Source organism: Silurus meridionalis, chromosome 24 (genome assembly GCF_014805685.1).
Source record: "Silurus meridionalis isolate SWU-2019-XX chromosome 24, ASM1480568v1, whole genome shotgun sequence".
Taxonomy (NCBI): Eukaryota; Metazoa; Chordata; class Actinopteri; order Siluriformes; family Siluridae; genus Silurus; species Silurus meridionalis.
Window position 1 is genome coordinate 7,827,815 of NC_060907.1, and position 60,948 is coordinate 7,888,762.

At 37.9% G+C, this 60,948-nt stretch overlaps 2 protein-coding genes across 3 annotated transcripts; one reads left to right on the plus strand and one right to left on the minus strand.

The window, feature by feature from the left end:
• Positions 1 to 28,267: 28,267 nt before the first annotated feature.
• pnpla4 (patatin-like phospholipase domain containing 4) lies at positions 28,268 to 38,725 on the plus strand. Of its 2 annotated transcripts, none has more exons than XM_046837068.1 (8): positions 28,268 to 28,332; positions 28,753 to 28,859; positions 30,381 to 30,570; positions 30,962 to 31,056; positions 35,555 to 35,690; positions 36,892 to 36,957; positions 37,227 to 37,379; positions 38,364 to 38,725. In XM_046837068.1, the coding sequence occupies exons 3-8, from the start codon at positions 30,391 to 30,393 to the stop codon at positions 38,496 to 38,498; spliced, it is 765 nt and encodes a 254-aa protein (XP_046693024.1). In that variant the 5' UTR covers positions 28,268 to 28,332; positions 28,753 to 28,859; positions 30,381 to 30,390; the 3' UTR covers positions 38,499 to 38,725. The 2 variants fall into 2 exon arrangements, with proteins under 2 accessions (XP_046693024.1, XP_046693025.1); XM_046837069.1 differs by lacking the exon at positions 28,268 to 28,332 and adding an exon at positions 28,378 to 28,396.
• A 7,775-nt stretch (positions 38,726 to 46,500) lies between these two features.
• sts (steroid sulfatase (microsomal), isozyme S) lies at positions 46,501 to 60,454 on the minus strand. Its single transcript, XM_046837859.1, is given in 11 exon segments — positions 46,501 to 49,306; positions 49,383 to 49,504; positions 49,697 to 49,817; positions 49,820 to 49,855; positions 50,393 to 50,530; positions 52,174 to 52,310; positions 53,289 to 53,703; positions 54,936 to 55,058; positions 57,153 to 57,274; positions 59,905 to 60,051; positions 60,329 to 60,454. Coding segments are annotated over 10 exon segments (1,755 nt in total). The 5' UTR covers position 60,051; positions 60,329 to 60,454; the 3' UTR covers positions 46,501 to 48,911.
• Between the last annotated feature and the right edge of the window lie 494 nt (positions 60,455 to 60,948).

Consider the following 60,948-nt stretch of genomic DNA (forward strand, 5'->3'; position numbering starts at 1 on the left):
CTAGATTAGTGTCCTAACTTCTGAACTATGGAGCTGATTAAATTTTATTCTATATCGTGCTTTAACTCTTTAATGAATCTGACGGTGGCAACAGTGGCAAACAAAAACTCCCTGAGATGAAATATTGAGCCTTAAGGAAGACCCCAGATTCAAAAGACAACCCATCACCACGGTGATGTCCAATTTTAATTAAATTCAATTCAGTTTTATTTGTAGAGCACTTCAACAACAGACATTGTTAAAAAACAATACCGGTATGAGGAGGAAACCTTGAAAGTAACCACACTCGAAAAGAAACCCATCCTCATCTGGAATTAAACCACACATGAAAACATTAGATTAAATTAGATTAGATTAGATTAGATTAGATTAGATTAGATTAGATTAGATTAGATCATTGTGCAAGGTACATGTACAAAGCCAATGAAATGCAGTGAAATGCAGCCTAAAACATGTGAGGGTCATGTGCAGGGTCATGTGCAGCATGTTGCATCCAAGAATTCATAAATATTAAACAAATGCTATTTGTGATTCTATAGTGATATGTTTGTTCATGAAACATGAAGTATCTTAATATACTTGTTTTAAGATTGATTTTGAGATCCACCCATATGAACTGTATTTGTCACTGTCAGGATTATACCAAAAGACACCTGGGACTACACTTCCCATCAGCCACTGCAGTATGTCACTTGATTTTGGACCTGGTTCAAATTCAAAGATAGTGAGCAACAGTATGTCTTACCTTGTATTATACCAATTGGCTAGGATTTTATTGTATTTGTGGTGGTTGTTACACAAAACAAGTAATACTTCCTTTGTTCGCAGAATTTTAAGCTCCTGCATAATTTGCTTCTTTGTCTTTTGTATAAACGCACTATAAATAATCTATCTGCACTTGCATCCTCTTTATCCATATACTACATGACCATGTCAGCTTGTGACAAAGCACTAGCATTGATACAACAGTAAATAAAATATGCTAGCAATAATAGAGTGGGAAATACATTTACTGTAGAACTAGTAGACCGAGTTTTCCAGTATGCAGACAGAACTGTTTGGTTAAGACGGTATTAAGAATTATGGATGATTCCTATAAAATGTGGTTTGGCAGTTTAAAAATTAGGCACTCAAACAACACACATGACAGTAACAAAGTGGTTGTCAGTCAGGGCCAGCAAAGTCTTCTCTGCTGGCCTAAACACTATCAGAAGCACTGACCTACATTTAGCACTTAATTCTAATATTTGTTCCATTAAATTGTGTTCATTTATTCTCTTAATTTCGTAGTGTTTCTCTTGGCTGCACTGCTTCCAGTAGGTGTATGTGGATGTTAGATTTTTTGTCCAATCAGATTTCAGCCTCTATGTGCTGCCATGTCAATCTTAACTGCCCAGGGCCTTCAAAGTCAGTACTGCTGGCCTTTTTACCTTAGTCTCAATAAGAAATAGGTCTGTTTTTCAAACCAATCAGATTTCAAATTCGCCTCACAGGGCAGCTTGCTGGCCAAGAATAGCATCAGCATTTTACCGTCCTCTGATTGGTTGGTCAGAGGGAAACTGTTACAGCCAAGTTCGACTAACAAAACACATCTGTGGCGATCTAAACACATTAATACATCTGAGTTAGACTTTTTTATGCCTATGGAGGAAAAAAATTTATTTGGTCTCGGACATACTTAAAATTTTTTTTCAAGAAAAGCTGGACATCGTGAGGAGGTCAGCCAACCCCAAAGCTAGCTAGCTTGTCTCAGCCCAGGAAAGGGTTTGTTCACCATTTTCAGACCTGTGAATACGAGCCGTACCACTGGATTATAGCCTCTGAGGAGCGGCGCAAATTATGAGTCTGCATCTCTGGTGAGTAGGTTATATTTTATTTACATTTTTTAGGTTTTTGGCATGTTATTAGACAAATATTGATTCTGAACTGCTCCAGATGATGTAGGTGGCACAGTTGTGGTTGTAGTGTAGAGGTTTGGAGTCTTAACTGGGTTTCTTGCTTTAGTAAAATGGTATTCACCCTCCATATGTAAAATGCCTCTCTCTCTGTAATGCCACGTGTTGTTATATTGTGTTTTTGTATAGCACTGATGGTTTCTATAATTGCGACGTGATAGTGGTGGTATAACGTCGGGTACATCCTCACTGAAGGCCTGCCACTTCAATAATTACAGGTAATTAAACACAACACCCTGTTTATTTTAAAATGTCATATTATATATTTAATTAACTTAAATGGCATTTTATGATTTTTGTACATTAACATAGCCCAAATCAAGAACATCCAGATAAAATCTGTCAAATTACTGGACTTCAGAGCACATAACGATGTGTGCAAATACTCTTCATTAACAGAGCAGCATATTTTCTCGACATCAAACCAGACAACAACACACACAATCGTTCTAATCCATATAGCAAAGTTCCCATCCTAAAATTCAGACTATGATCCAGTTCTGATTTGCAAATGTATGTTACATTTACAGCAGATGCCCTTTTGCAGAGCGATAATTATCAGTTGCAGTTATACCACTATGCAATTGACCTTCAGGCCCCAAATTTAACACCTTGACCACTGAGCTACCACTTTAAAAGCTCTGGCATGGAGAAGCTGGTGTTGGATCTATGATGATCTCAAATGTTGAGCTATTTTATGAGTTGCTCAGTAGCTCCTGGTTCCATAACCTCAAATGACTGTAAAAGACTGTAGAAAGGACATTAGTCATAATCTCACACTCCGGTGCTCATGTTAGTTCTTACTCTCAGTGTTGTGTATTGTTTTAAGATTTACGATCACACTCTTAATATCACCCAAATGAGGATGGGTTCCCCGTTTGAGTCTGGTTCCTCTCAAGGTTTCTTCCTCATAACATCTTAGGGAGTTTTTCCCTGCCATAGTTGCCCAGGCTGCTCATCAGGGATAAATACACATTATTCCCTTTAATTCTTAAGTTCTGTAAAGCTGCTTAGAGACAATGCCTATTGTAAAAAAGTGCTATAGAAATAATCTCGATTTGAGCTTCCCCTAGCATAGATACCACTCTGTTTTCTTTTCTGTATCCTTTTGAATTTCATGTTCCAATCTCTACTCTTTCTTTCCATCCTGAGCACACAACATATCTACCCTTCTCTTCTCCATCATATCAGCTATCTCTCTCCCTTTACGTCATAGTACCAACATTTAAAGAACCTCCACTCTCCTACACTGCTCCTTATCCTGCCGTCTCTGTAGATGTCTTCCTCCTCTCCTCCTTTGGCCAACAGTAGCCTATTTCCACCCTGTTGGCTAACGATACCTGTGGCGGTCATTGCTAACCCGGGCCTCGACCGATCCAGTATGAATTTTTGGTTCATGATCCGCATATTTAATTTGCTTTCTTTTTTTTACGTTGGATGCCCTTCCAAACGCAACCCTCACCATTTATCCGGGCTTGGGACCGGCACTAAGAGTGCACTGGCTTGTGCAACCCTAATGGCTAAGTTACTCTATGAATCACCAGTGTGAATTAAAAGAAGTTTTCAAATTTTATGTTGTAATATTAAAAGATTGGGATTTATAGGGTTAAAACACTGACCTTATCAATAACCTCGCTCAGTGGTTAAGATGTTGGAGTTCTGATAGGTCATGAGTTCAAATCCCAGCATCATTAAGTTGCCACTGCTCGACCCTTGGGCAAGCTATTTATTTACCTCTCAACTGTTCAGTTTATACATGAAATAACTGTCTATATAACTAAGCTTCTTTGGATAAGGGCTTCTGCAAAATGGCATGAAGATAAAAGTTGTATAGTTTGCATTCGAAAATGCATATAGTTTTTGGTCCAGACTTACAGGTCTGATCCTAATCTACAGAGTACACTTTAATCTTGTAAATGAAGACTGCTTATAATCCTGATCTTGTATTAATTCATAATAGAGTACAGTTCTGATACTAATATGCAGAGGTAAAATTCCTAGATAGACTCAAACTGGCAACACAAACCACTCTTTGCCTTATGAGCAGCCTGAAGCATAACAAATATCAAACACATCTGCATGTTCGAGGTGATTTATGACAAGGAAAATTCCTTGCCTAGTTGATCATATAACGTAATCTCGATTATACCAGAATTTACTGTTTAAAGCATGAAATCTAAATGGAAGTAGAGCTGCATTTTGAAGCATAAGACTGCCACAGGAATCTTCATGTGGCAGGTGTGGAACTGTTGCTCCTCCTTATGGAAGGATGTGGTAACTGCATAACTCTATTACAATGTGTATTTTTAAGGGGAGAGAGAGAGAGAGAGAGAGAGAGAGAGAGAGAGAGAGAGAGAGAGAGAGCATCGTTGATGAAGGAGAAAAAAACAAACCTGCTTTTTTGTCCTCTCAGACTATTTGTCTGATTCCTTTCATTTCCTACATGCTCTCAATGTCCTGTTTTTATCTCTGTCAGTATTCCCGCACTCTCTTCCAATATTCATTTTGTGTTCCCCTTGCCTCCCTACAGTACCTCTCTCATTCTTTTCCTGCATTTCTTGCACTCAGCATGCTCTTTCTTATATTTATTTATTTTTTTGGCTTCAGCTTTTATTGTATTTCATTTTTTATTTTTTTCTACACTCCTGTCTTTTTGTTGTTCTCCTGCCTCAGATTTTTTTCCTCATCTCTTCCCTTTACACCTTCTTTTTCCATCACAGAAAAGAAGAGGTGAAATAAAGGAATCCCTGCAATGCTCCTTATAAGACCTTGGCACTTTTGAAAAGCCAAAATGTCAAACTGAGGAATCTCAGGAGGTTCCGCGGGGGTGTAAAAAGGGGGGTAAAAGTGAGACTAAGAGTCCATCTAGAAGACACGACGTCGACTAAATGGCACCTCTTCTGGGACGTGAGGGTGAAAGAGGTGATTGACATTTATAGACAGACTGCTCAGACTGCTTATAATAAAGTACATGAAATTTAACTCTGATCTTTCCAATGTGAAGGAAGTCTAGCGTTACTTAAAGCAGTGCATGGGAATTAGGAAGGCTTTTGGGAGGACACCTGATTTCACTTATTATTTGACATATTTAAATTCATTGTGATCTAAAATCCATAGATGGGTGTAAGGCTAAACAATTTCTGAGCAGGTTGATCATAACACAAAAGGCAAACACAAAACATGAGCTGATTTCTGAACTGCTGCAAACATCAGTGTTAAGCCAGTACAAAAGCTTCATTAAAATGCTCCTTAAAAACGACCTTGAGCGGGGCTCATGGATATAAGTGCCTCCCTCTCTCTGTCTCCGTGTGTGCATGCCCCCAGCCTTTTATAGCCATGAATGCTTGTCTAGCCAGCCAGACCTCAATAAAAAAGCCCTCAGTTGAATTTGTCTTATGAGACAGATGATACTGATCGACTCGTGCACAAAAGCTCTGGGTCTTAGTGAAAAAAAAAATGCTGCGAGAGGCAAAGAGGCAATGGATCTGATAGCATGAAGAAGGACAAGCACAAAGAGTGTGGCGTCCAATAGATCATAAGTTTGTGTCATAAGAAAGGGCCGAGTCGTCATGGGAATAAAAGCTCTACACATACACACTGCATTTGTGATCGAGCAACTCTTGCTCATCCTTTTCGTCTCATGTATGATAGACAACATTCCCTGGAGTTTGCGATTCTCCAGCTCCCCTCCTTATACTGTTTAGAGCACTGATTGCTTTGAATCAATGATTTATCAGTAATCATTTATTGCACTGATCTCATGATTTAGATAAGGATTTCACTTCTTGAGCACCAAACTATTTACAGCAGTTGTAGCCCTAAGCCATTTTTAAGCATACTCTTTATATTAATAACAGTCCAAAGCCTTCTTCATAGATCTTAAGTACAACCATCCTGAGTAATCTCATAAATCTTGAGGCTGTTTATGTGGAGCCATTCACATAGTTTTTAATAGTAGGGCATTGGGACGGGTACTTCTGACTTTGATTCTGACATAATTGCTGCCAAAAATTGCTTTCAAACCATTTGGAGAGGAAAATCCAAATCCATAATCCTAAAATCCGAATCCACAAAGTACACATGTAATAACATGATACACTAATGAGTCTACCTTTACTAAGCACCACACACATGTACACTACTACACAAATGTGAATAACAGGATTACTACCAATCCCACTTCTGCAGGACTTTGCACATGCATGTTATAAATGCTTATAGCGTAAACTGTACTTTTATTGCGTTACAGTTCAGTAGTTTAGATAATGACCCAGTGTTCCTTTCCACAACACAAATTCAATGCATAAGTAGTATTAATATTCAAAAAGAAAGTATAGTTTTAATAACAATTTTACTTTTAACAGAAATGATAGCTCCAATCCTAACACAATCCTAACACATCCCATTCTTTGGCGAGTATAGTTTTAAACCTAATTTTCACATTTACACTTTCAACCTTAGAGTTTTACAGTTCATACTCATTCTACTTTCATCATGGTTGGTTGCTTAACTGTTCACTGGTTGGAGTGCAAAGCTATTCACGCCAATTGTAGCCTTCTTTATGGATCTTAAGCTAAATCATGTAGAGCTACCTCATGAATCTTTAGACTGTTCATGTAGAGCCATACTTAGCAGCAGCAAGTGGTTTCCAATGGATGAGAAATCCATCCATGGGGATGGACCGGGTCTGAAGATGTGCCATTAGTAGTTTTATTCCTGACTTTAATTCTGACATACAGTAATTGCTGTCCAAACCTTTTGTAGAGGACAATCCAAATTCATAATCTTGAAATAATCAAGATAATCTAATCCACAATGTATACAGTGCATGCAATCATATATATTAATGAGTCTATTTCTGTATTTTGCACCAAACAACATACACACACACACATACATTCACCCCTTCACAAATGTAAATAACTTGGGATTACTATCGAGCCTACTTGCGCAACACATTAATGTTTTTTTGGGGGTTTTTTTATGTTTACAGAGCAAACTATACTTTTCTTGCATTGCACTACTGTAGATTTTGTCACTATTATACTTTTGGAAATTGATACACAAGCTTGTCATTCAAATAATATCTCGAACTGTATAGTTAAAATCGAACAGAATTTAGCTCTAGTATTTTTTTGCAAAATATAGTCCAATCCTTTAATATTATTCCAATCCTAATCTGAGAATTATAGCTTCGATCCTGTTCTGCAAGTGTTGTACCATCACGTACATTTTGGTGTAGATTCAATCCAAATCCATATATATTACAGATCCAGGTAAAATGTGCAATTTTTGGAGTACAGTTAAATACTAATACTGTTTTTCAACTTTATAACTCAATAACCAGACCCCAGTTTCCAAGTTTCCTGCAAAGTATTTGTATTTTGTCCCAGATGTCAGATAGTTAGTTTCTATTATCATCAGTGTATTTTTCCCCTGGTAAATCTGCCCATTATCTTTTTTGTCCGGTTTAAAGTAATTATTTTTATCTGATATCAATTAAGATGTCCATTGCTGATCCCCTTCAAAAATAGAATAAACCAAGCAAATAGAATACTATCTTTCTGACTGTCCCTATTATCAGCCAGTTACATAAAAAAAATCCCACAGCACCAAATTAGAGAGAATAGAATATATATATAATCTTGACAATCTTTGATTATTATGTCGAATTATTCTGGCTATAACAGTACTAAGAGGATTTATTTCCATATTTCTACAATTAAATAACACTACATAAGAACAGGATTTCTTGTCATAATAGGGGAAAAAAGGTTAATGAACTAAAAACGAAATGAGACCAAGAATAAGTGTTAATACAAATAGGTTTTTTAAACCACTTGAACCATGAGAAGTTAAGCTGTGTTCAGTACAGCAATGGTTCCTGGTCTGCAGAAACCCTGGTGTCTACTCCAGGATAAAATAAGCTCAGTCAGTCTCGAATGTATGTTTAAACACATCATACACCCACCCACCCACACTCCCCTTTTGTCTTTAGTTATTTACCTCCAGCCTGTGTTTTACTGTTCTGAGCTTAGTAAATGTCACTCTGTCGGACCTGACTGAACTGCCTACTGAGGACTTCAGCTCGAACTGATTGCACATCTGTTACAAATTACAACAGTTACATTTTAATTAAAATGCCAAAGGTGCGTAATTTAATAATGTTGATTGTTTAACAATATTTAGAGTACAGAATTAAACATAGTGACCCCCATCACACTATATTTACCTGCATGTACATGGTGCTACATAAACCATGACCACTTGTTTATGTAGCTCCAGGGTCCCGGAGAAAGGTTGTTTTATTTCACTGTGTACTGTGTCAGTGTATTAAAATTATACATTTCATTCTTAATGTTCTTAAAAAAGTCTTAAATGTGATTTTGTAAAACCTGCAGAAACCCTGTAAGAATAATAAGAATAATTAAAAGAAGCTCGGGTCAAGTCAAATCAAGAAGCTTTTATTTAAAACCTATACCACGGCATGAAAGATGCACACGCAGTTACGTTGTTGGCAACTGGCCTCAACCAAGCCCTAAATGTATTCGTTTTTAAGACATGTATCACTAAACTTAGATTTTCACATAGCTATAAAATTAATCCGTTTTACATCTGTGGTACAATCCAAGGAAGATTTGCACCAATAACAGAAAGCTGATTACCTGTTGCATGTTGGTTTTATTTGTAGTCGTAAAAATTGAAACCATGCAAAATTAAGACATCTTTTAAAACAGCGAACTAAAGACTTTTTAATGCCTAGAATTTCGAATTCTAAATTTTTCGGACTTTTTAAAACCCAGCAGAAACCCTGAACTTATCACAGTGTGTGTAGGAAATCCAAAAAGTGTGTCCTGCTTTGCAAAATGTCTAGAATATGCCTGTTAGAAGCTAGACGCAAGTTTAAGGTAGCTTACATTTTCAACATTTTAAGTTGAAAAATAATGTTTGTAACGACAAATCTTAACAGAACATTCCGGCCTGAAACTCTGACTCCATTTATAATAAAAAAAAAGATGGCAGGATGTCCTTTAGTGTTTTATTGTTGTACCTTTTATCTGTTTGTATTCATTGAATATTGTGAATAAGATCATGGTGTCACGAAACTACAGTAGCTATAAACACTTGCCTCGCTTAGTCTTAAGGTTTGACATTCCCATCATGGTGAACTTAAAGGAGCATCTTTGCTACAAAGTACTGACACTTGGAGGCTACTTTCCTATTTGTTAAATAAATATCTGCGAAGATGTGACTAGATCAGTGATTATAACATTTTAGTTTAATAGCAATTTGAATTTGATTATCAGCCGTACATCATTAAAAGAAAATACATGCAAAAGAAATGCCTATGTAGGTGTTACTATAGTAGCGATACTGTATTAGAATATACATATAGGGGCGTGATTTGACTTTCGGATGAAAATATATCAGAGCTGCTGTTACAGAAAATAAATGAACACAGCTGTGGTATAAACAGAATTATGAGACTGAATAAAATGACGCTGCATCCAAATATGTCCAAAATAAGCAAGACTTCATTTTAAAACCAGAATGCAAAGGTTTGTAATGGAACCCTGTCACATACAGTAGATATACACAATACAGGATGTTTACAACACAAAGACAGTCATTCGTCTCGACTCGATGCTTTAAATGGTAGTGATGCATCTCCCCTGTTTTCCTATTAAGGGATCAATGATATTAGCAAGCCCACATCCGTCTTAAACAGGAGAGCCTGAGAGAAAATCACGATGTCACAGCCTCATCGAGAGAAACAGCTGCGTGGCATCATGTCTTCATTGATCCGAGCGTCTTCTCTGTTGTTCTTAGAGATGAAACAAATTGCTTTGATACTCTTAAAAACTCTATATTTCAAAAGACAACATCGGTACAGTGCCATAATGTGCTTCAGCGGGGTTTACAAGGCCATTTCACTTAGCACAGTATCCAAAAGGCACGGGGATCGTATCGACCTTCCACTGCAAAACGGTACGTATGGTTCGAGTGAGCTTGTGCGCTTCGGCGTTATCGTTTTCTAGCCAGGTATTAATGTGTGCATTAGCAGGCTGGATTTTTTTCTTTTATTTTATTAGCTGTTTAAATTCTTTTCACTTTTAAAGGAGCAGTACCCCATTTGTGGAGTCCTTTGTTATCTGCTAGGTAAATTGCAATGGCAGTAAAAATTGACATGGTTTTCCATTTACACCAGCTGACCTTTCGGAAAACAACATGCAACACCTCATTAGTTGGCTTTTAAAACAAAAGATACAGCTGGGTGACTTTCTGGTCAACATCATTTCCAGGACAGTAAATAAAACCCTAAAACGAAGATTAAATACACTGCAATGTAGACAAGCTTCATCTGCAATTACATGAGTAGTAGGATTGAGATACTGTAACTTCATGCCCATCCCCTCATTATTTTCTGCATCTCGAGAACAGTTTATTACTCAAAATTACTCAATTACCCAACTGCTTGCCAAAAAAAGTATATTGTGTGAAAACCGTAAATTAAATTATATCAATGGGATTCAAGGGTCTTTGCATTGTTCCTGATGCATTGAGAGATTTTAATCAGATATAAATTTAAATAAAATGCATATTTCTTTAAATTCATATTTATATACTTATATAAGCTTTGGATTTGCACTATTATCAGCATCTCCCAATGTGGAAGTAGTAGTGCTTAATTAAATCTAAGCACCACAAAGCTGCGACGGTTGGGCCCCTAAACGAGGTCCTTCACCCTCAACCACTCGCTATTGCTCCATATTGTATAAATAGATTAGTTCCTGAAATATAATGAGCATGCTCTCCTGCTTGTATTGATTATGTGGTTGTTATCAAACAGCAAAATGCCCCAGTCTGATTTTTGGTTTCTTCACATACCTAATATTTTTTGAATATATACAGTATTGCTGGTAGAGTGAAATTATAACTCTTCAGAAATGTGTAGCAAATAAATAAAGTTCTGTGCAGTAATTTTTTATTGCAGTAAAGCGTAAAGCTGTCAGGGTAATGTGAGAGAATTATTACCTTCCACTTCCAGTAATGCCATATGGCATCACACCCAGTTGAGGCATTTGAAATAGCATCAGAATTCAGTAATTGCATCTTTTTTTTTTTTTTTTAATGAAAAAACAACAAACTGTGTTTTTGAGTAGAATTCTTTAAATTCTTTTCCTGAACCTGTCATAAATGATGTGACAAAGAAATTCTGTAGCACTGAATAACTATAAAGTCAGTTATAGATTTCATTATTATTTTTTAAAATCTATTGCAATTGAGTTTAAGTTGTTCAGTAGAGGACCGAGTAGTATGGTGACGGATGATCTGCTGTGGTGACCTCTAATGGGTGCAGCCAAAAGAAAAAGAAGAAGAAGAAGTGTTGAAATCCATTATCCCATTGGACATCATTGGCCCAGACAGGCTTATATAAAGTCTCTACCAGACTAGAAAGCCTTGGGTAATTTATAAAGACAATAAGAAATTTGCAGTAAACAAGTGGTAGTGAAAATATTATAGGATAGATATTGTTTTAGCCATTTTCACAGCTACAGTACATCCTGCCTGTGTAAAGTCTTTCACAAAAGTCACAGTGCTCATATAGCCATCCGTATGGACATTTACTATAAATAAAGAGAATCTAAAAGAAGACAATACCATAATTGTATTAGCCATCATCGCAATACACCTCGGTGCATGTAACGCTCGATGAAAGTAGAAAGCACAATTAAACCAATTAGGTAAATGTCTTTTTCTGAAAATGTCAGTCGCTGTCTTATTCCATCTCTATCTATTTGACTTTTTCAATCTTTATCATTTATTCCATACGTTTTGGTTCACTGGGTTAATGACATGAGGTGAAAAGGTACAGGACTTTCCATTCGCAACGCATCTCTAAATGGATTTGCTTAATATAGAGCCTCGGTAATTGAGTTCATTTGGAGCCTGAATCACAGAGCATGGCATTAAGCTGCAGAGGAATAGATGAGCACCAGGTCCATATGCTTGGGAGCGAAAACTTGGGAATCGATGAAGCCTGAAACTGCTATGCATTTTTATTAAGGCCTTCTAGGCTTTCATAAAATGCCTGAGGATGGTTTTCATTTTTAGTACATTTTCTTTTAATAGAATTATCATGTGTTGCATTTTTTTCCTCAAAGTATTTCAAATTTTGACAATATCTTTAGGCTACAGCAAGAAAATCAAGACTATTATACACTCAAAAAAAAAAAAAAAATTCTATTCGAAAAAGAATGGGTATCTTGGATCATTTAGATTTAAATGAAAGACTCCATCTTTAATTTAGTCTTAATTATCAAATGCATGAGTCCATCTTTTCTCCAAAAGCAAGATTTCATCTTTAACACCTATAGTTTAAACCTATATTTAAAAAAACTAAAAAACAAAACTTGTGAATTGTTGAGATTCAAAAGCGAGACTCTTTAATCTACAAAAAAGATTCCATTATTTTTCTCTCCAAAAGAAAGAATCTTTAATCTCCAGTAAAAGACTCTTTAAATCATATATAGTCTAAAAAGAAAGACTTTATCATTAAACTTCAAAGACTCTTTATTAACAATCAACACATTAATGTTTAAATGAAGCTTTTATTTTAGAGAATAAAGTTCTTTGAAAATGTAAACATTGGCAAATTTCCTTTCTATAAAAGAAATTTAAATAATTGTAAGATGTTCAGTTTTTCAAGGTGAGGGAGGTGAGATTGAGATGGTTTGGACATGTGCAGAGGAGGGACATGGGGTATATCGGTAGGAGAATGCTGAGGATGGAGCCACCAGGAAGGAGAAAGATTAAGGAGGAGGTTTATGGATGTGGTGAGGGAAGACATGCAGGTAGTTGGTTTGAAAGAGACAGATGTAGAGGACAGAGGGGTATGGAGACGGATGATTCACTGTGGTGACCCCTAAAGTAGGATGTTCAGTTTTTAGAAAATAACCACACCACCTCTTTATGGATTATTTTCCAATAATTACATCCACAATTAATTGATTCCTTACATGCATTTACACACCCAATGTACTAATCTAGATTTATTTTTGTGCTAATAAACATGATGTAAAGGGATCTTGGTCCATCTGCTTCTGAAACTAATGGTTTTTACTTTAACTTTGTGTGTTGCTAGTTTGTTGCATAAAGTTCTCCACTAGATATTTTCCAGTAATAAATCTGCATGGTAACATACAGCTGGTGTATAAAATGGATTCAACTAATACAGCAAAAGGCTTTAAATGTGCATATTGCGTGCCTTGAAAACCAGAAATAAAACACCAGGGTTGGCATTATCTGATTACTTGACAGTGATTGCATATACTACAAGTGAATACTCTCCATTAATACATTAAGTGCTAAATAAGACGGTATGAGAGTAAAACATCTGATGCACCGAATAGCAAATGAGACAACAAAAAGCAGCCGTAGGGAACACACACATACACACACGCGCGCTAATGCATTCCAAATGCAAGCTCTTCTCAATAACATTTATGTATCTGTGCTAATTAGACAGTGTGCTCTTCCCCCTTGGAGCCTCCAGCAGATGTCCTGCATAACTGGCGATCATCTGAATCTCTGATAAGCGTGTCTGTGTATTTTTGGAAACAAATATTAATATTTGATCAGGTCAATACCCACAGCCAACAAACGCAAAAGGCATGCTATGGGATTCTGCATTCGATTCATGCATAATTCATTCTCATCATTTTTTTTTTTACTTTATTTATGAAGGCGCTAAGGAAAAGGGGGAAAAATACAAACAGAACTGTTTCAATTACGGCGTTCAATTTTCTCACAACTTCAGAGCACAAAAATAGAATAAAAGAGAGGCCCTGTTTCGTTCCTGCTTTCAACTTGCAGTGTGTTAAATCAATTCCGGAGTTTCAGCCACGTCACCTATAGCACAAGTGGCCACTTGCAACACAATGCGACCGAGTGTGCGGCCGATTGGAGCGAGCGTAATGACCACGTGGTACATTTCTCATTACGTGACCTCGGCTTGGGTTTCCTACAAGCCACATTTCTGGCGTCTGCCAGCGAGTGTGGAGCTTTTCATGTGTCCACAATGTGTCCAAAACCGCCAAAAGCTTTAACAAGACCATTTGACTGACAATGCAAACAAATGACCTCAGACTTTTCCCTGACATGATTAGAGGTGTTTGCTCAGTACTGTTTCAAGCTCTGTTTTAATGATGTGAAATGTTTCCCGTTTCAGCATGTCTCATGCTTTAAAAAAAATCTCATTTTCTTGCAGTATTCATTTTTTTCATTTACAATAAATCACAACAGGCTTTATTTTTCTGACAGAAATTGGTGTGTGGAACTGGATCATGGTATGAGTCTTAGTCAGATACACTATCTGTCCTTTCTAAGCAAATCAGGAGTGCACAATGAGCTTCAGCACCAATACCTAAATGAGGTTCAGAGGTTACAAATGGCAGGTTTAAAGAAATATATAGAAAGGGGTATACATTTGAAATTGATACATTGGTCTTCATATGTTTAGCCCTAATGAGCAAGTAAAGAATGAAAGAAAAGGGGGCTTTATACTTGTCACATGTACATTACAGTGAAAAACTTTTTTCACACATCTTAGAGCACAGGGACCGCCATGATACAGCTCCCATGGAGAACAGAGGGTTAAGGGCCTCCTCAAGAGCCCAAGATTGGCAGCTTGGCCCTACCAGTGCTGGAAACCATGACCTTCCAAGCAGTAACCCAGAACCTTAACCACTGAACTACCACCTCTCCCTTTGCAACTGGCAATGGGGGCATGGTAAAACTTTTAAGAGGTGTTGGTGAATGGTGATAATCCAAATTAGCTCTTTTTAGGATTTTTTTCTATGGTTTCATTGAGAAGAATAGGCCCCTGGTGTTGATTTATCTATTTGTTTAACACGAAAACAATCCGATTTCTCCCAATTCCTAAACAATGCTTACTCACATTTATGTGCCTGTGTGGACATTTCTAGGATCACTGACCCAAATTTTTCTAGGTCATATATACTCTGATCTAGATTGTTCTCTACCAATGGCCAGATTTTTTCTTGTACAGTGTAACAGGTTTATCACCGCTCCTCACAGCACATGCTTATGTATATCTTTATCTGCTCAATACCTTTGTTTTCTTTCAGACATTTATGTAATCAGTTCTCTTTTTTATATACGCCAGACGCTTTTCACGCTGAGGCCAGCTTTTCTCAGCATACAGAATATTGATTTTCAAAAAATCAGATCCTCTGCCAAAAAGATCACGACCAATTTATTTTGGAACAGCGCAGTGTTCGTTCACCACCTTCCTCTTGTATATATTCCTATATTTAAATGATCTTGTGCTGCTGTGTGTTCTGTCAGTGAATTTTTTTTTTTACCAATTTTCTAGTGTATTACTCGCGCAGTAATGGAATTTGATACTCAAAAGATATCCGTCCTGCAGTAAGATTTATAGCAGGCAGAGGAATGAGAAATATATAATTCCATTTCACTCAGACTCACCCCCATCGCCATTAGGTTTTCTTGAGCTGAAATGAGTTTCCCTTTTGGCATGTGTGTGTGTCGAGCAGGAGTAAAGTTGTAGTATTTCAAAACCTGGTTAAAAGGTTTCACACTTTTGACAGTCCGGATCTTATTACAATGCAGGGTAGACTTATGTCCATTTTAAATCCCTTAGATGGTATGCAGAAGAAACCTTGAGAGGAACCAGCCTCAAAAATGGAACCCATCCTCATCTGGGTGACACCAAGAGTATAAACCAATAAACACCAGAGAGTGAGAAATATCAAGAGCACCGGAATGTGTGATTATAAGTAATGTCCTTTCTACACTCATACTGTACATTCATTTGGAGTTGTGGAACCAGGTGGCATCTTTTTTTTTTTAAGTCTGAAATGTTCATGAGGTGGAACACAACTGTAGGTTGAGCAACCTCTGGATGGCTCGGGGTCCCCTTGGAGTCAGTATCTTCTTTTTGAAGGTCTGAAATTTACATGAGTTGAGCCAACCTCTGGAAGCCTCAGGATGGATAGAAAAAAAGAAAGAGTGAAGAGAAATGAGTGTAGCTGCTGTTCATAATATTAACAAGCACAATATGATATGCATTTGATCAGATGGAGCACAAGGTTATGATGTGGGTTAAGTGTTGTGTATGCCTGGCTGAAGAGATATGTCTTTAATCTACACTTAATCTAGTAGTGGACTAAGGATTTGTTGATATCTGTCTATAGGATTTGTTTTTGAATGTTCCATTACACATTTAGTCCCCATCTGCTGTTATATTAACCTCCACTCTTCTGGGAAGATGTTCCACTAGAATTTGAAGTCTAGTTGTGAAGATTTGTGCTCATTCAGCTACAAAGGTGGTTGTAAAGTCGGGTACTGATGTTGGTGAGGTGGAGTGCAGCCTGGAGTGCAGCCAGCATTCTAATTCATCTCAAAACTGTCTATAGCAGGCCACTCAAGATCTTCCTCTGCAACCAATGTAAAGCACATCTTCATAAAGCTGGCTTTTTATGCACAAAGGCATTGTCATGCTTGAACAGGTTTGGGTTTACTAGTTGAAATGAAGGTCAAATGTAATGCCGTCATATCCAAAGACGTCTTATACAATTGTGTGCCTCCAACTTTGTGGAAACAGTTTAAGAAAAGAGAAATTTAGAGAATTTGACAGATAACCTAGTGATAAAAACATTTTGTTTTTAGCAAAATATGTTCCGGATTTCTTAATGCTGAGAGATCGAAGTTGATTTTAAGAAAGTTTGGCCAATTTTTGATCAAGATTTTTTTGGGGGGTTTTTTGTTCAGTCACAGTGACCTTCAATGGTTTCTCCTCCCAGACTGTCACACACATGAATAAAAGCCTTATCCCTTCGCAATAGAGACTTGAAATTTACCTTGACAAACATCCCCTTGATGAAATGCCTCATCTGTCCTTGTCAGAAAGATTTTTAATCAAATCTGCATCTCGAATATTACTTGCATACGAGTGACGGTTTTGATACAATAAATCATCAGTGCCTGATGTCTTTGAATTGCCTTACAACACTAAAACACGAGGCTATTGAAAATCATCTGTACTAGAAAGAAATCAAAAGCCCGTTATGGTGAAAAGATTCTTTACAGCAAATAAATAAATGAATTCAAAAATGGATGCCGAAAGTGAAATTTTATATTGATGTATTTTAATGGAGGAGGAGCTTTGCCTTGTTTTGTTCCATTCCTTAATCGCAAAGAGGAATTGTGTATCTTTTGTGTATCTTCTGTCAGTTCCAGGAAGAATTTTGGTAAGCAATTGAAGAGTTTTGTGACTTAAGTGCATCTATTAATGTGACCTTGATAGAGATTTAATTATATTCAATTATAATTCCTCATTTTAAAATTTTATTTTTAATTTATGTTTGGGTGTTTAATGGAATGCACTGTTCCTATTGGTTGTTAACCATCAGATTAAAACTATGTTTAATAGGATTTTCTGGTCACTATTCCATTAGTATCTATACAAACCAAAAACTAAATTCTTTCATGGTTAAATTATAATTATTTGCATATAAATTATAACTAGAATCATACATGGTAACATACGACTGGTTAGTGAAATAAAACAGAATTCAATAAAACTAAAAAACTTAAAAATGAATATATATATATATATATATATATATATATATATATATATATATATATATATATATATATATATATATATACAGCATGATGTAGCAAGTAGCAAGATTTCCATCTGGAGAGAAGATGAAATGTGACTTAATTGTGGTAACCTGATAAAATAAAGAATGACCACCAGAATAAAATGAGAGAAACCATCAGGAACACCACAGACCATTAAACCATTACAATCCATTACAGACCATGAGAAACAAATCAAATTCATTCGCAGATCTAATCTAATGTTTTATCTCCAAAGTCGTCTTTTTTATTCTGATGGTGTTGGTCATTTTGAATTCAGATGAAATTTTAGCAGGAATCTAATACCCACCATTAAACCCTGTCCTCTTTATGGTTCAGTGTTTGATGGAAAACATTAGATATTTCCTTTAAGGGATTGTGACGTAGTCTCTAATTCATGAAAATGTGATATTTTCACAGTATTTGTGTCGGTTAGTGTTTTGCATAGGGAACGGGTCTTTGTGTTTGTTGAAACCTGCAGTAAACCCTGTATATGCACTGTTCTGTTTCATAATATAATTATTTTATTCACTTCTGCTAGGAACAGAGGTGTTCTGAAGATTCAGCAACTTTCTCCAATGCCTTTATGTCCTTAACAGACAAGGACAAAGTGAATGAGGAAAACTGGATACTTTCCTAAAATGGAAGGAGAAGTGAACAGGAGGGATGAGAGAGAGTGTATTAGTGTGTATCACATTTACCCTAAATGAGGAAGCGATTAAAAAATGCCTGTGTGTATTGTGACCTGGTCAGACATACAGTATTTATATTAGTGTTTAACAGCTTTGCCTTAGCATTAATATACATTCATGTTTATTTCTTTTTCTGGATGCTTTTATCCAAAGTAATGTACACCTCAGGTCAAATACTGTCCAAATACAGAGCTGTTTAAGAACTCAGCAATGGAGGATAGTTGTAGGATGAACTGATCCTAAAATCAATTAAAAGCTAAATGTGCTCTTTACTTGTCATATGTAATTTACAGATTGTATGGGGTGGACAGGTGTCTTTATGCAACTAATAACCTCAAACAGGTGCATCTAATTTAGGATAATAAATGTAGTGGAGGTGGACATTTTAAAGGCAGACTAACAGGTCTTTGAGGGTCAGAATTCTAGCTGATAGACAGGTGTTCAAATACTTATTTGCAGCTGTATCATACAAATAAATAGTTTAAAAACATATATTGTGATTTCTGGATTTTTTTCTTTAGATTATGTCTCTCACAGTGGACATGCACCTACGATGACAATTTCAGACCCCTCCATGATTTCTAAGTGGGAGAACTTGCAAAATAGCAGGGTGTTCAAATACTTATTTTCCTCACTGTATATCCCAAGTGTGGCAGCTTGGTAATACAAAGGCTTGAAACTCTGACCTTCCGCTGAGTAATCCACATTCTTTCCCAATTAGGCACATGTTTATGAAAATGCACAAGCAATGGCGTGACTGTACAAACATTATATTATACACTATCATGTATTTACATGCACAGGAAATATCCATTTAGTTCAGTGAATGATTTTAGTGATCGATATAACCAGATATGCTTATTCTTGGTGTAACAGCATGTTGTGAAGCTTTTTATCCTTTTGTAATAGTTCAGCAATGACACTGGAATCTCCTTACAAAAACACTGTCTACACTATATGGACAAAAGTACTTTGGAAAACCTGATGTTTCAGCCATATGTGGTTCTTCTCCAAACTGCTCTATAGGATTTCTTTGGATGTGGTAGCATTACATTTTCTCTTTACTTGAACTATGAGATTCAAACCTGTTCCAGCATAACAATGCTCCTGTGCACAAAGCCAGCTCCATGAAGATATGCTTTACTTGTGTTGTAGTAGACGATTTTGAGTGGCTCACTGTAGAGCTCTGACTTCATCCCTACTAAACCCTTCGGGATAAATTGAAATGCTGAGTGAACCCCAGGCCTACATGTCTTTTTAGTGAAAGCTTATCAGCAAGCCATATCAATGTTATTTTTCTTTGCAAAAAAAGAAAGTCTTAGATGCTGCATGTGGCTGGAATATTCCTATGGAAACAGTAACAGATCAGAACGAGGGCAATAATATGCATGGATTTATATTCCGTTTATAAACCTGTGATTTGCCTTGCACACCATTGACGCTTTTGATTGATTTTAGGGAACAGCCTGGGTGAATTAAGGATGCTTTTGTGTACAACATTTTTTTGATATATACAGTTTTATTATATAGAAATACCCAAAATGTTGTATGTAAATGATTCGTATCATTGAAAATTGAAAGAAAGAATTTCACTGTACTGTAAATTACATATGACAAGTAAAGAGCACATTTAGCTTTTAATTGATTTTAGGATCAGTTCATCCTACAACTATCCTCCATTGCTGAGTTCTTAAACAGCTCTGTATTTGGACAGTATTTGACCTGAGGTGTACATTACTTTGGATAAAAGCATCCAGAAAAAGAAATAAACATGAATGTATATTAATGCTAAGGCAAAGCTGTTAAACACTAATATAAATACTGTATGTCTGACCAGGTCACAATACACACAGGCATTTTTTAATTGCTTCCTCATTTAGGGTAAATGTGATACACACTAATACACTCTCTCTCATCCCTCCTGTTCACTTCTCCTTCCATTTTTATAAATAGTCTTTCAACATCTGTAATTGGAACATCTTTCCAATTACAGATGTTGAAAGACTATTTATAAAATAGGGAAAACACAATGCCAAGAAGAAACCGGTTGTGCTAAAGAAACTACAACTTCTGTCCTGTATTTGTGCTTACAGGATGTCTTGTGAATGTTGTTAGATACCATTATTCCATTGAATGTTATTTTAATTGTCATAATCAGATGGCTCCACCATCATCAGTGTCCATACATTCATTTATAGGCAGAGAACCAAATACCATACTAAATACACTGTAGCAAAAAATGCCCAGAGCAAGACTTATATGCACATGTTTTATGATGTTTATAGACCAAATTTATCTTGCATTCATATAATTTCATGTGAAAAGTTATTTTTCTTTTTGTAAAATTGAATTCGTTCATGGAAAATTTTACATACCTGATCCCTCCGAGATTGTATCACATCGCCAAGGCCACATCAGTGAGATTTTCTTTTTCTCTTTTATTCCCATTAACCGAGTCCTTTTTACCACCTATTCTCTCCCCTCACTTTTCTCTCAGGTGTGATAATATAACACAGCATGGTAAGAGGAACCTCAGATTCCTGCTGGACCTTCATCCTGTGCTGTAAATGGACATTATCAAGAACTTGTTTGTGTGTGCAGTTCGCCCACCTATCAGCATTCTTTACCTCTTTCATGCCACAAAAAAGGATTTTTTTCTACGATACTCTGAACCTCTCTTTGCTATTTGTACCACTGTAGAGTGGCTTTTAGTGTGTGTGTGTGTGTGTGTGTGTGTGTGTGTGTGTGTGTGTGTGTGTGTGTGTGTGTGAAAAAAAGTGCACAATGAGAATCCAGTTCCCTTTCTAGCATTCTTCCCATGCCTTTCCCGTTCTCTCGTGCTAGCACGTTCACAGCGATTTATATTAAAGATTACAAAGTCAAGGTTAAGGCGTAGGGTTAAGAGTGGAGTTATCATTCCTGCATTTCTTAACATTTCACCAAAATGGAAATACTGAATGCGGATGAACGATTACCTGAGGCAGCCTTTAGAATCGTTTTGGAGGCATGTTTGCAATTATTCTCCAGATTTTAAACAGTCAGCTCGAGATGACATTCCAAATGTAATTTTTTTTTAAAGACTTCTACATGCAAATCAATATGTCAAGTCAGAACTTATGATGGGTGACGGTTTAGAAACATGTGTCGAATTTGACCAAGGCAGAATTTTCTCCGACTTCAAAAGAGACAAGAAAAGGCCATGGTCAACTTTATGTCCTTTAACATACTTTGTGCAGATATATTTCCTTAAAAGGACCTGTTTTTATTCATTATTAAACTTGCCTTAGCTATCTTCCTGCAAGAATCATGATTGAGTAGGGCCAGTACACAGCCTCAATATTTCACAGTGTACAAAATATCTTATATAGAAGATTTATCTAATAATCCATAGCTCATAAAATCCACCAACATGCCTGGAAACGCTTTTGCTTCACTCATTCTAAGCGCCTGAAGTGGATAAAAGCACCTGGATGGCGCCTTGTGCATGTGACAATGCATAGCAAGATCTTCCAATCAAGTATGAGGCAGAATGTGAAGTAAATATATCGCCAGTTTTCTCAGTCTCAGTTCACCTTTGAATATTCTAAGCTCAGGACAACAAGCCCCTGAGCTCATGGCTAATATGCGAGAAGTGTTTATGCCTATATTTTGTAGCCGCTCTCTTTTTTGAGACTAAGGCATCTTTTTAAAAAGACTGACCCGAAGATAAAATATCTTCCCAGTCATATAATATGAATGTTTACATATTTCATCAACTAGTGTATTACTGATATGGTTTCTATTGATTAGGGCACCAAAAACACTAATGCTGAAATTATAAACTAGACATGTCTTTGCATGGCTAAAAAAACTGATTAAAGTGATGTTTTTACAAATGTATAAACCCCAAGTCTGAAAGAAGTAAAGAATGTTCTACAGAGATAAAAAAAAAAAAAAGAAAAGAAAAAGACTGACAGTGTTGTAGCAAAGAACACCAGGCTTCGTTGAGTATTCAAAGCCAGAACGTTGAATGCATACAAGCAGGAAGGGAATATATTTTACCTCTTCAGCACTGACTGTTCTGCTCTCAAGTGTACAGATCCCTATCAATAGCACAAGATCTTCTAACTCATATACGAGATTGAATCACATCACCCTTTCTCCTTTGACGACCTGTCATTCAACCCTCTCCTCTTCTCTCTCATTTCTCTTTCTCTCTCACCCCACTCCAAAACCCTCTTTGATATGTCCCCCTCCTTTCATCTCTCTAGCCTGTGCCTTGGCTTTCCTCTCCATCTAAGGACACTATTTGATCTTTGACGTAGATTTGCACTATCTACAGCAAATTACCTTAGTCGGCCGTTCTGCCTGGCCCCCAAGAATTTTCTCCATCAAAAGAATTCAAACCAGGAGATTTGAGGGCGTTTAATTACTTGTGATTAAGCTTCACACCGAAGATTATTTCATTCCGTCTGTAGGCCAGAGCTGGAACCCAGCTCATTTTGTTTCTGTGAATCTTCCCTCTTTTATGATTTTGTCCTTATTAACTCAATATCACCACAAATTGGAAGACTTCATTACAGTGTCAGACTCCAGCATAATCCCAAAATAAAACCAAATTACAGCCAGAGGGTCCAAGAGCAAGCGAAAATACAGCTGTCAGATGATGGTTTACTGTCGGATTTTACGCAAGCAAATGGTGGTGAAGGTGAAGCTGAATGGAGCTCTTGATTAATGACTTTGTCATCTATGTAGGCCAAAAGAACTTTCACCAGCATCACCTGATCTTCTAACGTTTATCTACATGTGAGGCTCTGGTGATGTTAAAGGGGATGTCTAATTTCATGCATTCTGTTATTTACATTGTTAGTATTGGATTCTCATGCAAAACATGGACAAAAATTGGGATTTGGACGTACGAAAAAGTATTTCTGTGCCAAATGCAATTGCTTCCGGGTTTGTATACGTTTCGGAAAGTTTATTAGTATGGTCCTTCATGACATCATTAAGGGCGGAATTCCTTGTGCGGACACTTCTCCTGGACACACACTAACCAGAGCAAAAGCAAGCACACACCCATCATCGTGCTTCATTCAGGTACGGAAGTCATCGCAGAGCTGCATAGGACTTGCTTGAGAAAAACATCTTTTAAGAAGTGAGGTTTTGGATGTAAGGAAATAATATGCTTGTTCAGTATTTACCATATGAACGCATCCTGCTATAGTTTGTTGTTGTTGCTGTTATTTTCGATGTTCAATGTCAGACTTGGGATCGGATTCTAGATCAGATCTGTACGGCGCTGCCTAGTTAATTAGGGGTTTTAGGTAATGTTAATGGCTAGAGATAATCAGAAAATAATATGTATATTCTTTCTTCTCATTGTGTAATTATGGCCATTTAAATCCTTTAGGGATTAATAAAATATATAGTTGAATTCTTGTAAACCTGTTAATATTTGACAAATAGTCAGTGTTTTGTACTTTTTTAAATGCATTTAATTGCATTGTTCAAAATTTTCTAAGTGCAGCATATATTATTTGTTATTACTTACATCTAACCTTATGAATTATCAATAAAAAAAATATTCATGTTAATAGAGGAGTGTTACAGTAGGTCTCATCCTGCTTTGGCTAAAATTGAATTTAGTTGTTACAATGAAAAATCATTTGTTCAGTTGTTTTTCATGTTCATTTTACCTGAAATTATTTAAAAATGAAATACAGTATACACAAAAAATAAAGAAACATTTCCATGGTTTTCGGCATGTAAAATGTTATGCGGCTCTTTGACCATCGCATCCGTCTTAATCTGGCATCAATAAGCTTTAATAAGCAGCGCTTAAAGGCTCAACCTGTCCTAATCAATCTTAAATCCGAGTCAAATATTTCTTACATGGGGATTGTTAAGGAAAGGGCCTCGAAGTGTGTTCGAAATAAATCAATTTGGCTTCTGTCACCTGAACCCCGGCAGCGACAACAGAAATGATGTCGGCCACAACACGCTCCATCACCTTGAACACACTCTTTTGTCTCCATCATTTAAACAATTGAACACACACAGACTTGTATTCCCTGCAGAGGCCATAACTACATTCTGCATTACACAGAAGCACAAGGAAGAGGAAAGTAATGGCACATTTGTGGTGACACGCCGGGGGCCTGAGGACAAGCGTGCTGGGAAACACTAAATCCTAGTGTCTACGAGAGTTCACACGTGAAGAACTGAGCTGCAGGGTGGTCAGAGTAAAAAGTCAGTAAATAAAGTCAGTGTGGTAATGAAGTATGACTGCACTGGGGGTGTTTAGAAAGAAAATACTCGTCAGTACGTATTTGTAATACTTCTGAGTGCTGGCACTTTGAGTATCTTACATTTCACTCGAGTTAGCTTATGGAAATGTATTCTGCCATTTTCTTTAATAACTCAATGCTTCCATTGGATTCTGCATTGGATTTAAAAAAAAAAGAAAAAGAAAAAAAATGGCTGCCAAATAAATAAATGTATTGCACCAACTGTTTGGCCTGAGGGTGAACCGTTTCGCTTCAAACAAATTAATTGCACTGTAATAGAGAGAAAACATGAATCTAAACATCCATTGCTAGTCTACGACGCATGTTCTCCGACCGTTCAATATCAAATTTTATCCTGCTATACATTTCTGGCTGCATTATATGAACAAAAGTATTTGGACATCTTTTGAAGGCACAAACTTGTAGAAGATTTCTCAATGCAGTAGCATAAAACATTTCCCTTCAGTAAAATTGAAACCCAAACCTGCTCCAGCATGACACTGTCTCTATGCACAAAGCCAGCTCCATGAAGATATGGCGTAGTATGACTCTTTAATACCACATCGTATAATGGGTTGGAGTGGAAGTTCTTGATTGGCCTGCTACAGAGCTCTGACCTCAACCTTTGGGATGAATTAAAATGCCGACTGCACCCCGGGATCCGTTATCCTACATCAGTACCTGACTTTACTAACACCCTTATACCTGAATGAGCACAAATCTCTACAAGCACACTTTGAAATCTAGTGGAACATCTTCCTAGAAGAGTGGAGGTAATTATAACAGCAAATGAGAACTAAACATGGAATGTTTAAAAAGAAGCACATGCCAATTTTATGGCTGGGTGTCCACAAACCTTTGTCAATATAGTGTAACTAAAGCATGTGCATTTTTACACAGAGTGGTCAGTGGCTGCGTACGTGCGGGTTTAACTCTAAAACTGGGCAGTTGAGCTTCTCCAGGACTTTTGATGAATCCGGTCACACACATTCCTGATGGCTTTTGTCTTCCTGACAATATTGAGCGATTAAACTTCAGTCCAGTCAAGGCGAGAACAATTAGAGCTCAACCACAAAAGGGCTAATGGATCTTCAGCCGGCTATGCTTCTTTATAAAGGATGTGTTGTCAGTTTCTTAAGAGCTGCACCGAGCGTCGCACTAATACGTCTAGGTATTGTGCGGCCAAGAGTTTCAAATGACTGAGAGGATGGGAATTTGTTTTAGGTCCATCCGGCTTGAAGAGCAAGTACTTTTTAGAAGGACAACTTCTTCTAACAAGTTTGCAACTCTAATGATTGCAAAGAAACAAAGATGTCTGCTGAAACTGCCCAGCAAACTGTCCTTTCCATGTCTTAGTCCGATACCACAAAAATAACTATCTGAAGCCCTATTTAAAGGATATTGATATGCTTGTGAATAATAAACAGATCATATGGTCAAAAGTATCTGTACACCCGTCATCCACATTCTTGTGCGCTCATTACAAGGACTTAATGGTCAGTGTTCCAGTTGTTCCTGAAGGTGTTCAGGTGGGGTTGATATCAGGGCTTTGTGTCCTTATACGTCACAGGACACACTTGCTCTCGAACCCTTATGCACAGACCAAGCGCACTTTGTGTCTAGGGGCATTGTTATGAAAAAAAATTGGGCTTGTTAGTTCCAAAGAGGAGAAAGATAGATAATAAAGACATTGTTTGCTTCCAAATTTGTTGAGCAAAAAGTCTGAGGAAAGAAACACGTATGGGTTCAATTCATTTTATGTGTATAGCAATTTTAACAGTGGACATTGTCCCAAAGTAGCTTTCCGGGGAGATGAATATGTTATACAATTTGAATGTATATGTTTTAGGAAGAAACCTTTAGAGGAAACAGACTCAAAAGGAAACCCAACCTCATCTGGGGGCACCAAATGTCTATTCATTATAGTTATCATTGTTGAGATGCACTCTTCAGTGATCTGTTCATTGATGGGCTTTTAAATGCAGACATGCAAATTTCAGTCCTAAGCCATTGTAGCAGACTGTTTCTTTTAATTACAGTCCAAATAAATCTTCATCGTTTCTAAATTGGTCTTCTTGGATCTTTACACTGTTCATGTAGAACCATCCTCAGCTGCACACTGTGTCTCCAAACAGATGTAGGGCATCAGGATGGATCACAAGGATCCTAAAAGAAGTAAAGGCCATGATCCCTGGTCACTGGTGCCTCAGGAGAGAGAGAGTTAGAAAGACAACAGGAAAAGAAAATATATTTTATGAAGTATCATTATTATTATATAAAAGTTAAAGAAAGTGTATGGCATGTTTAGGTTGTAGGTAGGGACTTCCGCAAGACTAGCGATGGCAGCATAACTATAAGCGAGAGTAACTCATGTCCGTAACACAGATATGATGCGCAGACACGGCCCGCCACACCACAGTCAACCAACCTGGGTAACCACGTGGTCACTTTAATGATCATAACTGTGGGCTTCTAATGTAGACTGTTATCTTTTTATCCAAGTGTATATTATAAATTATAAACTATATATATATATATATATATATATATATATATATATATATATATATATATATATATATATATATATGACAGTGGTGGACAGTAATGAAGTAAATGTAATTTGTTACTGTACTTAAGTAGCTCTCGCGTGTCTGTACTTAACTAAAGTATTTCCATTCCGAGAGACTTTTTATTTTACTACATTTCAAAATCCATTATTTTATTCGAATACATTTTGCGAAATCAGTCGTTCCTTTTTATTTATTAACAGATAAAAACTTAACTGGGCAAACACGCAGCAATCCACCAATCAGGTTCGAGCGCACGCTCCAGTTTAAACATTGATTGGCGCTTGGTGGCATCTACTGATCACCAACACACAGTTCAGCATCAGTTCAACAGCAAGAGGAACATTTAGAAAGAAATAAATGATGGAAGAAACTCCTGACTCGAACTCGCCACGACACCCATGGCCTCATTTACATGATTATTTATTATTTGTTAAAAAGAAGGTTTTGGACTCATAATAATTGTAATAGGAATCAGTCAGTGTTTGACTCATTAATATCATTGTATTAAAGGATTGTTATGCTAAGGCTAACAGTCACATAAACTGAGTTCATTATGCAAAGACTCTTGTGACAAAAATGATAATAGAAACATTACATAGATAAAAAAAATCACAGTACTTTGGATACTTAAGTACATTCGAAGGCAAATAAATTAGTACTTTTACTTAAGTGAAATTTTAAAGGGAGCACTTATACTGGAGTAATATTTTAGCCATTTTATCTCTATTTTGACTCAAGTACATGGTTTGTGTACTTCATCCACCACTGATTAATGATCACAATAATACAACGCAAGCATGCAGTACAATATATTTTATATTCCCAGATGAATATAATAAATCTAAACATGAGAATTAATCTTTACTCCTCTTTTCCAGAACTTTCTATTTTTTGCTGTTCAGACACAACACTTAAAACCTTAATCATTTATATCAAATCTGCATATCTTCAGTATAAAAACAAGTGATTTTATTGCATATTAAATACACTACATCACATGTATGCATTACAGAACATTGGACATGTTTAATAACCGGTTATAAGCTCAGCCTTTTATTGTGAAACTTGTTCATAACTTTCATACCCGGAAGTAAAGCGGAAACACGTGGGATGATCCATGAACGCGGTCAGGTCGCTTTGCTGAGGGACGGTCAGTGATTTGGGAGTGAATGAGTGACTTTGACGTTAAAAGAAACATCAAGATTTATTTATTAGTAAAGTTGAACACATTTTAAAACCTTGGTCAATGAATTTAAATGTCGTTAGATATCATGAATAAACAATGAATGCATAATTAATATTATGATATATAATTATAAATATTATATTACAGATATTAGATTTGATATTTTATTTTGTATTTAGTGTTTATCTGATTTTATTAATTATATCCCCAAGATTTTTTTTCCTTCCAAAGTACATAATTTGTCAGTAATTCATCATTTGCAGCAGTTTTCTCCCTAAACTATAATTCTTTGTATCTTTTGTTTAACTTGATAAATTAGGCACAAAATAGCATCATTGTAATAAATAAAAAATGTTATTCTGTCTGATCATGTGACCCCTTTAGGCTCTTCCTGCTTTCCTGGAAGTTTAATGGAAGCAAAAACCTTGGATTAAATCATCTCTACTTCTATAAGAAGAAGAAAAAAAGCAATTAAGAAGCAAAAATTGAAGGTAGAACCAGCACTGAGTCATTTTTCTACACATAAATTATAGATGTGATGTAGTGTAGATATGATTGTTGGACATTTAATCCGCCGTGCCGTCAGGCAGAACATTATGACCACCTGCCTAATATCGTGTTGGTCCCCCTTTTGCTGCCAAAACAGTTCTGACCTGTCAATCATTAACAGCATGAACTTCTTCAGCAGTTTGAGCTACACAAGTTCGTCTGTTAAATCGGACCACACGGACCAGCCTTCGCTCCTCACATGCATTAATGAGCCTCGGCCGTCCTTGACCCTGTCGGTGGTTCAACCCACGTTCCTTCCTTGGAGCACTTTTGATAGATACTGACCACTGCAGACCAGGAACATCTCACAAGCGCTGCAGTTTTGAAGATGCTCTGACCCAGTCGTCTAGTTCAGTGGTCCCCAACCCCCGGGCCGTGGCCCGGCACCGGTCAGTGGGTCAATTGGTACCGGGCCTCACAGAAAGAATACATAACTTACATTATTTCCGAAAATTACCAGATTCTCTCCACATTTGTCTATGACTCACTCTTAATGCATGTCATGATGACTCGGTCACATGTCTTACCTCCATCCTCTACCTTCTTGAAGGGGCTCCTCCGGCCGCTAACACATAATATATTACCGCTAAATTGAAACCCGTAAGCGAGCAAAATTAACAAAAACACAGTGGATTCACGTTTATTATTATATTTAGAAAATAGCAGTTTTTATGCCGGTCGTATCATTTTATTTGGTTGTAATTATCCGCCACACCTTCAAGGCCGGTCCGTGAAAACATTGTCCGACATTAAACCGGTCCTTCGCGCAAAAAAGGTTGGGGACCGCTGGTCCGAATGGACGTCACAATTTGGTTCTCGTCAAACTCACTCAAATCCATACACTCGCTCATTTTTTCTGCTTCTGACATCAACTATGAGTACTAAATGTTCATTCTCTGCCTAATATATTCCACCCACTAACAGGTGCCATGATGAAGAGATAATCAGTGTTATTCACTTCACCTGTCATAATGTTCTAATGTTCTAATATTATGCCTGATCAGTGAATATGAGAAGAGGAAACAAAATAGCCTTTTGAAAAAAAAACAGGATCTGTTTTGTGTCTCTCGATGAAGTCATTAAATAGCTGTATTAGGCATTGAACACTATTGTATGACAAATTGTATTGTTTCTCATTGCACTAAGTTTGTCTTTCAGCACACGGTGCTCTGTTGTCTGATTTTTGACGCTTCATAGAAGAAAGTTTGTGCACCTCTGCCGTAATGAAACTGCTGCACTGGAACTGTAGTAGTGCCCCTCTGCCTTCATTGCCTGCCTGCAATATTTACACTTTATACAATCCAGACTACAGAGCATCTGTCTTGTCTTGTATATTGCACAGTGATGGCTAGAGGCAATATTTCAGCTCGCTGTATGTGCCTAGTACATGGAATAACAATAAAATTGGACCGGCTTGACTGAAAGCTGAAAGTAATCTGTAAATCACACTGATTTCCCTGCAGGGATGCCGTGATGGCGGTGGTCAACTTGTCTTTTGCTGCTTGTGGTTTTCTGGGTATCTATCATCTTGGCGCAGTCGAAGCTTTCCTCACACATGGGCAGAGGCTGCTGTCGTGTTTAAGAGCCTGCGCTGGGGCGTCAGCTGGGGCTCTGGTGGCCGCCGTTCTCATCACGGCTCCCGACAAGCTCGAGGTAAAGTTTAACCACGACAGCAGAAAGGAACAGAGACATGAGACTGCTGTTTAAACGCTGCAGTGATGCCTATGACTGTCAGTATTGCTGACTTTTTACAATGATGGCAGACACAACAGTTATAAAAGCAACAATCACAAAATCAAACAGCAGTGACGATAAAATCAGCAACTCTGATGCAACGACAATGAAAAGAACAAAACAATGACATAAAAAGCAGCAAACATGGCAACAACAACAAGACTACAATGACATCTACAACAACAATAATGCAACCAATACTGACAGCATTGACCAATAATGATATTGAAACGAATTTAAAGTACTTCAGGCTTCAGTCTGTTTTCTAGATCAGACTGTTTACCCTTTAACCCGCTGTTTTCTTCTACAGCATTGCAAAGAATTCACCTACAAATTCGCCCTGAATGTCAGGAAACAGAAGCTCGGTGCGATCACGCCTGGATATGACTTCATGCTTGAGCTTAGGTAAGGAGTGGAGTTCAGGATTACAGGTCAAACCAATTTTACCAATACTGATCGTCAGGTTGGATTGTATTCGCCGATAACTGGTTAATCAACCGAGTTTTTAAAACAGTACTAATAGTACTGAACTTTATTACAAAAACAATAAAAAAAAATACTGAATCATGAAAATGTGCTAAAAGAAGTAAATATGAATAAATTATAATTGAATTGACTATAAAACAAACAGCACGTGATGACAGTGATTCGCCTTTAGAGGCCACTCCCATCAAGGTACGCGAGCCGGAAAAACTATCAGTATGGATTTTTGTGAAAGGTCAGGTGTACCAATACTTTTGGAAATGTAGTGTGTGTGCATATATAAAAGTATTACTTTATAGCATTACTTCACACCTGCTAAAACTTTTGCACAGTATTGTATATATGAGGTGATGGAAGCTTATACAATGGGCTTTTAACAGCATGAGCTCTCAATCCAGAATGTACATGAAGAACACTATGCTTTTAAAACCAGGTAATATCACTGTGTTCTCGGATTTCAACACTTCTGTTCACTAGCAATAGAATAATTACAAAAGAGATGGTGCCGAAAATGTATTTTTACCCCAAAAGCTACTTAAATACAGCTGTCAATAATTGCTCAATTACCCTCCATGTTGTGGCCACTCGCCTGGCCATCTCTTTAGATATTATAACTATACAAGTTCCATTTATTATACAGTATATACAGGTTACATTTGTAAATGCTTAATATACAGTATAGAACCGTTATTAAAAATACAATAAGTAATAGATTTACAACTGCGCTGTTTTGAAAACGGTTATTGGCTATTACGGTTTATACAATAGCTTCCAAAATAAATATATTTAAAATTGTGGTAACAGTTGGGTTGCAAAATTCAAGGAATTGTCAAGACTGGGAACTTTCCATGAGAATTAATGTGCATTTACGTAATTGCAGGTTAGCCTATAACAGAGAACTTAAATGTAGTTCAAGGCCACATCCCCTACATGCACTGTGCTTTCCTCCATAACATACCACACATTATTTCTTGAATCCCGCACACAAAATAATGTATAATTTAAAAAATAAAGCCATCTTGGCGAGTATTCACATGAATTACATAAAAATTACATAAATGTATGTTTCAAACTACCTTCTGCTGCGTGTAAGCGATTGTGCAATACGTAAAAAAATCTGTATTCGTTTAAAAGTTTCAGCTTTTTATCCAAACATTATGTTTGTATATAATACAGCGTTTTAGGATTAAAAACGTGTTTATTAGAGGGACAGCGCATGTAGGACATTTTGGAGACAAGGTGAGGGAGGCGAGATTAAGATGGTTAAGATGGACATGTGCAGAGGAGGGACATGGGGTATATCAGTAGGAGAATGCTGAGGATGGAGCCACCAGGAAGGAGGAAAAGAGGAAGACAAAGGAGGAGGTTTTTGGATGTGGTGAGGGAAGACATGCAGGTGGTTGGGGTGAATAAGGCAGATGTAGAGGACAGGGGGGTATGGAGACGGATGATCCACTGTGGTGACCCCTAATGGAAGAAGCCGAAAGAAGAAGATATGATAGTTTATAAAAATTACCACTAATTTCCAAATAATTCCAATGAATTCCTGAAGAGTTTCCAAATTGGAATATTTCCCAAATTCCCCACATGAAGTTTCAATTAAAAAGTTAATTAAAAAGTTAAATATTCCGCTTCTTTGCAACCCTGGTAACAGTAACTTGGGCCACAAGACTTCAAACAACCGTTGATAATTTTCATAAAACTGCACATCCCTAAGGTGTTGTTCCTTCAATATTTTACCTTATGCTCAGGATGTATTGTCCTAAGTATAATAATATTAAAAATATATAACAAAAAAAATATTTTAATATAGAAATTGAGTCAGAAACATGTTATTTGGTCCAGAGTTGGTGGACAGCTGACCTGGTGCTTATTGAACATTCCACATTTGGTCCCACTTCGTTGCTATAATAACCTCCAGTCTTCTGGGAAGATGATCCACTAGATTTCGGAGTGTGTTTGTAGAGAATTCCGCTCATTCAGCCACAAGGGTGTTAGTAGGTGGCCTGGGGTGCAGTCAGTGTTCAGTAGGGTTGGAGCTCTATAACAGGAGATCTTCCACTCCAAATCATGTAAAGAAGTTGTCCCCAACCTTTTTTGCCTCACGGACCGGATAATGTCCGACAATATTTTTACGGACTGGCCTTTAAGATGTGGCGGATAAATACAACAAAATAAAATGATACGACCGGCATAAAAACTGGTATTTTCTAAATATAATAATTAACATGAATCCACTGTGTTGTTTTTTGTGGTACAGGAAGAACAACATATGACTGAAAAGACAGGTGTCCCAATACTTTTGTCTATATATTGTACATTAGGTTCAGGAATTTTTTTTTGTGTCAATTTATACTATATCTATACTAAAGTGGCCATTAAATCAGATGCAACTATAAGCACTTGCACAGAAATGCGTTTGGCTCTTGTTTGTGTTACCATAACAACAAGATATCTACATGCCCCAGTAAAGTGTAACAAGTAACTGAGGTCAGTGGAGGTTAAGGTCCCCATGCTTGTGTTTTTGTTAGTCGAAAATAATGTTCCAGAGAATGGAAAAGGAAAACAATATTACAGTACAGAACTCATTACTATTATCTGGGTATTGTTCCAGTTGTGTTGTGTTGATTGTACAGATTGCATCACTTGGATAATTAAGTGATTATTGGAATATGAATGCTTGAATCGGATCTGTATGTAGGTGTGCATCACTGTAACATGATTGGTTATGACGTGTTAAAGCACTTATTTTATAGGTTATTGTTTCTATAGTAACAGCATATACTCCAGGAGTTAACAGGCAGACTCTCTATATAATCTGAGGTGAAAAAATGAACAATGTAAACAGTATAATTATCATTTTTAGGATTTTTCTTTTAAATAAACACAGCTGGTGCTTTTAGTTTTTTTTCTGAGAAACCCAGAAGTTTTTTTTATTGGGGGGAACAAATATTTATATTTAAAAAATATTTTTAATTTTTGTTAATAAAATTTTATGGAACAAATACTGTATTAGAATTTAGGTGATAAATGTAGGTCAGTGATTTTGATAGTGTTTAGACCAGCAGAGAAGACTTGCCCCTGACCGCCCACCACTGCTGCAGGTATACAAAAAAGGAAAGAAAAGAAAAGAACGGGACTCTCCCAACTTTGATCATTTCTATATAGACACATGGAGTGTGTGTATGTTAGTTGACCACATGGTAACACCTGCTCTGTGTTTCGTGTACGCTGTACTGTAACTTCATCAACTCATCTTCATCGTCTACTATTGTTCATGTTTAAAGGTTCTTGAGGTTCATTTTTTTCCCTTTCTCATTCTGTAGCATTTATTTTTTTCTTGCTTCCATCCCTTCATCCTTTTTTTTCCATATTTCTCTTTCATCTCTTTATTTACTTTACTTTCATTTTTTTATGTTCCTTCCTTCCTTCCTTTCATCTTTCTTTTTGTTCTCTTCCTTCCTGCCTGTTTTCTTCTTTCCTTTCTTCTTTCCTTCCATTTCTTTTTTTCCTGTTGTCCAGTCTTCATTCATTTCTTCCTTAAATTTTTTTGTTTTCCTTCCTTCCTTCCTTCCTTCCTTCCTTCCTTCCTTCCTTCCTTCCTTCCTCCTTCCTTCCTTCCTTCCTTCCTTCCTTTCATCTATCAATCCATCCATCCATCCTTTCATGTCTTCATGTTCTGTTGTCCATTCCTTCCTTTCTTGTCTTTTTCTGTTGTCCCTCCCATCCTTCTATCCATCCAACCATGTCTTTATGTTCTCTTGTCTCTTCCTGACAGAAACATGCCACACACACCCACACACACACACACACAGAAGATTTTCTGTTAAATAGCAGCATCATTTGATGTCAGAGCGAGAGAGAAAGAGACGTAGAGAACGTCCTTGTGCTGTGCGGTTACAAGATAATTGTTTATATGCGTTGTGTTCAGAGAGAACAGGAGCGTCTCGACCTTGAGGTAACTCGATGCACGTCCTCCAGAGCGCATTCATTTCGCCCGAGCCATGAAATATGAATCAGCGATGCCGTTTTGGGCACATCGAGCGAGAGGATATCTCTCAGCACAGCCATATTAGGCATGTCGGAGAAGAGATCTGGATTCAAAAAATTCTATCTGTGTGTTTGGGGGGATTGTGTGTTGTGCTTAAATGTGAACACAGATAAAGCTGACACTGCAATTTAAAAATATCTGTAAAAAAAAAAAAAAGAAAAAAACATTGGTTTGAAAGAAACTGAGTTTGGGGTCTCAGGAGTGAAAAGAGAGGAGAAGAAAGTGAATTCCATCACCTCCAGCGTTGTGACTGAAGCAGCTTGGCCAAACAGATTGTGTAATTATGGGATGGCGTTTAGGGAAACTCGGTCGGCGTTGTTAATTATGCAGAGATGACAAACGAGCGTGTGTCTTGTCCCCGGCCTCCAGAGGCGGCATCGACCGCATCCTGCCTCCCGACGCTCACCTGTTGGCCAGCGAGCACCTCCATGTCTCCCTGACCAACTGCAGGACGGGGAAGAACAGCATGGTGTCCAGCTTCCCCTCCAGAGAACACCTCATTAAGGTACCTGCACTCCTCCGGGTAACAGAGAATGATTTATAGATCGACTCTGAGGGGACGGACGGCAGCACATCACTAACTGATGCCATAAGCAGTAATTTAACACACAATGTGATCTTTCACTCTGACACACTGATTTTATTAACACTCGCTCTTTTCTCTCTTCGTTCATCTCTCACTCCCTACATCTTCATCTCTATCATTCTCTCCGCTTTATTATACCTGTTCTCTTGTATTGGTTTCCTCTCTATCCAATCCTTTTTTTCCCTTTTTTTTTTTTAATGCCCCTCCCATTTCTTTTAACTTTTTGTTACGCACATTCTTTCTGTAAATCATTTGTTCTTTCCTTTATGCTTTTTATAATTTTCATCTTCCTGTTCTGCTGTTCTTTTCTTTCTTCCATCCTTTCATACCTTTTATTTGCATCTTTTATCTTTCCTCTCTTCATCTAACTTTTCCTTTTTTTCAGCTTTTTTCGTCCTTCCTCCAATTTTTTTCCTGTTGAACCAACCTTCCTTCCTTTCATCACTTAGTTGTCCCTTCATCCTTCCTTCCTTTCCTCTCTTTCTGTTGTCCCTTCATCCTTCCTTTCCGTTGTCCCTTCATCCTTCCTACCTTTCATCTCTTTCCGTTGTCCTTTCCCTCCCTCCTTATTTCTGTCAGTTTTTTGTTGTCCCTTGCTTCTCCTCCCTTTTATCGTCTTCTTTGTTGTTCCTTTTTCCTTCCTTCCTTTCTTCCTTCTTTCCTTTCATTTTATCTCCTTTCCGTTGTCCTTCCCATCCTTTCATCTCTTTTCTTCTGTTGTTCCTTCCTTCCTTCCTTCCGTCCTTCCTTCCTTCTTTTCATCTCTCTTTCACAGCCTTTATTTCCCATTATCCCTCTCCCATCGTTTCCCATCCCTTAATGGTATGCAACCATTTTTAATTTTTCCTATTTATTTATTTTTTTTATTTATTTATTTATTTATTTATTTATTTATTTATTTATTTTACTGTTGCTCTTCTTTACTACTCTGCATTTTCTCACCTCTTTCTCTCCAGTACGTAAATGTTCCCATTTTTCTAACACCTTGATTATAATTGAATGATAAACCTTTATTCATTCTGCTCTCACACACACTCCTTTATTCTATTACCTGTTTGCTTCTCTTCTGACTTGGACTTCTCTCTCTGATCACTGTGTCTGTCTTATGTTTGTGATGCAGGTTCTTCTGGCCAGCAGCTTTGTTCCTCTGTATGCAGGAGTAAAGCCAGTGGAGTTCCAGGGCCAGGTAATGTGCTGTATTGTGTGTGTGTGTGTGTGTGTGTGTGTGTGTGTGTGTGTGTGTGTGTGTGTGTGTGTGTGTGTGTGTGTGTGTGGTTGCTGTCTGACTGGACTTGAATTACAACCGTTATAAATCAGTCACTGAACTCGACGCTGTAGTTTAAGTCATGACAGAAGACGTGTCTGCGTATCTGACGTTTATATTAAGTCTGGATGATTTTTTATCATCTGTACCTCGTTCCTGTGCACAAACTCGTTTGCTTTTTACTCCAGTAGAAATGGATGGATGGGGGTTTCACAGACAGTCTTCCTATTCTTCCTGTTGGTCGGACCATCACCGTGTCTCCGTTCAGCGGGCTGCAGGACGTGTGCCCGCCTCACCTGGGTCACAGGAAGCTGAGCGTTAGACTGGCTAACATGACCATTACAGTGAGTCGTCCTATAACTAGCTTACTGTCCTTCTCCTCGATTACACTGCATTGTCTTAGTGTCCATTCATGTCTGTGATATGAGCTGAAGCTGTAATTAGCCGTACCATTGTAACATTAGTCTCTCTTTCCTTCCTTTTTATTCATCCTTTCCATTCTGCAACCCTTCCACCCTCTTTTCTAACATTTTAAATTCCACACCATTTTTTTTCATCCCTTATTTCCATTCACTTTCTTCCTTCCTTCCTTTCTTCCATTCCTCTTTTCATCCTTTCTTTCTACCATCTCCTTAAATTCTTTGTAATTTCCTTCTGCACCCTTTCTTTTATCCTTTCTTTCATTTTTACCATCTCTTACCCCACCTCGTACATCACCCCCGTATATTAGTATCACTTTATCAAACCTCTCTCCATTGTTTTCCTTGCTGACATATATATATTTATTTTTTTTGTATCTTTTGCTCATTTCATTCCTTTCAATCTTTCTTTTCCAATCTATCACTTTCTTCCTGTTAAAACAGAAGTGGTATGATTTGTTTTTACAACAGTTGAAGAAATGCCATGTTTTAATTTTTTCCTCCAATAAGGCCTTTATTAATATTATTATTATTATATTATTATTATTATATTATTATAATGGCTGTTTATTATTGACATATTGATGTATATACGGGGTAAAAAATATTAAGCCTGTGATCCATGATAGTTTGTTTTCTTTCATGCTGTAATGCAACATAATGCTTTCCAATTTTTTCCAGTTATTAGCCAAAGCATTACATTTTCGCATTTTATTTTCTAAATGTATTTATTACTTTATTTATTTTTCTAACCCTGCGATTTAAACTCTCAGCCATGTCTACTGTGCTGCCGCTGCCCTCAAGCAACAGCCGTTGATGTTTTATAGAAATATATTTGGTACGCAGTAGTGTGCTTATTGAGCAAAGGCACTGATCTTTTTTTGCCCCTCGCTTTGATTCTTCTCGCAGCTTTCCACAGAGAACATCAAACGGCTGAACCAGGCCTTGTTCCCGCCGTCCATGCTCCGAATGCAAGACTTACATCAGGAAGGCTATGAGGACACAATGCGCTTTCTCAGAACGGAGGGCTGGACGCAGGCATAAAAATAATAATAATAATAATAATAATAATAATAATAAATGTTTTTTTTCAAGTGTTTTGCTCTTGTTAAATGTCTGTATGAGAAACCGTTTTAGGCATGTTTATGTATGAGGTCATTTTTTTATAGTAATGTCAATTTTAAAGTTATGTATTGTATTATTTAAGTGCATTCTCACAATGTGTTGCTGCTGAAATGTCTGGATTGACAAATAAAAGTTTTTTTTACATAGGTTTTTTTTTTTTTTTTTACAACTTCCCAAAAAAATTCATAAAATAAAGAAGTGGTTTTTAGGAGGGGGTTTAGTAGAAATGCGTGGTCCTGGTGTGATGAAACGAGTTCGGGGGAATAGCATATTGGTTTAAAGGGTTTATTTGTGTTACGAGGAACGAGCAGCATTACAAAACAGCCAGCCTGTGGGCAAACGAACAAGCAATGAAAATCGTTTCAATTTGCTCCGAAATTTGAGTTTGTGCCATGGCTCTAGTCGGGTATGTGATTTTTTTATTTATTTTTTTATTTTTACATATTTATACACTGGAAATCACAACCAACAACTGAGAATTTTAATTGTTTATTGTACAATTTTTTACTATTTTACAGGTCGAAGGAATTTAATTGTTTTAATGCAAACAACAAAAATTCTGAAAAACTAACATTTATGAATGCATTTAAATATTGAGCTTGATGTTTAATTGATAGATTGCCTCCAGAAGTGGAATTATTGGCAAGTTTGAGAAACTAAGTGAACATAACGTGAACCGTTTCCAAACACACCTCAGTCATATTACCATTATTTTGCAGTTCACATTACATATTAAGTAATAGTAGTAGCGGTGTCCCCATTTAAGGATTTACAAAAGTTAAATTAGAATGGTCAAGTCTTGCCCAGAGTCAAATAATAGTCGAATCATGTGTGTTTGTGTTGGAGGTGGTCGACACTGGGTGGTCAACAAGTGGGTTAGACAGTTTTCTTTTACACTCAGCACACAAACATCTTTAAAAGAAAGCGACCAATAACTGCCTTTGAAGTGATCGACAAAGCCTTTTTATCTTTAAGTTTGAAATGAAAGGGACAAACATTCGTGCAACAATTCCTCATAACATTTTAAAGCCATGATGTACAAAACAGACAAAAGAAATATAAGAAAATGTATAAATAACTGCACATTGCAGACAGGATTTGTCTTTCACGTCAGCAAATCAGATTAATGAAATCGGCTAAATTGCCTGTGAGGGCGTGCTCCAAGTACAGCAACATTATTGCAGTGAAACTAAAAATTATTATTAAATTAAAACTGAATAAATCTTTACAGAATCTCCCAGACAATTTTAAATATTAAAATCCCTGCAGCCATGATGCTCATACGTCGGTCACGGATCATGGAAAGTAAAACCTAAATCTGTCACGATGGGTTGGATTTATTCACGCATGTTAAAAATATTTATTAAATGCTTTTTTTTGCACAATTCTACTTAAAACATTAACATAACAGGCTGTATATTTAAATTATTAGGTAAAAAACAGTAGTTCTATGTAAAAATCAGACATTGAGCACCCCCATATAACCGAAATGGCACAATCCTCGTTTTAGAACACAGTTTATATAACACCTCTATAAAGATTCGAATGTCAGATTGGTATTCGAATTGGACTCCTCAGATCGACGCATCGAATCTTCGCCTATTTGGGGTCAATAACTGTTCAGTCGTAACTGTTCCACACCTTTATACTGTAAAGGTTATTTTTGTAATGTTGAGGTAAGATATATTGGGTTCCGAAGCAGGGATTGTGATCGGCGGGATTGCATCTTATTCTCGAGCTGCCGCATGCCCCGCCCTCTGTGGAGGCTGATCTAGTTTATGGAAAGTGTGTGAATCTCGAAACAGGCAGCTGGTGTAACTGTTGAAGTAAATGTGTAATGTTATGCGCAAGGAGCCTCGAGTCTGGCAGCTGAAGTTCGAAATGTATTTGAAGTTTATTTCTGGATTGAATCGAGACTGTGTGAGAGAGAATTGGCTTAGCCCGAGCATGACGTTATGAAAGCAGGAAGCAAAAAATAAGTGGAGGTTGAAGTTGTGTAGCTGAAGAAACGTGCCCTCGCAGAGCTCTTTCTGGAATGCACAATCAAAGTTGAAGCCTGTCTTATTCGAGAACACGATCTTCCCAAGCTAAAGCTCACAGCAGGATCACTGCCGCCAGTATTTTTTTTTTTTAACAAAACCGTAACAGAATTTGTCTGCAGGTCCTTCAGCTTCATATTCAGAGAACAAGCGTAACCACGAGAGAGGCCGTTTGAACTCTGCGAGTCGTCTAACCTCTATGAACAGCCGTTTTGCTCGGTCTTGATTTCACCAGCTGGTTACAGTTCCTCAGGGGAAGGGTGAAAGATTTGCGGTATGCTGTGTGTGTGTGTATTTGTGATTGAAAAGACAAAGTAAATGAAAGAGACAAGAAGAGACGTACAATAAATACACCTTCAACTTGGCTTCAAACAGCCTGATGGAACTCTGCAGGCTCGGTGCACAACTGTTTCCTGCAGAACAGTGTTTGTTTAATATTCAACATGTGGTGGTCTGCTATGAAAATTTTACCAAAGCAGAGACCTTCATGCTATGGTTTCCTTAGAGCTTGTATTCTGGATATTATGAAACCCAGTCCAAGGCTGGATATTTATCATTAGATATTTAAAGCTGGAGCCAAAAATACAAGCCATGTTTCCAACCAGGATAAGAGCTAAACACCACACGAGTTGGTTTTACAAGTTACATAACCAAACTGCTGGAAATGATCTATGTTTCGACCAGATTAACAGCTAAACCTCTATATCGGGGCAAGGGTTTTTTTTAACAGTTTAATAGCTAAATCTCTACAATCTGCCCATATCCATCAGTCTAAAATTTAAACCACTAGGCTGGACCCATTTCCACCAGTTTAATAGGCTAACCCAGGGGTCACCAACATGGTGCCTGTGGGCACCAGGTTGCCCGCAAGGACCACATGAGTCACCCGTGGGCCTTTTCTAAAAATATCTCACCATAGCGCCACTTACCAGTGAGCTGCATCAAATTGTTTTTGTTGGTATTTTTTTTATAAATCACACTTGCTTTGGTGTGAATTTGAAAATGACAATATTAAAATATAGATGACTAGATATAGATGAATATCATTAATTATTAATAATAACATATAATTAAAGGTAAATTGAACAAATTTGTTATTTTAGAAGTGTGTATCAAACTGGTAGCCCTTCACATTAATCGCTACCCAAGAAGTAGCTCTCAGTTTCAAAAAGGTTGGTAACCACTAGAGTTGACCCATTTCCAGTGTCACACAAATCACTTAGCCTAATCAATGTTTCCACCAGATTGGTCAATCATTATAATAAATAATCATTATTATCACCAGTTTGATAGCAATACCACTAGAGTCAACTTTTTTCCACTTGACAGAACCTCAAGACAACCTTTTACAGAAGTTCCACCAGAAAATACATGAAGGCAGAGTTTCGCTGCTCACACTGCATTTGCTTCAATTAGTCTCCATTAGACACAAGCTGCATATTATTTACTAAGCACCATTAAGTTGATGCTGATGAATGAATCAGCTTTGTGGATCGCTGCCCTCGCATGATATCCAATTCGTCTTAAAACATAAGACGCGGTGTAGTTGAGACATTATTCATGCTATGGATTCTTTGGAGCATCCACTGTGGGTAATTATGAAGCACATGCCATGTTTAGATATTCATCATTTGGTAATTTGGTTGCAACATTCTTGAAGTAAACTTTTTTTAGACACATTTCTACATCCTCTGAGACATAAAGCCGCTTCATTCAAATGTTTTTAGTTCCACTATGATGTGGTCTTCGAAGTAATGCTAAGCAAAGAAATAAATAGCCACAACTAGCTTTTGTCCTATAAACCAGAGGTTATAGCGATATTAATCTTGCCTACAGATGTCTGACATACTTGAAATCGAAATCTCCCAACTATCAGGAGATATTGTTTTTGTAGCTCTTTGAATTTTCTTCCATTGTTTTCTGTGAAAAAAACACTAAGAACAGATGAGTGAAAAGTGCTGCATCATCAGAATAGCATAAGCCCAAACCCCAGGACTGGCATTTCACTATATTTCCACAAACATGAAAACCAACTGCAGCCAAAAACACCTTTTATAGTTATCAAGCCATGTTTCCACCATTTTAAATATCCAGAAGAGTAGAATTAAGCCAAGTTTCCACCAATTTCACAGCCAGACCATTTAAACTGACATCAAAAATTTCAGAGACAAACACTGTCACAGAAGTCATGCGTCCACCACTTACAAAAACCGACTCATTTTAACTGGTTTTAGCAACTACAACATAGACATTTTCTATCAGATTAATAGCCACAACTGACCCACATTTACACACAATCAACAATTAAAACCACCAGAACTAAGCAATGCTGGCAGCAGATTGTTTTTAAGTTCACTTTATATTCTATTGGCGATCTTGTATACAAAAAGAAGTTGCCTCAAAGGCACTACAGTCACTGGTTCATTTATTCTTCACTACGATTTACATCTGGGCTCATGGCAAAAACACAAAGAAAGCCAGATTAAACAATGGGCTCTAGAACAGAGACTGGTACCTTGTTGGTGGAAAACAGGTACCAGAGGAGCTGGACTGCTGACCTTGTGCTGTCTGGCAAATGATTTAATAAATCATTATGAGATAGCTTCATCCAGCATCATTAGTAAAAATGCGTCTTGCAGGATTTACACTCCAAACAGCTGGGTGCTGTGTTTAGAGGGGGAAAACAAAACTGTTTTTTATTTGTACCCAGCCTGTAACGCATGCACCTGAGGCTGGAGATTCCCTGGCTCACACATAGTATTCCTCGTTCTTTCCACTGGAAATGTGGCTTCAAAAATAGAAGCAGCCCTAGTGTGCTTGTTTTCTGGAGGCTTCCCAACATATGTATTCATTTGCCTATGTAATTATACCCTGCTGTGTCATGAGCCATGAGTGTGTGGAATTAAATGGGGGAAAAAGAAAAAGAAAGCATGGATTGCTGTGGGTAGACTGCGAGCCTGTGCCCTGAACTCTGTCCCTAGCATTTGTGTGAGAACCACTTCGTTGCACAAATGGGACCAAGCTGAGGCCAGCTGAGCTGCACAGGTTCTTTTGTTAAGAGAAAGGTTAATGTCTGCCAGTGTGCTGAGCATTTCAGGGGTTTGCTTGAAGATAAAAAAAAAAAAAAAGTTGGAAATGTCAGATCGGGAACAAAACGCCTTTGAATAGGGTCTAAATTTGAACCCTATTAGCTTCCATTGGGGTAAACAGCATAGAAAAGGCAAATAAAGTGGTCTATGGAAGCGACTGGAATTTGAGGTGTGTATTAAGTCCTAACAGAAAAATATTACAGGAGAGGATTTCAATTGTCAGGCAGGTGGTCAGATATGAAGCTTGCATATTAATGTAGGAGCATTACGAGGTGGCATAGCGAAAACACATCGTCCTTTTTACATCGGAAGCTGTGCAACTGGTGTTATTCTGACCACATGCGTTACCACATGCGGACACCAAGTTAGAACAAAGAGCAAACATGAAATTCTGCCTGAAAACTGGCCAAATCTGCCACAGAGACATTTGACATGATTCAGCAAATTTACAGCAATGCTGCAACGAATCGTCCGAGGTGCTTTGAGTGCCAAGTGTGCTTCAAGTGTGGAAAGAAAATCACTGGTAGATGATCAAAAATCAGGAAGACCTTCAACGAGCTAAACCCCCGAAAAGGCCGAAACCATTCGGCAACTTGTGCATGATGATCGTCAGAGAACAATCCACAACATTGCTGCTATTGTCAGTGTGCTATACAGAACAGTCCAGGCAATCCTTAATCCTGCTGTTGTCCATTTTATCCCCCTCAGGGCTCAGTGTGCCATGAATGAATTTTCCTTCATGTCGAGGATCATTACCAGTGACGAAATTTGTGTGTAGGAAAAGACCGTGAGACGAAGCAACAGTCTTCACAGTGGAAGAGCCTCTATCAGATCCATGACCAAAAAAGGCCAGGCAGATCCACAGCTCTAACAAGTACAGTACAAGCTCATCTTTTTCGACATTTGCAGGATTGTAAATCAAGAATTCATCCCGAGGGGCCAGAACATCAATAGCGAGTTCTACTGACAGGTTTTAAGGCATCTGAGGGATTCAGTGTGACAGAGCTAGAAAGAGCTAGACCCGAAACTTTTTGTACATGACAGATCAGAAGTTCATTTATATTCAGTCGAATGTGCTTCATTATAAATTACTAATTAGTTTATATTTTGAAAAACTAGAAACTAATCATGCAAGTTCATCAGAAAACGCTGCAGGCAGATATATACAAAAATAAACTTACTGATGGGTGGGAATGATTGTAATTCCTTCGGGAGTGGTTTAGCCTCTATTTGGAGCTGCCGTTAAGCGACTGAGGGCAGGGAGTGTATCTCTGCAGCACATATGCTGTGGTTTGGCATGGTCCAGGCAACGTGTGATTTCATGATGATGCCAGCCAGAGTAAACATGCAGTCACGGTTATAGATTAAAAAGCTAGGGTTTATTGCTTTTAAACTTGCCAGGATGCCAATAATAAATCTCACATCTAATCATTACTCTGTGACCAGACTGTGAAGTCTTAACTTGGATTCCAGATCATTTTACATATTGCTAAAATCCTGAACATATTTAGTCCTTTGCTTTTTCCAGGGGTTCATTTAATATTGCTACTCTATATAACTAATATTCATATAACTAATCAAAAAAGAAATTAAACAAATGCATTTTCCAAAATGTTGGGTGTGCAATCCCTCCCACAGTATTTCCTCGGGTTAATCGCTTTGACGGCCTGTTTCAAATGGCAGGTAACACAAAGGCGTTCAATCAAACCGCTGGCACCACGATTGGCACTTAATTGTTCATTAATAAAACAAATTGTTTACAAAAACAGTCAAATTTAATTATATGCCACACGGCATGTTCAACAATTTGGAGGAAAGTAAATCTTAGTCGTGCCGCTGTGAATGAACAAAACCTACAATCAATCTCATTAACTGTTGACTGGAAGTAGCGTTTTTTTTTTTCCTGAGCAGTTATAAAAAAAAACTGTTCAACGAAGTTCAAGGCAGAGGGAAATGAAAGATGTTAAGACAGGATGCATTTCTCTCTTTAAATGGAACTGGACCAGCTGGCTCAAGGAAGTGAAAAAAAAAAGCATGGCTGTATAGTGGTGTTGGCATCAGCAACTCTACTCTTTAAATAAAACATCTACTCCATTGCCAGGTGCTCCCTGACTCCAAACTGTTAAACTATTACCACTTTTCCAAGCATACGGTCGTAATTGAGTAAGCCAGCCTCGCCCAGTGTTTTACCTCATGCTGTAGATGATTCTTAATGAGCATTTTAAAAGAGGAATTAAATGTTCTCATTCTGGGATTCCAAATATCTGTTGTAAATGGACTACAATCAAAACCTTTTACATCAGAGAGAATCGGTACCATCCTAAGATTGATGGTCATAGGCAGACCCCTCTGTGCAGCTGGGGATATTAAACATCAGCCTAAAGAGTCATGAAGTTACTCAAGAACTATGAGGATGGATTTGGACTGTAATTAATTAAGTCTACTACAATGGCTCAGGACCACAGTTTGCATTAACAGTTCAGCATTTAAGTGTCATCACACCTTAACAACAATAAATCTGTAATGAATGGACATTCGGGGTGTCACCCAGATGAGGATGTCGATTACCTTTTGAGTCTGGTTCCTCTAAAGGTTTTTTCCTCATGCCATCTCTGGGAGATTTTCCTTGCCACAGTCACCACTGACTCACTCATTAGAAATAATCGTACAATTATAAGGAACAAACTTACAGGCTCTAAAATTATACACTCTTTTATACAACTTTATAACCTCTTTATCTGTGTAAAGCTGTGTAAAGGATGCACATTGTTAAAAGAGCTATACAAATAAAAATGAATTGAATTGTTAGTGTTTTATTTCGGATGCAATTGTGTACACGTTTGAAAATCAGAATTTATTTTAAAATCATAATACACAAAAGTGGACTGGTTATCCAACTTATAGATGCCCAAAGTGTCATTTCCTTGCCACTTTTTGTGAAGAGAAAGAAAAGACGTTGTCTTGTTGTAGAAACATGCACAACACGCAAAATCCCGTCATGAACACTAAAAAGTCTTAAAGCGCAGACACTGCAGATTCCAAATCTCCTTACTGAAAGCGTAAAAAAATTATGAGAAGTTTACATTTGTTGTTAAATAACAACAAGAAATCCCTGTTTGTGTATTAATACAGTACATATTGAAATTAACAGTACAACCAGTTTAACAGCAAAAATCGCCAGGAAATGTCGTTTCATATTCCTAACTGTTAATTGAATGAGAATTCAAATCACAAACATAAAAAAAAATAAAATAAATCTAAATCAAAAAGTGCCTTGTTGTCCATTCTTCAGCAAATAAGTGAAGATATGCCCAGCGTGGATCGAGTGAAGTCTTCATGGAATGCTTGAGGCAACGCTAATACAGCGTATCTGGTGTAAAACTGGATAAACCCCATAAAACCTATAAACCCATAAAAATTTTTACTGACGATTGCAATAAATGCATGAGATTTGTTTAAAAAAGAAAAAAAAAAGGGATAGAACAGAGATCAGATTTAATACCTCTGTTAAGCACCATTTGGCAAAAAGACCCAGGTTTGGGCAAACTGTGATGAAAAAGCTTGCACCTTTTGCACCGGAGAAAGAAAATCAATGAAGCTTCCAAAGGTGCCTTTCATGTAATCATCCAAATGCAAAAGAAGAGTGATGTTCCCTTGCTTTCACCCACTGAGACTGAAGTAGTGCAGTAGATGAGCAGCAAAACTGGGATACAAGTTCTAGCACTGGACAGCGAGCCAAGAGATTTTAATATTAGCATCCAAGCTCCTCTATAAAAGGTCCAGCCATGGGATTATGGGATTAAATTCTAGCCATGGGATTGAAGTATGTGATATTTAGTGTTCCCTTCCAAACTTTCTAGGTTATTTTATCATTAGGTGAGCCTGCAATGCTGCAGAAGGTTTAGAGTTTCACACATCCAGAGTATAGTCGTATGGCCAGGTTTTCACAAAGCATACACCGATCAGGTATAACATTATAACACTGATTATCTCTTCATCATGGCACCTGTTAGTGGGTGGGATAGATTAGGCAGGAAGTGAATATTTTTTACTCAAAGTTGTTAGAAGCAGGAAAATATGCAAGTGTAAGGATTTAAGTGAGTTTGACGAGGGCCAAATGGTGATGTCTAGACGACTGGGTCAGAGCATCTCCAAAACTGCAGCTCTTGTGGGCTGTTCCCGGTCTGCAATGGTCAGTATCTATCAAATGTGGTCCAAAGAAGGAACAGACAGGGTCATGGGTGGCACATTTATTGTTTATAGATGCACATGGGAAGGGAAGACTGGTCTGTGTAGCCTCAATAATGCTTGAGGGGTCTGGACTATTTTGGCAGCAAAAGGAGAACAACACAATATTAGACAGGTGGTCATAATGTTATGCCTGATCGGTGTAGTTGCAGAATTATTATTATAATTTTTTTTTAGGGATCTACATGTCTAAGGAATGCAATCAAGCCCAAGTTATTTAGCCATACAATCCTAGATTTCCACATCACCCAGCCTGATTGCATTTTCTTCAAGCTTTTCGTCTAATCACGAGACAGGATTTGATGCCTTGTTTCTTTGCAAAGGTGCACAAATCCAAGCCCATTTGTTCCATTAATTTTCACAGATTTTGACCGAATCAAGTCGCGCCTTTCCAATACCTGCGTTTACACGCGTTGCCTTTTTTCCATCCACTCATGACAACCGTGGAGGGCTGCAATGGGGCTTATTTTCAGCCAGGGATTTACAGGATGCAGATCTGTCCACACCAGTTGGCGCCGACAGCCACATAATACATTGTGACAGCCATTTAGGTATGTCTAGTCACAAACCTACATCATTTGGAAGGATCAATTAATCAGATAACAATATAGATAATAGGCACATTATGTTTTGTTTGGTTTGGATGATCCGCTGTGGCGATTATGGTTAAAATGAGATGTCTGCTCCTGCTATTATCTTATTTATTAAGAAAATAACTAACTATGCAAAAAAATAAAAGTTGGCCTTTCACTTATTCAGGCCTGTATTGTATGTTGTTGGGAGCTTTTTGCCTTTGTAATAAATTAAACTACTTGAAATTAAAGATTTAAAATCAGTAATGTATCTGCACTCATTGTACCTGGTTGCACCCTGATCCCCATCGTGTCCACCCTACAAAGATTTAAAAGAGCACCAACATTTAAAGTAGGTGTCATTATACACCTACTGACTTGTTCTCAGTCCCCGTGCCCCTCTGCTGCATTTTCCACAATCCCAGTCTGCGGGTCTCGTTGACACATGCACAGCTGGTGCAGGGATGAGCAGCACGGCTGGAGCCAGGGCTTCCAGGTCTTGTGTAAGGCTGAGAGCTGGTCCTCGGTGGCTTTAACGCTTTGCGTGTGCCTCCTCGCCGCCTCCATTATCACCTCCATAATGGCGCTGAAGTTGGGCTCTGAATTTGGCGTTAGAGCATTCGTCTCAGACGGGTCCTTCGACAGATCGTAGAGCAGGGGAGGGTCGTGGTGGGTCACGTAGGCCTCGGTGCAAAAGCATGCGTGAGTGTGGAAACAGGCGGTGGAGTTTTCGGGGTAGAAATCAGGAGTGAAGAAAAAAGCCTTCCATATTGATGTGCCTGGTAAAAGAAGACAGGCAAGGTGTTTATAAAAGAAAAATAAATAAAGACTCACCGTTAATGTGTTAAGACTCACTGTTAGCAGGGTGCCACCTCACAGCATTCAGATAGGCATTGCAGTAATGGAACAGAAATTCATGTTCTGAACGCTGCACTCGACCCTGCAGCAATGGCATGAGGTCACGCCCATCTATCTCCCTGAAAAATACACAAACACTGAGAACTGCAACATTTGTTTTGCTATTTTGCATTCTGTGTATTGTCCAGTATACAGAAGCACTATGTGTGAAAATCCACATTTCTTGCAAACTCCTAGTTTATTCTAGTTTCAAACCATTACTCCAGGCTGTCAATTTGACTGACTGCAAAGTCATTCAAGGCCAGACTCACCTATCGCTGGGTATGCTAGCTCCAGCTAATTTCACCACGCTGGGGAAGAGGTCCATGTTACTCGTGACCGCTTCGATAACCTTTCCTTTAGGCAGCCTTCCCGGCCAGTGAAGGATCCCCGCACCCGAATCCCTCCTTCCCAATTGGTTGATTTCCCCCCTGCTCGAAAAATAGAGAATATCAGCGAGACGTCATTGTTAGCATTTAGAGTGTGACATAAGAAAATGCCATTTTTGTATACACAAAAAAAAAAAGCTTTTGATTTTAATTAGTGCTCATCACAAGACCTCTTGAAAATGAGTGCTCTCAGTAGACACTTAGCATTTCAAATAAAATACTTATCATCCTCATTCTCATCACGTAGACACATGCAACTAGCCTTTTTCTGCGTTTCAGCTTTACATGACAAGGATCTGTTTTCACTAATAATGTCTCCTAATTATAACTTTGCTTGACTGGCAGATGGTCTGCTGGCAGTCGGTTATTAGATACAGATCCATGGTTCAACTCCCTCTCATGTATAACTATACACCATGAAGATAGGCTGCTCCATCCAAGGGTCAGCCCCCTCTGATGTATAATTAACCATGAAGATATGCTGCTCTATCCAAGGTTCAACCCCCTCTGATGTATAACTATTCACCATAAAGACAGGCAATTCTATACATCTGAGGGAAGTTTGGCTACATACTTTACCTTTATATATGCCGTTGTAACCTCTGTGCACCTCGCCATGGATGGAGATCTCCTCCAAGTGCGGACCTTGATCTGACGTCAAATAAACCAGCGTGTTTTCCCTCAGCTTTAGCCGCTCCAGAGTTTGCATTATCTGACCTAGGATCAGAAAAAGGATCGATTATGGTTATGAAAATGCATCAACATGCAACGCACAAACAGTGGCATGTGAATGAGACATGCTTACACATTTTCTCATTAGCCGTGAGAAAAGATTTCTCTTTTTCACAGAAATGTTCCCAGTTAATTGCGGAAAGTGGTGCCAATCATGTCCGTCTACCTCAGACACTGCTCCTTATAGTCCCATAAAGCTGAGCTGGCTCAATAACTCTAGCTCACCTCTGGTCACTCGCAATGTGTGCAGATCTGTTTTGTTATCTAATCTGTGCATTTTTTCCTGCAACTTGTGAAAAAAAGAGCAGTTATGATTCAGACACTTGGTGTTTGTTTATTAATCAGTCCAACAGGGACATATATTTTTTAAACACCATGGCATCAATAATTGACAAAATTCGATTATTATTTTATAGTGCAACACGACGGTTGGTGGCACTTCAAATCAATTCCCTCAAACGTTTGCTGTGGGATGTTTGTTTTCAGACGTCTGGCTTGTGTTAGTGAAAGTTTGCAGCTTTCCCGATGTTGAAGTCCAATAATAAACTCACACTAAATTATACGAATTACTGCTCTGGAAAAACACTTCATAATGGGATTTGGCCCAGTGAATTCTATTTACCCATCAGTGACCAATTAGTTTGATGGTCAACAGAAAATGTTAGAATTATTTCCAATGGGAAATGTTTTGTTTGTTTTTTAGTTTCCAGGCAGAATAACTTGCATATGATTTTGATGAATCAGAAGGTTTTGTGAGCATTCCTCATAAAAGGATATTTTGCTAACTGGCTTGCTGCTTGACTGGTCCCACTATTTCAATATAGGGTAAGAGGTAGGCATACATCAAGACTCTTTTCTGTTCTCTATGAAAGTCCTAAGGGGCCATGCTATATGCATATTTCTTTTTTGTTTTCTTGTGATCTCAAAGCAAAAACCTGTTTTCTTACAAAGTAAATGTATCACAAGAAAATCTCACCTTGTGAATGTTTCTGGTGTATATGATAGGGTGTATATGATGGTGTAGTTCTCTTGGGTCATGATGTGAGTCATGATGCTGCGTCTAGAACATGTTCTTATGCCAAATACAAAGAAAACTTGAATACTGTTCACGAGAAAAAAAACGGGTAAAAAAATATATATTAATTAGAATGCATGGGTTCTTAGGACTTCCTTAATAAATAAATAATAGAATGAACTTCCCCTGGACAGCTAGATGGGTGAAGTGACATGTGAAGACCTACCTCTTCCTGAATCACTTGAACTAGCACTTATTATCCCTGTTATGTCTATGTTAAAAACTAGATAGATAGATAGATAGATAGATAGATAGATAGATAGATGATAGATAGATAGATAGATAGATAGATAGATAGATAGATAGATAGATAGATAGATAGATAGATAGATAGATAGATAGATAGATAGATAGATAGATAGATAGATAGATAGATAGATACTTTATGCACAGGCCACAGGAGTACCGATATTCTAACCAGCACAGACATGAAAAAAAGATGTTATCACAAAAAAAACATTCTATTTGAGTGGCTCGTGGACAGTCTCGTTTCAAATACTACGCACTGTTTTTGCTTTTTAAGTTTTTGACATGCCAAGTCCAGACTCCGTACCTACACTCCAGTCCACCTCCATGACTGCATCTCCATACAGGCCATGCCGGCTTTTACCGCGGAAGCGAGGAGAAGCGAACAGCGCTGTGTGAACTTGGAGGTAGGAGAAGAAGAGAAGGAAGGGTCTCTCGGAATTCCTGTCAGACAATATTGAAAAAGCTTCATTAACTTAGGCTTTGTTAGGGATGTTCGATTGAATTTTCTTAAAAACATAATTATTTGCAATAAAAAAAAATATCAAAGCTGTACAGATAACACTGGTACTGGGTATTTATGCAAAACCCTTCCTGTTTTCTTATTCATTAAAAAATGTATTCTGATACCAATGTGGCAGTTATGCAAGACACGTGTACGGACAAATAATGACAAACTGGATGGCATTTGGCACACTTGTATTTATCTGATTTATACTACTGATAAAGCTATGGGGTTAAAAGCCTCACTAGGGGTCCAGGCGTGGCAGCTTGGTGTGGTGACCTTTAGAGCTAAAGTCTAATATCTTAACCAATAAGCTACCACCACCCCAGTAGTACAGACTACAAACTACAGACTTTACCCATGTAAAAATATATACTAGAGCATATTCTACAACACAATACTGTGCTTAAGCTTAGCTTGTTTATATTTAATATTAGACTGTGCCATGAATTGCGTACCCAGGAAGTGTGAAACCATTTAGTGTGAGCACTTCATTTCTGCGAGCACTGATTAACGCAGGCTTCTTTCCTCCCCGCTGGCCGAAGTATAAATTTTCCTCTCAAGTCAAGGTGCAATTCACGGCACTTTGCACTCATTTTTAACGACCCCGCTTGCAGATAGTGCTATGCGCTCACGTCAGCTGCCCACACACTGCATATTAAAGATGCTCATTAAACGCTATAACATCTTAAACATAATCCTCGGCGCGAGGAGTTTATTGCTAACAGCACTAAACGGCAACCAACATAAACAGAGCAAAACGAAAAAGTCATTAATGTTTGAGGCAAATGCTCTTAGATATCCGTAAGAGGTCACTTTTTTAGCAAACAGCTTAGTTCTGGTTACCAACCAGATGCTGAAAATGGGATAAATCTGGAAATGTTCTTTTAATTAAAAACTGGGAAACATTCACAGACCTCTCCAGAAACTCGATGGCCTCATTGGTCATCTTCTGCGTGAGATTCTCGGACACGTATGGCTGCTCCACCACTTCACCTCCCCTCATTAAGAAGCAGTTGAAGTAGGGAAATGTGAGAACCCACAGGAAAAACAAAGCCATAGTCATAATCAGAATCGCACCCAGGCACAGAGCGAATCTGCGGGATATGAGGACCAGTCCTTTGATGTGGAGGAGGAGAAGGGTGACAAGGCCAATGCTCAGAGCTTTATAGGGAATGTGGTTTCGGACGTTGTAGAAGATGGAGCCATGGCCTGACTGACAGTCACGCAGGTTGGTCATGGGGATGCCGTAGAAGTGCTCGAAGCCATGAGTGTTGGGATGGTGGCAATGATCGGTGTTGTGCTCACAGTTCAGACCCAAGTGCCATTTTCCTTTGAGGGAAATATACAAAATATATCTATGAATGTGTGATTTTCTTGGAGCTTGTTAGTAAAGACGATTGCCTTAAAGCTAATTTCCGTCCTTTTGTTACAAATACTCGTTATAGTAATTGAGTAGTTGTTCTCAGTAATTGTACTGTAGGTAGTTAAAAACTCTAAACTCTGAAGTATATTGTTTAGTGCTGCATCCGTTCTTTTACTGCACTGTTTTCCTTCAACCTGCCATCGCTACCTTATCCACCGTTTCCTGCGTGGTGCTGCTGTAAAAACGATTATGCGTATAACTGCCTCTGTAGTTGCAGCGTTGACTGACTGCAATATCAGTAATGCTGCAGCCTATGATTGTTTACCTCGTATCGGAAGTTCCACCCATATTTTGCACAAAGAGTTTTGGGGCATAGGAAACAGGAGAAGACCTCTACAGAATTTTTGTCAAATTTTACCTGATTATTGGTTGTTGTTTTTTTTAGATATCATGACTGGATTTTCAGTGCTAGCAGTCAAAAATAGCACTTTTGGAGAATATATAAATTTTTTTATTTACTGAAAAACATTCATAATTTTTTTATTTGCAGGGTATAATGTGGAATAACATTCACAGCATAATACCCACTACTCTTGAGTACTTTTAAAAGGGATACTTTTTACTTGTAGTTAGAGTAGTATTTAGGACAGATACATTTACTTCACTTATTTACTACATTATTTGGGAAGTAATAGTACTTTTACTCGAGTATGATTTCAGTACTTTTTCCACCACTGTCTACATCAAATGCATATAACATTGACTAGGAAATGGTTTGTACACTACAATATTATATCACTTTATTATTACAAACTGTTTACATGCTGTTTTGCACATCTTTTTGACTCCTGTATTCAGTTCTCTCTGCACACTGCACTGTGTAATATACAGTGGGTTTACTGGCGGCACTATTTTGTGTTTTGTGTATTTGTCCAACACTGTCTTGTGTTGTCTTTGCGCTTTCTGTCTTGCACTGTTTGCAGCAGGTTAGACGCGATGCACTTTATGTGGCGAGGACGCGTACTAGTCCTTATCTCTGTGTTTTCTGTTATTTAGCTTTATGTTGTTTAATGTAGCGCCAGGGTTCTGGAGGAACTAATCAACGTCTCATTTTACTGTGTACTGAGTCAGCTATATTTGGTTGAAATGACAATAAAAGCTTCTTGACTTGACTTGATGTGTGATCTATTTTGCATACCAATCAGAGCTGTTGCATAGCCCTGCTCCTTCAGGATCTTGGCAAATGTGATCTCCTCTCTGGGAAGGCCTCCAGACACTGCAGATATTATATACACACCAATAAGACCGTGACTGGCCATTCCTGCCGCAAAAAAAAAACAACACAAATAAATCCTAATGTTATAAAAATGCATAAAGGGTATTAGTGAACACTTGCAAATCTGCTGGGTTTTTAGTAGAAATACTGTTAAAATGTACTTGAGAATAGTATAGTTGCCTTGCATTGTGGTTGTGTCTGAATGTAAAGCTCCATTACAAAACACAATGTGCACTAAGCATACATAAATAATCACAACAGTGGTGAACTCTGTGGTAGTTTAGTGGTTAAGGCTAGGAGTTACTGTTTGTAAGGTCGGCGGTTCAAGCCCCAGTATTGCCAAGCTGGCATTTTTGGGGCCCTTAAACAAGGCCTTTAACCCTCTGTGCTCCAGTGGTGCTGTATCATTGCTGATTCTGCACTCTGACCCCAGCTTCCTAATATCCTTGGGATATGTGAAGAAAGAATTTCACTTTGTTGTAAAAGTACGTGTGACCAGTATAAAGAATTTTTCTTTTCTGTACTCTTCACATTTCAGCTTCACACGGATCCAACAGAGCTGGGTTCACTAGTCTGTACTCTGTATCTAATGCATTTACTGCTCTCCAGGCATTAGGCATAAGCTGGTAAGTGTTTGCAAATTCCAAAAGTTTGGAACGGTCTCAATACAAATTTGGCAGTTTCACTATTTTACAGTTTAAGTGATTCTTTGGGTTGTCAGGATTCCAAATTCTAATCGCCTCAACAAGTTGTTGGAAGAGTTTGCATGCTATTCCACTTGCAAGTATCACAGGAACCACATTTGGTCTCAGAAAACCAAAATTGGTTTTAATCCCAAAATTTGGTTGCCTCTACCATTTAGGCCATTTATTGGAATAGCAAAAATAGTTCCAAGAACTGCAAAATCAATGTTTTCCCAGGGGCCACCTCTGTCTCATCCTTTGAAATCGTTTTATGAGGACAGTTTGCATGCACAAACCTAAGAACATAAAGGAATTTACAGTGTCATGCACAGAGGAATGCAAGATCCTCTACGACCAGCCTGAATGAGTTTGCATTGGCCACAAATCATCCTCGAACACATTTTACAGTAACAATAAAACTTTGTAGAGTCTGTGAAAAAGGTATTAAATACTGTCCTATCATCAAGACCTCCTCAAACGTAACTACATACAGGTGATAAAGCTCTGAGCACACATGCAGACATTATCCTGCGCTGTAATTACAGCCATGCGACGTGAGGAGCGACGTGAAACGAGATCGCCCAGTTTGATGTATTTGGGAGGCATGTAGGAATTTGGCCTGAGGTCCATCCCTTGCTTTTGTTAGACATTCCACACAGAGGCGCATTGTTATTTGTAGAAAAAATATTGTTCCTGTCGCCGCTGCTTCGCAGAACAGGATGCCCCATACTAATTTGCATATACATGAGCCCATTCAGCTGCCCCTTAATGTCTTTCGGGTTGCATTAAGTGGGTTTTTAGTGGAGGATTGCGGTTCTTTGTCTGCACTGTGATGTGTTCAATCAGCACATTATTTTATGGCTGTTTTTGTTTCTCCTCAAGCACACCAGGTTTCTCTGGCTAGCCACCAAGGCCTGATAAAAAAAATAAAAAAATACTGATTGTAGGAGTGCCTGTCCTTTTGCAGAATAAGTCAACCACTTACACTAGTTAGGAAAACATTTTTTTAAAAAGTATACTCCAAATATGACCAATCCTCATAACACTTCCCTTGTTTTGTTTAACCATCATCTGAATTCATTGATTGCTCCCAACAATCTATGAATGCAGCATGATAGTCACATAATTATGGTATTATGGCGAATGTCAAACCACAATATTTAAGCGAAATTTAATGAAGTACACTTAAACCCACCATCATTGCTTTGTTGCTGATGTTTTCTATACCATTTCCACCATGCCTAAAGACTTGCCTATTAGAAGGACTAGCTTGACAACATGCAGCGTATCTTGTCTCTCGACATAAGAGTAAGCCATCATAATGAAAAGCCTGGCGTCTGACAGCTCTACCGCCGAGCTCTGTAAATCTTCTGCACCAAAGCGCATCATACCTCCCGTTCACTGGAATAACTACATTCCCTGCCGATTCACAGCAGGTCTACAAGCTACTGCTGACCTGATCGTATGGGGTATCTGCCGGTGAGGAAGGCAGCTCTGCTGGGTGTGCACAGAGGAGAGGCGGCAATGTGCTGGGTCAGCTTCACTCCATCCTCTGCCAGCTTGTCGATGTGAGGGGTCCTGCAGTGCAAAACACAAAGCGCAACCATTACAGCGAGACCTGTTCGCTCTTTCTCCGCAGCGAATGATGAATAAGTCAATGTGGTTTGCGGAAGACAGGGGGATTCGGTTATAATGACTTGATTGTAACAAACAATAATTATGTGCTCCAGCAAAAAAAAAAAAAACAAACCCAGATTTCCCCTACCTCCCCCAGTCCATCAGCCAGTACAGCTTTGCACCCAGTCTCTGCTTTTTTTATTTTATACTCAAGCTAACGAGTTATAGATGACAGCAGGACCCAAAATCATTTCTGCAATATACCTGCCTCAAAACACGTCCAGTTCTTCAGAGACGACGCATTGATGTGCTTTAGAACACAGTGTGATGTGGCAGCATTCAAAATATAGATCGCAGTATATTTCAGGATCTTGCACAACAGACATCAATTTTTTTTTATAGCATTATTTAGGCATCAGTCTCAGGGAGGTACTGCAGCACAGCAGGTCGCATTGAAGCCTCACACCTCCACAAGACTTGGGTCACTCTGAATGCAAGGTACTGGCCAAGAATCAACTGGCATCAAAAAAAAAAGTATAATTGATTGCCGTTATAATAATTTTTGCTACAATATTTCTATACAAGTTGTTTCTGGTTGCCAGGGTCAAGACTTTCTCAAATGCTTCAACATATTGTATTCCTGCTTTTGGGGTTCCTGCTTAGCGGTTAAAAGCATTGTACTTTGAAAGTCATGAGTTAAAAATACCAGCCACACTAAGCTGCTTCTCCTTGGCCCCTGAGCAAGGCCCTTAACCCCATAGCTGCTCAGTCATATGAATGATATACATGTGTCATTCTGCATTAGGGCGTATGCCAAATGCAGTAAATATAAACCAAGTGCTCCTTAGATAACCTCTGGATCTCCCGACTCACTCTGACCAGACTAATATAATTACTATCGATAAATCAAGAATCATCAATTAATCAAATAAATCATTAAATTGCATAGGCTTTGGATTCAAAACAAAACAAAACAGAGTAACCTGCACGATTACATATGTTGCTTGTAGCAAGTATATATACAAAATGTGCACATATTTATGTAACCGGCTTCAATGAACGTTTTGTCATTTGGGCTTTTGGGAATTATTGACTATTGTGCTGACCAGGTCTGGTCTCAAGAATAATTAAACATGCAGAAATAATGGCTAATAAAATCGTAAACAAATGAAAAACTCGTAACGATGCATTGTACCATTTGCTCTCTTTCGAATCAATTCCATTCGTTTTTATTTGTTTAGCGCTTTTTCAAGGTGGTATCAAAAACATTTTGAGACCAATGGTGGTAACTGGTGCCATTCTGAGCACCTGCGAGTTAGAACAAAGAGCAAACGTTAAACTATCTGCTAAACTGGGCAAATCGGCCACAGAGACGTTCGACATGACATACGGCGATGCGATGATTGAAAAACAATCCACATTATCTCACTACCACACCCAACCCACTTGCCAGATTTGGTTGCTGTTTTGACACCATTAAGGAGATCCGGCACGAATAGCAGAAGGTGCTTGTCAAGCTTAGAAAAGAGGACTTCCAAGACACATTCCAGATACACTGGGAGAGCTGTGTATTGCTGTGTAAGGGGACGTTTTGAAGGTGATAGAGTAAATGGAGATAAAAGTACTTTCTTGTAAACAGAGCTAGTCTCAAAACTTTTTGATACCACCTCAAGGGACATTGTCTCTGTAAAGCTGCTTTGAGACAAAGATAAATTTGCACAAAAGAAGTTTAGTGCCTGTAGGTTTGTACCTTATAATTATAACCTTAACCCTAATAAGTTTGCCAGAGGTGACTGTGGCAAGGAAATACTCCTTGAGATGCCATGAGGAAGAACCCACACTCAAAAGTGAACCCATCCGCATCTGGGTGGCACAGACTGTCATTTGATTGGCTGAATGCAGTCACTTTTTTCATGCCTACGTTTGATGTTTCGTCTGCAAGTTGATAAAAAACTGTATTGTCAAACAATCATGTTTTTGTGTTTGAAAATCTATTAATTATATAAAATATAAATATTGCACTTGCATTGCTATTATAAGCACGCGCTGCCCTGATTCATGGTTTGACAGTTTTGTGTTAGTCTTGTTTAGCTGTGGCTCTCAACCCTTCTCTACTTATTCCTCCCCAGTGGGTGCAAACTTTCAGTGGCAGTTTTTCATCACTGTCAACTCCTTAAACAGCTCTTACTCAGTCGGAACGCAAACGTATAGGGACACTTGCCGTTCTCAATCTCCGTCTCGGTCACTGCTCCTAAAAGGAGTGACACTTTAATGAACGGATATGGGAGGCAGAATAGTGCAAAGGAGTGCCTCATCTATATCACTCTCCATACACAGAGTGGGTCATCATCTATGACAACCCATGAAGCGCCTGGTTAAGCCACAAGTTTCTGCCCAGACAATTTGTTGGGCAGTATTTGTTCCAGTTGTCCTTTCTGTATGGCTATTTGTTCGAGACCTGGACATCACTTTTGCTTTTGTATGGCTGAGCTGCTGTGTGTTTTGTATTAAAATAAATAAATAAATAAAATAAGCACTTAGTCCCTGAAGGGCTTAAATGAAAGCCGACAGTGACGCCAGACACAGCCTACTTCAGAGTTGTGTTTCCATAGCATCCAAGGTCTCCTATTCCCAGATCATCCACCATCATTAAGATAAAATTAGGCTTCGAAACAGCCCAAGCCGTAGGAACGCACAGCAACGGGCTGAGAAAGACCAGGGTCCATGGAGACTTCATTCTGCGTGGGGTGAAATGAAAAGACACAAAGCAGTCAACAACCAATTTTTCTTCACCAATATTCTGCACGGCAATGCACATTTATTAGAGGAGCTGGAAATAAAAGTGCAAGGCCAATCTACCAATGTTACACTTTACAACTGCAGGATATGCATGCATGAAAATGGAAAATGGGCTGACAAGCTTATACATGTCACAGAGTGAAGTGCATTGAAACATTAGGATGGTATTCACATTTTCATAGCTCAACACTATACATTTCCCTTCTATTCTTATACCCCAAATGCGTTGTTTTATTCCGAGTTACCGGAGAGTAGAAAGCGCCGAATACCAAATAAGATCCTTCCTTCTTGTACGAGTTCACTACATAGGGTAGGAAACTCGCAACAGTGCAACATGAGTATCCCTCTACAAACTGAAACAAGGAAGTAAAAGGCAGGTGGTAGTCACGTGACCTGCACCCGTCGTTTTGATTGGTCGATCTATTTTATTTTCAAGCGTTTTATTTTCTCATATTTTGACCAATATTTTTTTTTAAACACTATCATGATTATAATTATGTTCAAGTTTTTAAAATCTTCTGATTTTAATTAAAAAAAAAACATTTTGATTTGTCAAGATTTAAAAAAATATATAATAATAATAATAAAAAATAAAAAAATTAAGTATAACCCTGGCCCTGTATTTGAGCTTATAATGAAACTAATGCAAGAGGATGAATTAGGAAAAAAAAAAAAATAATAATAATAAAATATATATATATATATATATATATATATATATATATATATATATATATATATATAATTTTATATTATATATAATTTTACTCCTTTAAATTATCCTAAAATAGTCCTTCACTTATTATTGCGATATTGTGTGGTATTGTGTAGGTCTG

Coding starts and splice junctions, on each gene's coding strand:
- pnpla4 (XM_046837068.1), top strand. CDS start 30,391: ATGGCGGTGGTCAACTTGTCTTTTGCTGCTTGTGGTTTTCTGGGTATC. Junction 35,691..36,891: donor CCAGAGAACACCTCATTAAG/GTACCTGCACTC, acceptor TTTGTGATGCAG/GTTCTTCTGGCCAGCAGCTT. Junction 36,958..37,226: donor CAGTGGAGTTCCAGGGCCAG/GTAATGTGCTGT, acceptor TTACTCCAGTAG/AAATGGATGGATGGGGGTTT.